The 66746-nt window shown below is 40.4% G+C and overlaps 2 protein-coding genes across 2 annotated transcripts; both read right to left on the bottom strand.

Moving 5' to 3' along the window:
- Positions 1 to 27606: 27606 nt before the first annotated feature.
- Positions 27607 to 46052, bottom strand: COPB1 (COPI coat complex subunit beta 1). Its single transcript, XM_033063289.2, has 22 exons — positions 45971 to 46052; positions 43325 to 43474; positions 42465 to 42694; positions 41571 to 41740; positions 41273 to 41387; positions 40620 to 40712; positions 39931 to 40068; positions 38855 to 38974; positions 38311 to 38418; positions 38072 to 38218; positions 37541 to 37686; positions 36455 to 36551; positions 35714 to 35874; positions 35089 to 35209; positions 34508 to 34735; positions 34152 to 34331; positions 33212 to 33356; positions 31683 to 31802; positions 31224 to 31369; positions 29898 to 29987; positions 29023 to 29178; positions 27607 to 27944 (listed from the first exon to the last, which is right to left on the bottom strand). Exons 2-22 carry the CDS (start codon positions 43413 to 43415, stop codon positions 27885 to 27887), a joined length of 2862 nt encoding a protein of 953 aa, XP_032919180.1. The 5' UTR covers positions 43416 to 43474; positions 45971 to 46052; the 3' UTR covers positions 27607 to 27884.
- A 1824-nt stretch (positions 46053 to 47876) lies between these two features.
- PSMA1 (proteasome 20S subunit alpha 1) lies at positions 47877 to 56212 on the bottom strand. Its single transcript, XM_033063787.1, has 10 exons — positions 56121 to 56212; positions 55126 to 55170; positions 52973 to 53074; positions 52375 to 52478; positions 51508 to 51596; positions 51216 to 51286; positions 50246 to 50375; positions 49510 to 49589; positions 48719 to 48823; positions 47877 to 48229 (listed from the first exon to the last, which is right to left on the bottom strand). Exons 1-10 carry the CDS (start codon positions 56121 to 56123, stop codon positions 48173 to 48175), a joined length of 786 nt encoding a protein of 261 aa, XP_032919678.1. The 5' UTR covers positions 56124 to 56212; the 3' UTR covers positions 47877 to 48172.
- Between the last annotated feature and the right edge of the window lie 10534 nt (positions 56213 to 66746).

Raw genomic sequence — 66746 nt, 5'->3', positions numbered from 1 at the left:
TCTGACTCTGTCTGTCCTGGCCCTCTGTGTCCTTCTTGACCTTTTGAGCATTCTGGCATGCAGTTGTGACTGCTGCCTCCACAGCCCTTAGGAAACTTCACAGGCTGAGGACTATGTGTTTCACCGGAGAAAAACGCGGCTGACAAGTGGCTGTGCCGTGCAGCTCAGGAAAGGGGGGAGGGTGAGGAGAGATTTGCTCGCTGCCTGCTTCCTGGGAGGCTGTGGAGAGAGTGGCAGAAGGAATAAGGCTGTGTAAGCAGCTTGTATGGATGGGGGAGGAAGAGTTGAGGAGGCCTAGAAAGGCAATGAAAGGAACCAGCTGGTTGGATCATACAGGACAAAAAAAGCACCCTTCACCAAGGAAATCCTTTCTCCCTCCTGTCCACAGTGACACAAGACCTTCTATCCTGTCCCATATTCTATCAATTTTATCTCTAGAGAAACTGGCCATTCCCCTTTCACCAAGGCTTTTGGCCAACCACTCTGTTCATGGAGTGGCTGTGCCTGCTGAACCTCACATAAGGCCACCTGTACCCCAGGTGGTTTTAAGCTTCTCCATGTTGTGCAGAGGAGACTCCCAAAAGGTCACCATGTGGTACAGAGCCTGCTACCATTTTGTGCCCTTTAGCCCTAAAGAGGACTCTGAAGAGAGGAAGACACAACAGACATTATTCTTCCTTGTGCTCCCTTACCTGGCACTGCTTGGGAACACAGCCAGTGGATCAGGGAACTATGCTGGCAGAAAATGCAACTTGTACCCCATGGGAATTGCTCCATAGTGCTGCTGGGAGGGAATTACAGACCAAGGAAAGACATGGCAGTGGTACAGCCCCAGGATCAGACAGAACAGCAGAATCCTGATCACAGCTTGGCACAGATCAGATCACAAGCACAGCCAAACCAAGTATTGCCAAGTTAGCTGTCCCCACAGGGACTGGGAGCAGGTGAGTGTGTGGCTTCAACCAGAGCCCACAGCAGTGAGGATCCTTGTCTGGCTGTGGCCAAGGAGCCTCCTACATGGCAGGATGGGGCCCAAGGCAGGAGGAAGCAAACCTGGCTTGCTCCTCAACAGGGCCATAAGAATCCCGTCACGAGAAACCACTTGATGATGCAGCCACAAGGTATGGTCTGTTCATTGTTTGGATTTTCATTTTGTTTGGATTTAGTGATATTAGTGAAATTACAGACATTCATATTAGTACCGGCATTAACATTTTTTACATTTAGGCCCAAAACAATTAAAAGGCTTTGGCTTCCAAATCCTTTCATTAAGCCATGCCTTCGAATTTGCTGAAAGTGTTTCTCGCTTTGTTGAAAGCAAGATTTCATATTACATGTTTGACCAAATTTCTTTGCAATTCCCACTCTCAGAAAAGTAAAGTCATTTCTCATTTCATTGTAGGAAGTCGTAAAAACAAACCTGTCATTCATCCATGCCCTACAGGCTTTTTGACTCTTCTTTTGGCACTTGCATTAGGATTGGAGAACCTTCATAGATAATCAGGCCATGAAGTGTAAATGCTTTTTGGTGTGGGGAGTAAAGGATAGGCCTTTTTTTCTGGAGACAATGTCTAATGTTGACAAAACTTCAGGGTTTTTTTTTTGTCCTTTTAATGTAATGCTATATCTGAGCATGGATTCATCCTCCCCACTTCTTTGTTTCATGTCAGTCTGTATTTAGTAATGAGAGGCATAGTGCAAAGACCACCTTTTCTGGCCATGTGGGAATGGATTGCACATAGTTATAGACATTACATCCAAAGCAGCATGACTGTACTGTTTTTGTGTCTCAATATAGAAAAAAACTGCCCTAGGGATCACAGGCAGATCCAAGTGATGTACACATAACGTAAGGGCTCCTGCTGTGTATTTTTGACACTCCTTAACAGTGAGAATTGATATCTATGACACTCATCTCTCAGCTGATAACATCAAGACAGGCTGCAGTGACTGCACAGAGCCTTTCTGAAATCAAATTTGTCTCTGTGCAAGCACACCAGGTCACATGGGGACTGTTAGACAAGAACAGTTTAGCAGTGCAGCATGTACAGAAACAAGCCCCATTTCCTGCACCAGGTGAAGTTGTACCTGACAGTGGTGTCTGACTTGATTCTGTGACACAGGGACACGCTTTTACTGGGGGTATGGACAGAGCTGCCACCAGCAGCTCATAGCTATGCAAAGAGGTAATCCCTGGTGGAAGAAAAACTCAACCATCACCAAATAATTAATCTTGCATTCCACTTGAGATCTCTCCCACACAAATGGGAGAAGGTGTGTCACAATTCACATCACTGCCAAAATAGCACAGCGTGGCATTTTGCAGTTTAATTGTTTCAACAGATCATTTATTTTTTCTGTAAGAGTGAGCTTGATTTGAGCTCTCATCCTTGAAATACCAGGGGGAACCTCATCAAATGCAGTTTACCTTTCCTGAGTGACTAACAAGACCCCTGTGGGAAGTACTGCACACTCCTTAGCAGAAAGTGATGCTCAGGAAGTTCCACCTGAACATGAGGATGAACCTCTTCACTGTGCAGTGACCAAGCACTAAGCAGGCTGCACAAAGAGGATAGGGAGTGTCCCTCAATGGACATATTCCAGAACCATCTGGACACAATCCTCTGCCGTGGCATGACCCTATTTGAGCAGAGAGGTTGGACAAGATCATCCCCCTGTGGTCCATTCACAGACCCATTCTGTGATTCTGTGACTTTAGTAATTTCTTCAGTTAATGGTTTTTTTTTTTCCCCCTAGAAATGTCAGAAGTGTCTTCTTGTATTAGCAGTTTCAGCTCAGCACTTATATAATAGTATTTTAAAATAGTTTTGTAGTAAATTTATAAAACCTTTGTGAAATCTCAATGCATGCAGCATGTACTTTTTATGTCACTCTGGCTTTCTCAGTAATAAAAATGAGGGCAATGAATCCCTGGTTAGACAATTAGAAACTGGATACTGAAATGCTTTTCAGAGAAATATATGAGGGCACAGGTGTGACTATCAACAAGCTCTTGGGTTTTCTAACCACGCAACTACCATATTAAGAGAAAAATACTCAGATATAGGAAGTCAGTTGTAGAAACAAAACAGAGCAAGGAGCTACACTTTCCCTCTTTTTCCCCTACTGGCTGATTAAGATTTATTTGTACCATTACCTGGCCCTCTACATTGAGATTGGGATGAATTTGATTTGATCTCACTGCAGGGTTCCTAAGCTTGAAGTATCCATGGTGAGGTAAGCAAAACACTCAGCAATTCACCTCTAGAATGCTATCTTATCTATCCCTTTTTAAGGAGTTAATGCAACACTGGCTGAAATTGGTGTGGTTTTTACTGCAGAATTAATAAGAATTGTAGCTATCAAATATGACCCAAAAAAATGGCTCTGCAGCCACTGTGGAGGATACATGAAGAAACAGGAAATAAAGCTGCTTTTTAAGTGTCCTAAGTGTTTATCTACAAGCAATTAAGTGCAAACCAAACACTTTAGTTCTTTATAACCAATAAACAAAGGCAATTCCATTTCACCTTTACACAGAGATGGCCTTGTTCTTCAGGAGGGAGAGCCACAGGTCACAGGCACAAGCAGATTTCTGCAAGGCAACAGGGTCACTGACCTTATCTTGGTCGTGGAAATGGCACGTGAACTGTGTCAGAGTCCTCAGCACCTTCCTTTGATATTGCCACCAAGGCTGCGTTTCAACTTTTAGAATCTTTCTTTGCACTCCAGTGCTGCAATGGAATGTTTGGATTTAATTCACTACTACTAATAAAATAATATTTATAAATATAGGGTACTTAAGACAAGAGGTGCTCTGTGATCCAGCAACCAATATTTATCTATTTATTTATGTATTTTTAAAGGCCAAACTTAGGAAAAATGAAGCACGAGGTCTGCAAATGAGTTCATACCTCCTTAGAGAGCAAAGCTTCCAGAACCTTTCAGCTTCAGACAGCACCTGCCCAGAAGGCAGTTTGCACTAGTTTCTAGTGAACTTTGCCCTTCCTTAAATAACACATAAAAGAAATACCAGCAACACAAACAAAACTCTCCCTCTCCTCTCCTTCAGTAGCTGAAACAGAAATGGGTAGAATGAGAAAAGCAGAAAAACCCATCACACATACGGCGATGCTGAAGAAACATGAAAGCTGAGCTGCAGTCTGGTTTGCAGCAGCCCTTCACCTCCACTTGAAACAGCCAGCCTTGGAACAGCCAGCCATGACTTCACTGATGCACACATTAAGGATAAAGAGTAGATTCTCTTACACAGTAGTTGCAGTGACAGTTATTTATTCAATAAAATGCAGCTCATGTCCACCCCATCACAAACCCCTAGTAAATAGATTTTATTTATCTCTCCACCTACTTCTTATTCCAGTCCTCCTCACCACTCATTATTCTCTCACAGCCACAGCATCTGGAGTGTTGCTTCTCCAGCACACATTTCTTCAGTTTAAATCTTCCCACAGACATCCCCTGCTAGGAAAGCCCGATGCCCGCTCAATAGGATTATTTCTAAACTCCCTCCATGGGCTCCCAAACCCCTCACAGCAATTCCCTACTTTGCCCTAGGCTGGTCACAGTAGGGCTCTAACAGTAAGTCATCTTTTCCTTCATACTGTCTTGGAGTCCACTCTTTCAAGAAATTCCTTTGCTGGTCTTTCCTTTGTGTTCTTGCTCCCCAGCTTCAGTGATTGACACAATCTCACTTCCATCATTGCTGCCATTTCCCCCTTCATTTCCTTAAAGCTTTCTCCAGCAACTCTTCTCACTGAAACCCTCTGTCTTTACCATCATCTCCTTTCTTCAGCTGCAAAATGTGCTAAAACCGAGATTTTGTTCAAGCATATTGGAGACAGAATTACAGTTCATGGAAGGCTTTTTGAGATCAGAAATCTCTGAGATCAGAGGTCATGTATCAGGCTAATACGGCGTCTATTAAATGTATCCCCAAGCTGTGTTTGATGCATTTGTAACAGCAAGGAAAGGAGTAATTCCTCAGAATTTCCAAGAGCTGTAGCACATGCCAGGCACAAAAGAAGGAGATGACAGTAATCAAGGTTAGACCCCTCTGTTAGAATTGTCTGCTTGCCCCTCATACCAAGATTTTGCACTGAGTTCTCCTGATGCTCATCACCACCAAGGGGACAAAACCCATGATCCCATAGGTTAAGGTGAATAGCTAGTAGGTGTTCTGGGAACATCATCTGAGAATTGTAGCAGCTTGTTTGCCCAAAGTAAAGAGAAGAAAAAGGTATTGTGCATCAGAAAAGCATGGAAGTGTCCTGAGGCTTCTCCTTAGACACTGTTAATCCCACATAATCCTTACCTTAAAACCTTTATGTAGGCATTGTCAAACAGAAAAAAAAAAAAGAAAAGAACAAGATTTAAAAGTTGAGGACATCATTAAAAGCATGATTAAGGGCCAAATTAAAGGAAGAGAGCAATGGAGGAGGGTATTGGAAGATGGGAAATAGTGTCAAAGGTTAAATTAAGTTTAAAAACCCTCAAACGAGAGTGGGAAGCTAGTGAACATGAATAAAAATAGAGCTGAAAACCTCTGAACATCAAAATATAACAATATGTAACATTGGATCATTCCTATCATATACGTATTGGGAATAAAGCCAAGCCACTGGAGCAAAAGAAATGGAAGAATGTGAAGGAAAGAAGGAAGTCTAGAAGAAGTATCCATTTCAATATTGAACTGCTTCACAGTTTTCCCAGTTTCACTAAAATAGATCATCACAAGCAAGCAGCATTTTCCAGAGGGAAGCAAGTTAATAAAAAAATTAAAATATTATCAGCTCTTGCTATAAATGATACTTGTCTGTGTGCCCAGTTATTTTGCCTTTGGGACCAAATCAGATTTTTTCCCCCATCTGCTGTTATTGGAGAGATTTTACAATGTTTCCTCATGCTGCCTCCCCATGGTTCCAGGGTATAACTTGGTGTAGACTGGGGCTATGGATAGATCATGACAAATTTTATACAGAAGAACAAAAGATGACAAATCTGGTTCTAAAATGTTATCTTCCAAGGTCATCTGCTGACAGGTTCCATATGACTGCCAGATCACTCTTTGAGTTAAGGTACTGCCTAGGAATATCAGACAGAAACTAAGAGTCTATTTCTGAATACAACATAGAGAAAATTAACATAAATTATACCATTTCTAATAAATTACACCACTTCTAATAAATTAAAAAACATAGACAAATCCTGTGCTCTGACAGATAGTTTCAGTGCAGAGGTTCACAGTCTAGGAGTTGATTCTGACAGCGGAGAGATTAAAGAGGAAAGAGTGACAGGAGCAGGCAAGAAAATAGGTGACAAAAAAACCAAATAAAGTCTAACAGGAAGCCAGAACTTTGAGGATGCAGCTCCTTATTTGCTCAGTCTCCATCTTCTAAAAGCTGTGACAAGGTTCCCCCCCAGTACGTTTTGTTACAGCACCTTTTCATCATTTCTGGTTTGTTTTATTCAGCAGTCACTCAAAAGTCAGATAATGGAAAGTAATATTAAAGGTTATGAAAAAAGCAGAGTAGAGTTCAAATTTTAAACAGACATGCAAGTGAGCCTTGTCCTTGCCTCTTCACTGGAGGTAAAAGGTGGGAACTAATATTGTACACCTCTGCTAAATGCTCACCTGATGTAATAAGACCTGCATTAAATAAATTCCCAATTCAACAACATTTAGGAAATTCACTGGCATTTTCTGCTTTTATATGGAAGGGTCTTCTAACGAACTTTTACAGATCATTCGGTATGAAGTCTGACAGAGCTACAGACATGATATAATCTTCCCTAATTACTATCAGTCATTATTTCTTCACTATTCATCATTGTTTTTCACACTCTGGTAGATTGCTTGTCTTCATTTTAATCAGTCAACTCATCCCACGAGTCATAATCTGTATAAATGTCAAGTCAATACTTAATTCTGTTAAAGTAGAAATTGAAAACCTTATCTCATAAACCAAACTACATTTTGCAGTCTGGGCTCTGAGTCAAAGTCAGGTGACGTGAGGGAAAGTTCAGTGAATCAGAAGAAATTCCTGGAACATCTTACAAGCCAGTGACAATAAATTGTGTGTCTCACCAAATTCTACCTCAGGTAGATCCCTGCCACCCTACACTAGAGTACACTGTCACAGGCTTACCATTTCCAGTAAAGATCATTGTATTTTAGCGGGGACTGATTCTGCATCCATTAGTGGCCTGCTTAGTGCTGAAAGGTTTGATGAGTTGCTCAAGACATCTAGAATAGTATATTATCACTCAATTATTGGAAAAGCACCAGGCAGATCATCAAATGTTTCTCTCTCTCTCTCTCTCTCATTATTTTATTTTAATTAATAACAGAGGAGACACTTTCCTGCTTTTACCTGCAGGAAAACTGTGTAATCCTTAAACACACAGAAATCACAAAGCAGAGAGAAATTAAAAGGATATATATAAAGGTGCCTTTAAACAACAGTAGATACAAAGTTTTTCTAATTTCAGAGCTTCAAGAGGACACCATTTTTGTGATTTACAGGAAGAGAAGAGGCTTGTGTTCCTGCTTAGATGTTTGCTGGGAACTCAGTCTCCCAGCATGGTGACTTTTTACTTGATGGTTTAGATAGATGTACGATTGAATTTACAGCCAAATTAGCTTCATAATATTAGTAAATGAGATTGCACTGCTCTGTATTTATAGTCTTCTTGGAAATGTGAGATTCATCTGCCCTTTCAGAGACAGACATCAATGAACAGACTAAGAACTTCAAGCCAAACATTTTCCAGTAAAAATTATTTTGTCTATTTTTAGGTTCGTATTTTTTTACTTATTTTAGATATAATCAAGCAGATGCAGTAAAAATATGGGTTTTTGAGCTGCTGAGCATCCTGAATTTTCTGTGAAAGGTAAGCTGAAATAAGCCAGGTAGGAGGTATCCCTGATGGGACCAGTTCAGCCCCAGAGAATGAGGAACACTTTATGACTCCTCCTAACACCCCAAGGATGGCTTTACAGGCGTAAGTAAGGAAAATGCAAATAAAACAAAACAAAACAAATCTGAGCCACGAAACTTAATAATTTCTCATCTGAATGGGTCCTACAGGAGACCAAGTGCAGCCCTTAGAAGTGGACCACTAGATCTGGGCACTCACCTCTCTGGGAAACGTCTCATCCTCCAGTGACTGTTGGGCCCCTAAACTGCAAACTCGGGTCACCAACATGTGGGGAAAGATTGCTGTGTTTAAAAAAATTGCTTGTTTTATTAAAAAAACCCCTAAAATATTAATAAAGATTCATAGATTTATAAAAACCCTAAAACGTTTTTCTTACGTATGGGTCTTTAGTTGTTAGCATGGACTTCATTAACTGAATTCCCAAACAGCCTTGAGGCATGACCAGAACAATATTGGCATGATCTCCCACCCTGAGCAATTGGACATGAATTTTTCACTCCCTCAAACATAAATAAAACACAGAACTCTGCTGCTGACTAAAACCAAAACCAACCCCTCCCTCATTTTTTACACATCATTTACTCAAGAGAAATAGGGTGGGGTTAAAGTGTCCTCGCAGTATACGAAGGGGGATGCAGAGCTGCCATAAAAAGGGAATAAAAGTCATTATTTTGTTATCCTCCATGCTGGCAGCCACATCCCCACTGCCCACTGTCCTTGCCTACAGCCCCACATCCCACTGGGACACTGCAGAGAGCAACTCCAGCCCAGAGCAGCCTGTGCTAGAAGGAGGTGCAAGCTTCCTCTGCCTGAGAGCATCATGAGGTTATTTTTGGGTTTGGGAGAGGACAGAGACTTTTTTCCTCTAAGTAGACCCATTTCAAAGGACTTACAAGACCTGTTCAGGAAAATGAGGAAGGGTCTTCACTGCCATCCTTTTTGTCTTGTTATCCAGCAAATAAAACACAATCCTAATTTGTAACTTGCAGTTATTTTGCACCTGTTGGTGTTTGGTGTGCTTCTCAGTGAGGAAGAGAAAGTCCAGGCTGCCACCACACTAGGGCTGGTGAGAAGGTCACACATGAAGCTCCTGCAAGCCTGTGCTCACACCTACCAGGATCCAGCTGGAGAACTTGGAATTGCTGAGGGTTAAAGCACACTCCAGGACACAGGCTTGGCTAGCTGCTGTCATCCTAACAAGCTGGCAGCAACTCCCTTTTCCAGTGAGAAGAAAGGCTCCTGTGTTAGATTTGATAACTTCACCTTTCATCCAGTAAGTCCCCTCAGTATGAAATGAGCTGAAATGAGAATCCTGCATGATGGACTTAAAGCCATCAGCTTCTTTTTTTTACTGTTTCAATGTTTTAAAAATTATTCAGTGGAGTACCTAAGAAGTTCTGGGGTGGAGTACTTGGGCCTTTGGGACACCTGGGAAAGATGGGTTTCTAAGTCAGACTTCCAGCTTGATTTGTGTGCTGCTTTGAATCTGCTACTTTTACTGTTTCTGGTTTGTCTAGCCTCTGCTGCAGTGCCTTCTTAAACAGTGAATTCTTCCACAGGTTTTCCCATCACATGTTTATGGAGCCCAGTAAGATGCACTTCCATCCCGTTATTGCTGAAACACAGGTAATAATCTTGTTTGATTCTTGCTGGGGATATACATACCTCACTAAATCAACAGGATTTAAACACAGACCTTATTTTTTAAAATGGCTTTAGTAAACTCCTCTTTGAGAGCTGGTACTTGAAATAATCTCCAAAATACAGCACACAAAGTCGAGCAGAAATGCAAGCCTAGCCAGAAACCTGAGTGTGGCAGGATGTCTTTGAGTCCTGCCTTTGTCCTTGGACACTGAGGCACACACGTGGTGCTAAGGAGGGGCATGGAGCGAGGAGAGAGGGAAGCTCACCCTGAACAAGCACAGCAGTGTAATCATGAAAAACACCTTGGTGAGCAAAGGACAATGCAAGAGCTGTAAGAGCATGGAGTGAATCTCAGCTTTAGTGCTGAAGGAAGACTACCGGCCTCTCAAATTAACAACATCTGTTCCTAGCAGTACCTCTTTCACCAGTTTCTCTTCAGCAAGACAATCAACAAGACCCTGGACAGGCTCATCAGAGTCATATCAATTCTAACAATGCTTTGAAGTGCAGCAAAAAATGTCAGGGAAGAGGACAAATAACCCAGGGAAGATACGCATGTTCTGTATTTGTTCCTGAGTGATGGAAAAGAACAGGTGGCAAAAATCCCCAAGCTCCACAATTTAGACAGTTTTTCCCCTTTGATTATCCAATGCACTGTGCCTTTTATTCTGCCTCTGCTGTATCAACTCACACATGATCAGGCAAAAAAGAGGCAACAGTACTGATTTTTTGAAACCATAAGGACCTAAAGCTCTCCACAAGCACAAAGGACCAAAGACCTGGCTTCACACAGCGACCCAGACCTGCAGAGACACTGTGTAACCCTGCTTCCTTTTTTCTCCTAAGCAGAACAGAAACTGCTCTTACATCCTGAAAGGAAGAGTCACCAAAGGGCGTGCTAGCTGACCTAGCAGACCCCTTGCATCTCTAATGTCTGATTCAGTGCAAAGAATGCAGACCTATGAATCATGACACTGAGCTGAACAAGCAGTGACACAGCTGGAACCAAAAGATCTCCAAACATTGCCACTCACCCAAGGCCTAACTGTAAGCATATAATGAACAGAAAAAGCTGATGTGTTCGAGACAGGAGCACAAACCAGAAGGCAGTCTGCCAGCCTGATCCCTCCAGCAGCACGTTTCCCTACCCAGGTAGAATCTTTGTGCTAAACACTGCGTGGGCAGGGGATGGAAAAGAATCCCAAACGTGGTACCTCACAGGTAGGTGGAGTTTCTGATTCATGGTGTAATAGCCTGCAGCCAGAAAGCCAAAGGCTGTCATCTCCTCAGATCTCATAAGCAAAGCAGTGTAAGCTGGATCAATATTTGCAGTGGAAGGTCTCCAAGTGGCACCAATGCAGGCAGGAAACGATGCTGATGAAAGCTGGGCTCGGCCAGCACTGAGGCAGAACTGTGGGAGGAGGCTTGGAAGGAATTACTCTGCCAGCATTGCCACTTCTTACACAGGGCTCCAAAGGGCAGCCCTGGTGATGAGGGGTCACTAAAAGCACCAGGCCACTCTCTCTTGGAGTAGGGTTTCCTGATAGCCTGGACAACATCCAGCCTGTACAATTGCATCCCAACTCCTTGCTGCAGCTGGAGACAACAAGGATTTGTCTTCCTAGCAAATCCCCTGCAGGGCCCTGGGCTCTCTCTTAATTTGCAGTCCAGAAACACAGTGATCTGCAGTTCCAGTTAACTTAGGAAGTTTAACAGGCTGGGGTTACTGAACTTGCCCCAAAATCTTAGATTGATTTCAATGAGATCTAAGGATATGCTTAAGGAATGCATTGGTTTTCTTGAGCTGTTGTCTCTAGTTAAAAATAGTGTTGCAACAGATAATTATAAGTTTTAAATGAGGATCTTTGCATATGCTTCAGCCCATTTTGTCTATTTTGGGAATGGACAAAGAATTTGAGACTGAAAAAATAAGTACATGCAAAATACAGTTGTCTCCTTGTTACTGAAACAAACACTAAGTCATATATATTCTCATTGTCATAAAAAAGACTTCATGGGGACAAAGAGACTCAATGCCACAGCCTGCAGCAAAGATACCATTAATAAAATAAATCACATCATTCACAACTACAAGTGGTTCACTTTAAAGGCAAAACATAGGGAGAATAGGACTGTGTGTAGTTGGATGAAAGAGTACAATCTGTATCAGTGTACTGCACACGTCAACACTGCTCATACAATGAATAAAGAGGAAATGCAGCACAGTCAAATACCTTTATTAATCTTCTACACAATGACCTTCTGCTAAAGTCATATAGCCAATGGTCTACATGCTATCAGATTGCTCCCCTATGAATAAATAAAATTCCACAAGAAAAAAAAAAGAGGATGAAAGCTCAATTACTGGTATCTTTTAAAGCTTGTAGGCAAATATTTCAATAAAACATAAGATGACTTGGGGCCCAAAGGGAGCACACTGAAGTTTTTCAGCATAAGCAGCAAACTGATACTCCTGTTAATAACAATTTCAGCCAAATTTGACATACCACTTGAGATTATTTTTTTTTCTTCATGCAAATCATCTGGATGGAGGACAGAAACCCGAGCAAGTAGTCACAGAGAGGAAAAAAGGCTACTGTGAAAGAACAGGCAGACTGATAAGGGTATCAATACTGACCCATCAGTCACCCCCTCCATAACCCCACATCAGCCAAAATGCTACTGCTTTTCCAGAGAAATGCAGAAAGGGAACTAGAAATTCTTGTAAAAGCAGAAGGAAAAGCAGTCTGGATATGAGCATGTGAGGAAGATACAAATATATATATAGGAAAGCTACATTAGCTCTGCTGTGAACAGAAAACTTGCTTTTCTCATGGATTTTATGGCTGTGCTTCTCAACTAAGAAATCCACAGGTCAAACCCTTCATCCTGCAAAGGAAATTTGGTGTCAATATAAAGTGCAGGTTTTAATAAAGAGGTTCTAGCACAGAGTGCTCAGAATCTGAGGAGACTTTGTGGTGCCAGCCATCCTACAGCCCCCTCAGACAGCCTGTGACAGGAGCAGGGCTGATCTGAAATACATTGCATCACGTCTTCCTGTAACACAAACAGCTCTCAGTATGTCTGAGGCTGATGTTTGATCAAGAGAGGTTCTGAATTGCAGAGATGCAATAATTTCCCCAAATTAGTTCTGAGGTACAGACTGTGACTTACCTATCCATTTGGTTATTTACATGCTGGGAAATGTGTAAATAAATGCTTTCTAAATACTCAACAAACCCTCACAGCTCCCAGACACGCTCAGGTACAGACAGAAAATATTAAAGAGTCCAGAGGAGCTGCTGAGAAAGCGAGGTCAAATTGTCAAAAGATGAATTTTTTTGAAAATTCTACATTGAGTGTTGAAGGCAAGAGTAAAACTTGAGGCAGTGTGTGCTCAGGAAAAGATGCCATCAATGAATTCTGTAAATGAGGATGAGCTCTGTCAGGAGAGAGAACAAACATAACCCATCCTCACTGCCTTGCAGGGATGCAGGGAAGGGTACCTTGGGTCTGGGACACCACAAGCACCCAGGCATGCTCCATTTCAACTCCCACCACCAGCATGGCTCTGTTCCTCACCTCACTGCTTGGTCTTGGCAGGAGTGCTGGCATTTCCCATCCTAGTACAAAACCAGCCTGCTTTATGGAGCAGGAACTACCCTCCTAACCTCATACCCTCTATAAAATATGATCAATGTGGTTTAGCTGCACTGCCTCCAGATGAGTTAGAAAAGTAAGGACTAATTAAAACTGACTTTAAATCAATACAGCAGAGAGCTATGATTACATTAATATATACATGAACAACAGCTCTCCTACAAAAGGGCCTGATTCAGAGTCCATAAGGGAAATTAATAGTTCAAATAGCATCCTTCACAGCTGCATCCCCTTTACGACACAGAAGAGATGCATGGCTGTATTTAGGATCTCCAAGCACAGAGCCAGAAGCACAGTAAGGACTGAAGAGTTTTTATGCCAGCAGAAAGGTACACTTTCTTCTCCTCTCCTTTCTTTACATGAACACATTACACAGTGCCAATAAAAAAAAATAAAAAAAAAAAAAGAGAAGGAAATGAAAAGAAAATGGATCAGTTGAAGCCTCCAGGGAAGATAACCTTCAAAGGAAATTTAGCGGAAAATTGAAGAAAATAGAAGTTGAGATTTCTCTTGTACCTCATGGCTACAGAAATAGATAAGTAGGAGGAAAGGCTGCAAGCAGCTTTGCTCCTTTTTGTGACGAGAAAGCCTCAGCCTGAGCTATATTCAATCAGTTCCAAAGGGAGAGAGATAAAGAGAAGTTACAAATACCCATGAATAGGTTTGAAGTCTACTGCTTCTGGACACACATCATTGACAAAAACATGAAATTTCAACACAGAAGAGAGAGAGGGAATCAAGTGATCAATATGTGACACACTTAGAAACTCACAGAAACACCCAAGCAAACTTTTAGAAGTTACCAGTGTTATCAAAATGCCATTAGGCTCTCAGAAGCTTTTCCCTATTATTAAAATTTTTAATGTGAATGTGTATAAAACTAGTACTTCATCTCCAACCCAACACTCCTGAGACTGTGGCATATACTAACAACCAAAATTTAACACTTCATCCCATCAACATGTTGTTGCCTGCATGGGGAAAGGATAATCTAGAAAAGAAAAAAAAATATCATGGGAAAAATATGAGACAGAAACATCAACATTAATATCTCTATTTGCAATTAGGAGCAGTTCCAAGAGACAGGGGTTGTTTTGTTTTGGTTGGGGCTTGGTTGTCTCTTTGTTTGGAGTTTTTTAGCAGGATACAGACAGAACACTGGGTGAGCAGAGGGATCAGAGCAAGAATTCCTTGGATATACTGTCTTGAATTGGCAGCAGGGAAAAAGATCAGTGTTTTCTTTAAGATTTCTTGGCTTAATTAATTTGCCTGTTGTGGCAGTGTGTCCCTGAAGTGGCAAAGTCTGCTGGAGGGAGAAGAAAGCACAGAAAGAAATGTGAGATTGCCTTCTTTAAAGTGAGGGAGAAGGGTTTAGCAGAGCCCAGCAAAGGAAGTGCTGCCTGTATGGGCAGGGGAAAACCTTGTACCCATCCCCTCCTAAGACCAAACCATCCTACTTCTGAGCACCCTCTGGTACTTGCAGAATTAGAGTTGATCCCAACAGCAGGAATCTGAACAAAGGGTAGCCATGGAAACAAGGCATTCCTACAAAAAAAAAAAAAAAATTTAAAAAAGACTATTCTGCACCATCAAGGTATTATTGCTGCTTGCACCTCATTTTCTCCTGCAAACAATTAAGCACCTGCAGTTTTAAGATGATGTTCGCAAATTACTTGAATCCTTATCACACATAAGCACTGGGGGAAAAGTGGAAACTCTTCCAATTGCCCAGCTCCTTCCATGGTTGCTGGCCTGTGATCAACACTGGTGGTAGTCTTGCAAAACAAATAAATCTTTAAACAATAAGCTACAGATTAAAAGCCTGAGAGGATCCCCTGTGACCCATCCAGAAATAAGAGCATTACAGAGTGGGCTGGAGACTGGTGGTGCAGAAAGTTAAGTCACTGGAGACAGGAGTTCATATTTGATGCACGGGTAGAGGTGAAATGGGCTTATGGCCCTCAGACACTTCAGGGATTTGTTCCAACTGCAGAACTTGCGTAGCAGCCTTTTCCTGGTGAGCCTGAGGACTGGAATAATGGATGTGCTGTAGGCAGAAACAAGTGAACTTCAGCAGCAGCACTGTGTGCAAATCTGTACTCAGTACCTGCTTTGTTTGTTGTCAGATGCACCACGGGGTACCTGTCATCCTTGGGTTTAAACACCAACTACACGAGTGAGATCAGTGTAATACTAAACCTGGCCAGGATCATTTCTGCCACTGACCAGTGAAAGATGTGTATTTACTTCCCCTTGTCCTTGTCTCTCTCAGAATCAGATAAAGTGTGTGCATCTGCTGGCAACCCTCATTCTGGAGCACAACTGAACATTCCTTGGGCATCCAGAGGAATACAAGCAGCACGAGGACACGCTGTAACAGAGAGTCAGTGTGCACAGCAAGGTGTGCTACCCCTCACCCTGAAAACTCAGAAAGGGAAATCATGGACAGTCCTCTCCTAGCTGTCCTTGATGGGGAATCAATTCCATGCCAGCATGGAATCAGAAAAGAAATAGCTGTTCCAAAAACCAGAGGAGTCAGTTGCCACCTTTTGAAGCTGCTGTTTCTCCCAACAGTGCACATGGCGCAAGAAAGAAACAATTCCTTTGGGTAGCAGCCATCCCTGTGCCAGGACCTGGCTCCTCTCAAAGGAGGAAAGGACAAACTCAGAGCAAGAGGCCTCGAGCAGCAGTGCTCCCCTTTCCTTCATGGCACAGGCAGTTCCCTCGTGCACAGCACAGCCCTTGAGGGAACTGACTGCCACCTTCACTGCACTCTGCTCAGGACCCCAGCTGCCTGGTGAAGTTATTTAATTCAAAATGCAGTAATATCTCAAAACCCAATGGCTATGAAAGAAAGGACACTGCCACAAGATTGCTACCTTCTATGAGGCATTGGAGCAGTAAATCCAGGTCCTTTTCTATTAAAAACAAAGCAAAAAAACTTACCCAACAAAGTAGGTGCATTAAAGGATTTTCCCTTATGGCTGACACTAAATCTAAATTAAATCAAATTGTTTTCATAATTTGAAACCTCTGGTTTCTCCATAATTACAATGTTGTGAAATGAGCAGGAACAGCTAATATATACCCACAGGAAAAATCACATTTAGTGACCCTATAATGATCCAGGATGAAGAAGATGCAATAAAGGAACCCACAGTATTCACTAATGAATAAGAGTAAGAAAGGAGGAAACTAAACTTAATGAATGTATATAGGATTTTGATGTAGAACCTGCAGGCAAAAGTAGCCAACAGTTTTATTCCAGCAATGGTCTTAGCCATAAAACACTTCATTAGTGACAATCAAATCTCCCATCTGCAGAATGCTTGACAAAAAACTACTTTAAAAATATTTTGCCTTTTCAAAATGCCATAAAGAGATCTTTATATCTATTAAAGATGAAACAGTCTGCTAAAAACAAATGTAAAATCAACTGACTTTAGAGTGGCTGCTTCCATCTGCTTTTCCCTTGCACTACTGAACAGTCTTTCTGTTGACCATCAAAATTAAAACGATCTCATAGTGATACTCTGCTCTTCTCTTTTTTTCTCTTTTTTTTTTTTTTTTTTTTGTCTAGGCCTTTATTATTATTTGTTAAGTACTTAGAAAAAAAACAAAATAAAACTAAAAGGTAGCTACTTACACAGGTGATAATGGAAAATCACAGAATTACAGAATGTTAGAAGGAATTTCCCTTCCTACACACAATCTTCGCTTGTTTCTTTCTCACAATCCTTTGCTCCTTGCAGTATGAGAATATCCCTGGGAGGAGTAGGTAAAGAGAAGGCAAAAATCATTTGAAGCCCTTATTATGGTATGGCTCAGCTAATGCAGGACTAGCTGATGGTACAGCATATCATGGTCCATACATGTCTAGCACATATTACATCCCTGTCTCCATAAAACCTAGCTGACAATCTACAGAAGATTCCAATGACAATTTTACAGGGGGAATCTTTGGCCTGTAGTTAACACAATGTCCTGGGTAAAGCCCAGTGTGAGAAGTCCCTTTTGGGAAAGGTGAGTTCCCTCTCACTGACATAGTTTGCATGAATTAAACTGCATTTACACATCACATTTGCTCTGTACCCACCAACTTTGATTCATGCTTTGACAAGTAGAGACAAAAGCAGAGAATAAGTTTAGCCTGCTCATTGAAGAATGGAGTAGTCCATACAGGCAAACTCTACCCTGCCTACTTAACACTCCTATCCTTCATGATTAAATATACACTTGCTTCTAGACTATAATTACATCTGGTATCAAAGCCTGACACTCTATTCTAACAGTTTTATAAAATTTCTGAGAAGGGTGAGCATCATGGTTGCCATTTTATTCCAAGTCCATGAGAAACCCTTCTGCCTCTCAGGAGCTGTGCATCCACCAGTGTTCTGAGCTGCTAGAAAAGACTGATTGTTCAGAAAATAGGATTCCAAAGAATTTTCTAAAAAATCTAATTTTTAGAAATTTACCCTTGGAAAATTTGAATTCTTTATTAAAATAGTCTTATGTTACAGTGTTACAGGGAGCAGAGAAATAGATGGTTGGCATTTTGATTGTGCATTAGAAACTCCTCACTGAAACAAAGTGTAAGACTTCTGTACAAAAGTTTCAAGCACTTGCCTTTCTTATATTCAGAGCTGCCCACAAAAGTTAATAAATACCTCAGAGACTCATTTCATCTCTCAGCAATCTGCTAGATGAAGAATTGTGAAGCCATTTATTCTGCAAAATCCCATTAGTTTTTGATAAACTCTTTCAGACAAACGGTAATTTTGAGTGATTCACCTGAACAAAATAACGCACCCACACTTTCAAAATGCCATTGGGGTGAGGTCAGGCAGAGAATGAGTCTGCCAGGGTAAATGACTGCATTTGTCTCCTGTCACAGTCCTTCTCTTTGGGCACAAAAAGTACTTCCATAAGATTACAATTTGACAGAGATCGAGAAAATTGATTGATTTTTAATTTTCAGGAAGTTTTCAAGAAATTTAGAATAATAGACCCTTTAAAAAAGCTTCAGAAGCTCTAAGAGTACATGGGCCTGTGTGGGAATGGGGAAGTGCTCGTCCCTGTTGGTTTTGATGTAGGGGAACCAAGGAGCACCCTTGTTTCAGTTACACATTACTACATTATGTAGAGCTGGGAACATTTGTGGAAGGAAACACACAGTACCTGGGTTTCAAAATATAACACAGTTCTTGGTAGAGATCCCTAATCCCCTGTGGATGAAGGCTGCTAAGCTTTTATGTAGAAACAAGCTCCAGCAAATTTGTGAGAAATACAAGAGGTTTGTTCTAAGGACGTCAGCTGAGGCCCTGACCCCAAGACAGACAGGAATAACTGCAACTCCAAGCATGGTTAGCACGTGCCTGTAGATTTTGTAATTAATGCCCTAGAGGAAAAACCATCCCATTGCCCTCAGGTCCAATCCTCCTTGTCCTTCTCCTGTGGGGAGCAACAGCCCAGCCTCAGCCAGCCCCAAGACTCTCATGCTCCAGGTTTCAAGATTCCATCTTGCTCATGTTTCCAAGAAGCTCTAACCTGGCTCTGACTGAGACACCAGCAAAGTTCCTCACCACTCCAGATCAACTTCCAGGGAATGACAACCTTCCTTGTCTGTCCTATCGATGATCTGATGCAGTAGTCCCAAACCTAGCACTGAGAAAACTTGAATTCACACTCAGTTACTGCAGACATTGCAGCATGGCTGTGCATGAGATGATATTTGCTTGGATCCAAACAGGGTAGACATGATCATCAGTCACTTATTCCCAAGGTTAAATCCTGTTTTCATCACACAAATTCTGCATGGAAACAACTAAGACAAGACCCATTTTTCTAAGTAGCTGCTCAAGTTATGAAAGCTGAGGCTTAGTGGAACTTCAGAGACAGGTATCTTTTGCTCATTCACAAGCACCAGAACTAATTTCAGACATATGAACATCACATAGATACAAGCAGTCAAACAAAATTGCACTGGATCTCCATTGGGCAATCTACACAACTCAGCTGGATTTTGAAATTATTCCATGGAACTCCTCTATGTGAATGGCACCAATTCAACATACTTCTGAGATGACTGAACTTTCTGTGATAATCCACAATTTCAGAGTTCTATCACATTTAAGGTTGCCATCAAAAAACATGAATAGACAACTGGTTGTGATACTTGCATCACCCAGGAAAACTGATCATATGATACAGACCTCTGTTCCACTGTCATTCACACCCTCCACGTAGCAGAGTTTTAGGGTAGAAACATTTGTAAATAAGCACAGTCAGGAGTTCAGTGGACACCAACATTTTGTCAGAGGTCATTGCACTTCCAGCTCCTAATTATTTAATTGTATTTTTTGGTTACTTTAAAAATACATCATATACTGCAAAACAAATTTAAAAAGCCTCACCTGAAATTCCAATAGCTACTGTGATTGCACATAACACATTTTAAGCCAGCAAAGTACATATTCCCTTGCTTTGGTAAGTTTTGGGCACTTCATGGACAAGGACAGTGCCATTATAGGATTCCTGAACAATATGTGGTTACTAACCTTTTTCACAAAGGTATGAACAGAATAGTATCACAGAAAGCTGAGGAAATTTAACTCCCTCAAAAAGTTTATCATAATCCAATCAAGCAGGATCAGCTCAACCTTTCAATGGGCATTTAAGAGTTCTTTGGACGATGATCCAATTCCACAGCTTGTCCCTTTTTTTATGAATACAAAGCCCTTCAGTCTTTCCTTGGGTCAATATATGTCAATTTGCAGATTCTTCTTAAAACAACAAAACCTGAACCTCTAGGTTTCTCTTGGTCCACTTGGTTTCTTTGCAACCTGAGGCAACTGAAGACTGGTGGAATGCACTGAATCATTGAATCATGGAATGGTTTGAGATGGAAGGGACCTTTAAAAGTCATCTCCATCCAGTGCACAGCCCACAGCACCCTGGCAATGAACACGAGGATTGCTGCTGCTGGCAGGTGGGCTGGGTGAGCTGGCAGCACGGCCAGGGGTAGAGGCTGGGCTGGGTGCTCCTGTGACACCAGTGCCAAGGTGGCATGGAAAGGACGCCTAGCATGGTGTACTGGTGCCAGGGAAACTGTGCTGGATTTGCACCTTCCTCTGTGGGCTGCACGCCATCAGGCAGATGGTCCATGGGGCTGATGGTTTCCCCATCTCCTCTTCTTCCTCTGTGCTTCCTGCAGCCATGTGTCTTCTGTCCCTCCCCACAACATTTTCATCTTGGTGCCACATGTTCTGGTCTTGGACCTCTTGGTTTCAGGCATCCTTGGAACCTGAGGGCATTAACCCAGCCAACTGTGGGCTCACTGCCAGGGTTCCTGTATTTTTGGAGCCCCAAAAAACAGCAGCAAGGTGGCTTGTGACATCAGGAGACTACTCCTATAGGATGTATGTGGCCAACCATGGCTGTTTGGGGCCTGTGACCTATGAGAAGAGGGGGAGCTGAGGGTGCCGATTCCCGAGGATTGCTCTCCTGCTGCCCCTTCTTGCACCTCGGTCCCCTGGGACAAGGGCATTGCAGGAAAGTTGGGGTCCCTCAAAGGCATTGAAACAGACACTTGGTGCAGCCCTCCAGAAGTGGATTTGGCCCCCTGCATGCAGGGATGTGCACATGATTCAACAGGAACAATCTAGCAAGAAGAGGAGCTTCTGAAATACTGCCTACAAATGTCACCAGGATGATGCATTTGCCTCCAAAAGCAGTTGTGCCTGTCTTTGTTAAAGACAAACTGGAAAACAGAGCTAGAAAATATGCTTTGACTGTAACAAACAAGTCTTTTTCACTCCTGGTAGCACGGGAGCAGCAGGACAAGCTGAGAAGCCCAGCTTTCAATTATCTATCCATTTCCTTTCCTTGCCCCATGGTAAGGAAAGGTCACTTGCAACACACCAGGCTGTGTCTGTTGCAGCTTTGTCCTGCCACTGCTAAACCACACATCACTTACCTGACTGTTTATTAGCTTTTGTGCATGTCACAAACTAGTCTTGCTGTACTAAGAACTTACTGCCTTCACATCAAACTACAGCAAAATGTGAATTATATCATGGAGCTGGCAGAGCCTTTGTTCTTCAGCCCACTGCTTATCAGAGGAAGGTGTTCACAGCCATCCAGTTCCCAGTTCTGTCTCACTGTACTCAGCCAGAGCTGCCTCTGAAATCTCTCTCAACTCAACCACCTGCCCATTTAGTGATGAGGAAGAAACTGGGGACTGTTGACTACATTTTCAGAAGCACAACAGGAACTGAGCTTTTACACAGAACTTTTCACCAGCAAATCTCAGAACACTTCACAAAGGTGGCAGCTTATCTTCACAACTATGAAACTGAGGTCCTAAGGTGATTTCCTGGATATACGAGAAAAATTGCCCTGCTCTCAGGTATCATCTATTAAATACTGCTACAAAAATCAGTTACAAGCTTTTGAAAATATGGTTGCCCCAATTACAAGCGCTAATAATTTCCAAGAAAAATGGCAATGCAAAATGACATTGTTAAAAAAAGAGCAAAGGTTAAACAAGATTTCCAACTTTGTTATTTATGTGTTTTAATATATATAGCTTGGGAAGTTAGGGACTGCTTTGTTTCCAGAAATGAAAGTATGTATTTGTTAGGGCTTGTATCTTCATGCTTTACAGCAAAAGTGAGGAATTGGCAGGAACACATACAATTCCTGATTTTTCACTTAATTAAGAAATACATTCCATAGTCTCACATGATCCTTATTTTCCATAAATATTAAGTTTGACTGATTACCTGGTAAATGTCTTCATGTGCTTTTAGCACCTGCCTGCTGCAAGAGCAGGTTTCTGTGGCATTCTGTACCTCTCCCAGGGATGGTGTTTCTACGGTAACATTCTCATTTCTTAAGGCTGGATATAGTAGCTGAACTTGTGCGTCTGAAAGTGCAAGTGAGAACAGGCGTAGGAAAAAAACACCTGTTCTTACTTATGGATCAGGCATCTAAACCCTAGAATAATTGTATCTCTTAGTAAAGATGCATTAACATAGTGTTACATGCTTGAAAAAACAAGCACTAAACTATCAGGTCAAACACATTAAAGTCTTAATAGCTTCTTTTCTTGCACCGTTAAAAGAAAGTTTGACATAGCATTCAAAAAATCCCACTTAAGAATCCAAGGCAATTCCTGATCATCTTCTTCTTCTCCTCAGAACAATAATTCATGTTAATGTGGATGGAACTGTAAGGAGCCAGTGAACGCCCTCCCTTTCTTAAAGGTGACAACTGCACCGACCAAATAAACTGGGTCACTCACCGTCCTTGTTGGTAACAAATCTGTGCATAACACACAAGAACTTAAGTGGACCATTTCAAGTTGTAGTTTTCAGATATTAGAGTACTGTAAACAAGCAGAGATGGCACTTAAGATCGAATAGATTGAAGCCCAGAGCACAACTCCCATCTGGTACACACAACTGTGCATTTGATCTCTTGACAAGATGCCTGATGATGTAGAACAGCCTGACAGGAACTGCCTGAAAGGTCTCAGAGCATGGGGCAATGCCTCAAGCAGGCAGCTACTTCTCTATGTGAGGTGAGGAAGACAGAGCTTGTTCATGGTTGAATTGAAGCTCACACACCAGCCTGGAGATCAGCTTCTGGTACCATAAGTCTAGGTTTGGTTTTGACCAGGAATGAAGCTGTTGCCAGGTTCTGGTCCCAGGTGCACATCCCACATCCTAACTGCTGGAGGTCCTGGCAGCCACAGTGCAACTGAGGCACAGGGGGGTGGCCTGGGTCACAACCTCAGGTCCCAGCACGAGGAAAACTGTGCTAAGTTTGAGCCCATCCCAGAGACTGCTGTATGTGCAAGCACATCACACCTAAAATCCCACACTACATTATGAAGAGATGAACCCAGTGGCTTTTCAGCACCCACAGATCCCACAGAACTCTGCCACAAGTTAGGACACCTCTGAGGTGAAAATTCTATCCTCCCAAATTTGAAGGGGTTTACGTAGACCTGCCATCCACCATTCCTGGCCTCAAAAAGCAATCTCCTGCTAAATGGTGAATGTTTCTGCACATGAATAACCTTTTCATCTCTTCTAGTCATAGCTCAGAGGAAACTGGCCCACTAGCACCACTGATTTGAATGGATGTTTTAAAGAAAGACAGAATTTCCTTTGAAAAACAAAAGGAGGGATGCCTATCTAACACATCATGGTAGTTTTGGACAGATCATGTGGAGATCATTGTCAGCAAAAAATATTTAAAATCAAGAAAGGAAAAAACAAAAGTATATGGGGAATTCTATCTAAGTGAAATTTCTATAAAGTAATACAATTACTTCATAGAAGTTATTCAGAAAGATCACTGCATTTTGAAATTAATCTCCAACCTTTGGATGTAACTAAAATTAGAAGCATGATAAAATTCTTATAACTCTTTCTGGTACTGTAAGACCTTAGAAAAAGAAGAGACCACATCTTTAGTGAAAAGATGTAGTGCAACCATCTGCTGTAGAAGACTTTGATCAGCTATTACAGGAAAAATCTGAAACATCAAACCTGAAAACCACTGTGAATAAGATGCAGGAACAGTGAGACCCACTAACATTGCTTCTATGTTTGGGTTAGGATAACAATAAGCTTAGCATGTTCTACTTCCCTTAAATGAAATTCTAGTGAGAGAAAGAGCAAAATAGGCACTTACAAACCACAGAAACTTCAGATCTTATACCTGTCTAAAGTAACTGGTTTAGACAAGTATAAAATGTCTACAAATATAAAATACTTGTACTTTATAACCAAATTATAAAATACCTACAATCGATGGCTGGAAGAACTATGCTCATCTTTCAAAACGAAAGAAATCACATTTTGATAGCAATTCCATTCTATTCTTAACAATTGTGGATCACTGATGAAATAAAAAAAATAAATGCGTAGAGTTTAAAAAAGGTTAAAAATCACAAGTTACAGAACATACACAAAAAAAATTCCAGAGAAATATCTAGTGAAATGCAGTGGATATTTTATGGCTTTGCTCAAACAGAAAATGGCCTAGGTTAGTATTACAAATGTACAGGCAAAATTACAGCTAGAATTTCTTATATTACACCTACATCCCTTTCTTAGTGAATTCATTTTCATGTCTCTCAAATGGGAGGTCCTCCCTAGGCCAGCTGTGTACAGCCAAATCTATCTCACTGTGCTTTAGAAAAGTAAAATCTCCAGAGAAAAGGCAGTGTTTGAACAGATGTACTGTATTAGTAATCTGAGCTGTGAATTGGTGTGCACTGCTTACATTTAGCTAGGCAACCCAAAAATATACAAAAGCCAACAGAAAGTGACCCCAAGAGTGGGCCAAAATTACTCTCTACTGCTTATATGACAAAATTTGCAGCACGTCCCTGCATGAAATACTTAATTTCTTCCTTAACACTTTAAAAAAAAAAGAGAACAAAAAACAAACTCCAAAAGTTTATCAGTTGCAAGACAGCACCCCCTGGTGTAACAACACAAGCAAACTTTGAAGAATTTACAAAATGCCTTAAATTGGTGCTGGGGTGCTGCTAACTAACAGGATTAAGTGACTGAGTCTTTCAGCTGCAGCTTTGTGCCAAAAAGCACACGATAGAGAGCAAATACCTCACACAAGACTTCACATTTCTCAGAGGTGCATAAAGCTGCCTCTATAGAAGCACTTATAAATTTTTCTGAAGGTCAGAGTACAAATTAAGTTCCTCTGTGGCCTGATTTTTAATTTATTTTTTTGTATTACCTATAAAGTTCCTATAAATCCAGTCTCCCTATTCATGCTCTCTTAGGATGAGCCCTTCCACTCCCAAATGAGAGTTGCCCACATCTGCCTGTCCTCAGATAAACATTCCTGCTTCTCATGTCAGCATCTAAATAAGACATAAATACAAATCCTCATGAGGCCCTGAATAAAGAAACCTGGCCCTGATTCCTGGCAGCAGGGACATAGTAGAAACTGGCTTCCTGCTATTCTAACCTGCATCCTGCAATGACTTTTTAAAACTTTTAATGGAAAAGCAGCAAGCTTTCTTGCTCCATTTACTCCTCCTGGTAATTTATTCCTGTTCTTATAGAAGTTTCTGAAATCAGAGCAGTGGAATAACACTCCCTTTAACCCTAGCACAGTACATGCAATACACACTGTTGTGCAAAAAGCAGGGTGTAACAACTTCCTGATACCAAGTTTGGAACAACTCAGAGCCACAGCTGTACACCAGCTTTTACTGCAGTGAAAAAGCTGCAAGTGGATCCTGAAGAATGATGGTCTGTGCAAGATATTCCTTTACGTGCACAGGACCAGAACCAATTTGTTATCTGAGCTGCTGAGGGAAAGCTTAGCCAGAACACAGTAGGATAGATTTATAAAAGAAGGGAATTTAATCTCTGAAGCACAGATATGAAACACAGATCTAACATTTTTAGTGTTCAGGCTATTGAAAAAATGCATGCCATCAATGAAAACGTCTGTACAAAACCAACTCTGATACTGAATTGGTTTAGAGGAGAGCTACTGAAAAGCATGGCAGGTGGAAAATTAATCCCTAAGTCATGGCAGTTCCTGCTGCACAGGTGTTTCCATGTCCTTCCATAAAATCCTGACAGCAAAAAATTATGTTCCCCTCCCAGCTAAGACCCACTTCAAATATGGATGTCTGCACATGCCAGGATGTTTTTCTATTCTCCAATGAGGAGAGCAGATTGTGTATGAAATATGGCTTGGATAACACATACTGGAAATGTGTCTCCTTCTCCAAAAACATCCTTTCCTTGGCTGTGGTCAGCAAATCCATCCCATCCAAACCAGTCAGTGCCCAGAGCTATGACTCAGTCTCTGTTAGTTCCTTACAACTCACAGCGCCTTAATGAAGAGATGAAACCATCCATTGGACTCCTAGGATTTTCTTTAATCTTGATGTGGCTTTAATTGATTGCAGAATGAGATCCCCCACACTCACCCCAGGGCAGCATACTGATGGAATTTCACAGGAGATCCCATACAACATACTCCTAATGCTTTTCTCCCATCAGTACTCCTCATCCCCAAATTATGAAGTATTGAGCAGTTAAGATCACAATTTGATTATATCTAGTACATCCTTGTGCATCTGCGTAACTTCCCAGAAATGAATACAGCTGCTGTGGGATCATGCAGAGACATAAGGACATTATCAAGGTAGTCCTGAATACTCAGAGCTCCAGCTCTTGCTGCCATCATGTTATGCATGAGCTAGAGCTCTCACTAAAAACCAAATTAATGGCAGAACCAAACAGGGATTTCAAAACATGAAAAATAAATAGGTCATTCAGCAAAACCATGCTCAGGTCTTGCATTGCACTTCTAGGGCCATCCTTTAGCTTGACAAAATACAATAGCCCAGACTTTTATTTCAGAATTTACATGTGTGCTCCCTGTGCTTATTCAGAATGAAAAATAGGTATTTTCATCACTGAGGTCTTAAATGTTTTGGCAACCAGCTACTCAGAATATTCTCTTCTGTCCTTCTGGAGCAGGTCACAGCTGTGGAAATCCAGCAGCAGGACCTTCAGCCAACTGGAAGAGCACCAATGGCTCTGGACACTGTTCTGTAGAAGTAATTGCTTGCAGCAATTTAACAAATTCAGAATTAACGCTGAATAGATACAGCTGACAGTATATTCAATCTATCGTTATATGCTTTAATCCAAGACTAATTTGCCTAAGATTTAGTAGCCAAATGGTGTTAACTCACTTCAACATCCTGACCTGACCTTCACTCACAACTCTTCCTTTTCAACACAGTTCAATTCATAGCAAGCTCATAATGAGTCTGAATCTTTCCTTCCTGAGTTTGCACACGTGGCCAATGGCTGCATTCACTGAAAAACTGCTTATGCTGCTACAGCTTTAACGCTGCACTTGGCTGTCTTTTCCACACTAACTGAAAAATAAGAACACCACCAGCAATGTTATGTTACCAGGATAACACTGTCAGGAAAGCACTTCTCAAACAAAGTTTAAGGGTTCTATAGCTTGCTGGAAAAGAGCTGAATTTTGACAGTCTCTTTTTTGATACTACAAGCTTGCCTGTGCCAAGTTATTACATTACCATCTAGAATATACAGCCTTTAATTTAGCTGGCAAACTTATATTCTCCTAGGTATACCAGGGTATTTTAAGAATCATGACAACATATTCATACATTCAGGCCTAGTCATTATTGTAAACACTTCAGCTATTAGAGACTCCCACTTTCTCAGTATCAAAGCACCCCTGGACAGACATTCAATACTGATCAGATAATATAGAGATTATAACTTACAGACAAAACAGTACTGGTATAACTTGTTTATTGTACTGTGAGCATCAGTATATATTAGAGACAAAGAAAACATGACTCCCAGGACAAAGAAAAAAAAAAAACCCTGGAGATTTAAAATTTGCTCAATATCAATCATGGAGAACCTATAAATTATCTGCTGGAATGCATTCAGCTCAAAAGCCTGGCTTCTACAATTACAGAACACTGAAGAATATAAGATGTTCTGGATCCCAAAAGCCACATACCTAAGGTTAAACTGTAAAAGACTTGAAAAGACATTAGGTAAAATTTATAAACTTGTCTTCTTCTGAGACAGATTGATCTTATCTCCAAGGCTCAGGGCCATCCCCTGTAAGGAAAAGGAAGACAACAATTATGACACAAATACTTCATTTGAAAATGACTTTATCTCATCTATATTAAAATGGAAGGTCCATATATAGAAATCTACGAAGTCAGTGGCATGGAAACTTTCAGCTGTTCATTTCTTTGTACTTTTCACAGGCTTACTTTCTTGTCACTAGGTAAATGCTAGCTCTACATATATTATTGGGAAAACAAAACTTAAATGAGATGGCAACTGTTACATGTGTTATCAACATGAAAAGCAGAAGAATAAAACCAATTTTAATCTTTAGACCTCCCACCATTTGAAAGAGGACTGCCAGGGGAGAAATTACAACTGCCTGTCCAGTTACTGAAATTCAATTTGTTGAAAGTCCCAGTGCTGATAGCAGCACACTCAGTGCACCACAGCTATGGAAAATAATTTAATCACAGAGCCAGATTAATATTGCACACAAACTGAAGGACCATCAAAAGAAACTGCATTAATAAATCAGCATATTCAATAGCACAATTATTTCAAAATGGAACCGTGCTGACATATGTAACTGAATGCAGTCTTATGTAAAAATGGCACTGTAACATATCAGCAATTTTAATTTAAACCACTCCAAAATCTTTCTAGTGACATCACATAAACGAAATGTTTTCTTTGAATATGAAAACTCTCCTTTATTTTACGCTATTTAAAATAATTTTATTGTACACTGGTGTTTATGCATTATTTATTCCAAATGCCGGTCTTTAAGTTGGGACGTAGAAATTCTAAAATCCAAAGCAGACTCATGTATCTACAGAAAATGAACAGCAATTGTATGCATGGAATTTCTTTGCTGTGTGACACTGAAACGTGCAGTTTGGTAGGAAAAACATCATGTAACCCCTGGGCACATTTGCTCTTTATTTAAACGCACATAAAACATAACGATCCTATTTGCAGCAGTATGGACAAAACTGGGAAAGCCTGGCACAAAGGCCTGTTTTATGGTAACACACCAGGAGAAAAGACAGTAAAAAACCTGTAAATCTGAGGAGTGCTTGGCACATTGCCCTAAAAGCAGCGAGGATGGGAAGCCCCTTACCTGACTCTTGGCCCGGATCCGTATGTGCCCCGTGACAGGCGCCTCGGGCCCCAGGTGGATCGGCTTCTCAATGCTCACATTGGCCAGCGCGTCCTCCCCGAATATGGAACGCGCGTAGAGGTTGGCTGCCATGAAGCCACAGTAGCCTGAAAGTGCCTATGGAAAGCACATGGGAGCTCTTAGAAGACCAAAAACCTCTAAACACAGTTTAGTTCACCCTAAGTTCCCTAGGCAGTTATCAGTGTGTCACGTTTAAACTTTCTTCATGTGCAACGTTTTGTAACATGTGGGAATCATGCATTGGGAAACAGTGGTTGCCTTTTTCTAGAATTCTTATTATACAGTCTACAGAATTCATCAAGACAAGGCAGGAAGGCATTTTATGGTTAGTTTTAACCAACAGCAAAATGACAAAGAAGTTAAATAGCTACTTAATTTGGACACTATACATGCAATAGCTAACAGCTATCATACATGCTATATCTTAACAGCAAGCAGCTGTTCTATATATTTATTCTGCTTCACAACAAAAAAGCTAAACTGGCAAAAGAAAGGTAATTTTGTCAGAGAAGAAAGATATATGGAGCTACTAAAAAAACGCCTTTATGTCAACAGATGGTCCCATCAAGTCTATGCTACAGCTTAGCTACTGTGAATCAAAATGGACATTCTGATTTTCCAGCTTGTGACAACAGAGAATTTTGGTAACATTTATCTGTTTTTACTCATTTCAGAGCAAAAACTTAGAGGTATATGTACTATTTCACATTGTAAGCAGGCATGTCTAAGAATAATAACAATAAACGTCAAACAAATTAAATAATAAAAGCACAGGAACAAAAAAGGTATCTAAAACCCTCCAAGAAATAGCTCACCTTCTCTGGAGTCAGGCATTTCATATTGGTTGACTTCAGTATGTGCTGTAGGTATTCATTTAAATCAATGATATTTGTATTCACTGTTACCTTTAAGAAGGAAAAAAAAGAAAGCAATTACTTTAATTAGCACCTTGGGTATTTCTGAAATCTCTTCCTCAGGGCTCTGTAAAGGAGATCACTTCCACATTCCTCCTTGAGCAGCAGCACACTCAGTAAGCTGGATGCACTTCCCACTATGTGGTGGCATCATAGGAAGCCTTCCCCTCCTGCCATCCACTTGTTATGATGGAGATTTTCATGCTATTACCACGGTTTCTAAAATCTACTGGATGAATATGATACTCTATTGAATGTCTAGATTCTCTACAGCAAACAGTGGACCCCTTGTCTGAATATAGTTTACACACTGCCAGAAATAAGAAAAAGCAATATCTAGTCTAAAGTTTGCTATTAACCAGTGATAAAGATTTCTTTCATCTTCCCCTTCTAGCAACAAAGCTCTCTGGGCTGCCTTGGCTTTATCATATTGCATACTATGTGCCTTGTTAAAATTGTTTTTTAACATATCTCTTAGAAGGAGTTTACAAACTGCTAAGGCTTCATATATAATATATTACATTATATTGTGCACAAGTTCCCCCTGAGACATTTAAACCTAGTCTCAAGAAAGCACACCTATGTACCACACAAGGCGACAGTTCATGTAAAATATCTCCCATTGTGGCTTCATGTTTCTACTCTATTTTTATATGATATTGTCTCCCTTAAACCCTTTTTTTAGGTTTGGACACCCTCAGTTACTATGAAGTGTACCCACTGTCTTGCTGTCTTACACAGAACCCAGAACTTCATGCTACAGCTGTACTGCAAAGTAGTAAGGTAAAAGAAAGCTGTTCCTGTCCCCCTGGTAGGGACCTGGACTAAACAACCTTTAAAAGGTCCCTTGCAACCCATGAGACAATGTGATTAAGAACTGGAGAGGCTGAGCAGCATGAGTAATTCTGCGGCCTCAGCATAAACTTACACTTGTTGCTATCTCACCTTTGAGCCAAAATACACAGCAATCACCAGTCAGTTTGGACAGCTTCCATACAGGAGGTAAAGCTCAATGCACACAACCTCTTTTGCAGGCCAAAAACCCAGTTATTGCATTGCTAAGCTTGTGAAACTGATAAGATAGCTGTAAGAGAATAAGCTGCTTGAGGCAAACATCCAATGAGAATGCTGAATGAGGTTTATGTGGCAATAGATAATGCTGCTGTAGAACAAGAGACAGAATTGTATCTCATCAATAAAGTAACATACAAAACAAAAAAAACTAACTTTGTTTTCCCACTCAAATTCTGCCCACATCTGTCTGAACTCAGCATCTGTGCAGGAAGCAGGTTGGATGTAATCCATGATGTCAATGTGAATATCACTGAGGACCACACAGTTTCTGTCGCTGGCTGCTCCAGAGACGTCATACACTGCAAGAGAACACACAAAACCATTTCTGAGTGTTCCAAAGCACTTAATAAGGGTGCTGAGTTACCACCTGCCAGTTAACAAGTTAGCCATTGCTCAGTCTCATGCTGACAATCATCCTAAAGGTAGCACATTCTACAATGGTTTTAAGAAACAGTGACACAGGCTTGTTTTTTCTGAATCATCACAAAAAAATCTTATATTGTAATTAATTTCTTCTTCCAATATAAAGGGTTCTACTTATTTTTGAGCTCATTAAGCAGTTTAAAATGCAATGCATTCATGTTAGTTTTGTACACTAAATTGTTTACTTACCAACATTACCAAAAATGATTCCATTTTCTGTTGAAGCGACTTTGACATTAGCTTTAATGTTTGCAAAATCATGCGGAGCAAGTGTCAGAGGAGATGGTTTTTCCACAAGTTTCAAGTCACCTGTGTAAAGAAATTGGGAAATGGGGATCAGGGAACATTAGCAGTGCACAATCAGCTTAGCTTTCAGAACAAGAGTTTTTTATTTTCTTGTCATTCAATTTTTGCATCTACAGAGCTGCACTAAACAGCACCATAAAGATATTAGTTGATTTGGAATTGGTTGCTCTTTTTTTATATAGTTTTCTAATTGCAAGATAAATTACATTGCATACAAATTTAAGTTAAAATACTGCTGTGTTCACTCAAACTCCACTGAAAACAAATGCAAATACTGAATTAAATGGGCTTTGGATGGAGTTTAGTAATTATTTTTTAACAAGGAGATGGTTAATCGTACCTGGTATTGTAATCACTGACATCGTCATAAGGCCTAACCCTACAGTCAAGTGCCACAAACCCAAAGTTCAATGTCCAGCACTACAGGCATAAGCTATTTATAAACAGGTCAAAGTATCCCCTTGATTCTGACAATAATTGCTCCAAGGAAACCCAAGGGATGCATTTTTACTAAATCCTTCAGCAAGCAATTTGAAAGACTCCTTAGTTCTATTAAATTGCAATTTGAGAACACAGTATGAACAGCATGAGCTCCACACATGGGAGTGATGCCTCAAGTCAGCTTTTGCAGTACATCAGCTGGGAAATAAAGAATTTCACTTTACTGAGTTGACAAATAGAAAAGTACAACGTATTAAATAATGCATCCATTTGATTTACTCCTATCACTAGTCTCATCAAATGATTTACAAAATTTTAGGAGAAAGGCTGTGCTCCTCCAGTGATATTTACAATAGTGAAAAGTATGTAATGTGAGTTCTCCTAGCATACTGCAAATGCATTTCAGCTCCTGACTGCTAAAGCAGAGGAGAGCTAATAGGAAACTGGTTACTGTTCTTGAATTATCTGCTCCAGCGACTCCTCTAAGAAAAGTTAATGAAGCCTCAGTATTGTCCAAGCAATACTCTGGTATAGCTTTGGTACAGGGAATGGTTTCCATTGAGTAAATGCAGTATTTAAGCACTTCAGGATGAGTGCAAAAACCACCTAGGGCAGATGGCTTTCTGTTCCATTCCAGTTGGGATTTTGACCTATTTCTATTTTCCTGTTTATGGCAGCAGCAGAATGAAAAATAAGTACATCAAAAAAAGGAAAAAAGGAGAGGGGGAAATGGAACGCTGTGTTTTTAGTGATAAAATCTGACTATGGTTTATATCATCAGATTGCAATGTCAGTATCAGTACACACAAAACTTCCACCAAAAATTTAAAAAAGTGTATTTTTAAAGGCATTCAAAACGGTGACTAACTGGCATCACTTTGGAAGCATTTCAGGAATTCCTTACAGCAGGTTAATGCCCAATTCCCAAAACCTCAGAGCTGCTTTGTTTGCACCAGAGCAGCCCAGCTTACCCAGCGTGGCCAGTTCCAGGGTGCAGTTCTGCAGGGTGTCACTGGTCTGGTTGACCACCAGCACATCCAGCACGATGTCGTACTGATTGACATGGACATAGGCTTCTGCGTACACAGGGTCTGAGAAACCTGTCAGCTGGGTAACCTGTGACACAAGCCAAGGCATTCACCTTCTCAGAAACCAGTTTAGAACACAGAATCATTCAAACAATGACAAAAAATTAAGAATAAAGTACACCCAAATTTATTATTCTTCAATATGGGCCTGCAAAACAAGTAGCTTTCCTTCAAATATCCCCCTGCATGCACACTACAATTATAAACTCTCTCCAGACCAAATGTGTGCTAAACTAGTAAGTTCCTAAAATACGAGCTGTAATGCCATTTATTCTTAAGATGATCAGCAGGACAAAGAAATGCTACACTTAAAATGAAAAGGTAAATTTAAACACAAAGAAGATTCCATCCAGTCTTTCAAAGTCTGGGGGTTTAACTCTTAACTAATGAATTTCTCAAGTGATTTCTTCTCTTTAAACCTCCTTGGCAGGTTTTGCTAATCTGCAGAAAAAAAAGGCATAAAGAGTGAAGTACGGATGCATTGCACTTGGCAGTAGGACACAGGAGCCAAAGAAAGGGGTTAATCACTTCTGGCATCCTTGCTCCATTCCCTGTAAAATTTATTGGGATCTCCAAACCAACAACTCCTAATTTCTTCTCCACATTCCAACAGCTCAGCACTCTCCAAGTCTCCTTCTTGTTCTTTCTCTGCCCATTTGAGAAGGTAACAACTATAAGCACAAACGCTTTTCTTTTTCTCCTGATGGCAACCAGGATATATCTGTGTATTCCCAATCAACCAGCACAGTCTGGTTCATCAGTTCCAGTCTGCAATTCCCAAAGTGATCCCATGCATATATTTAGAGCATAGATCTCCCACTACCTTATTAAGTTTGGAAGCAAGAGGATCAGCAGCCTCTTTCCTCTGTGTGTTTCCCATTGCTGCAAGAAGGCTAAGCTGGAACTGGTCTTCTTTTGAGCTCATTTCATTTTTAGCAGTAAGCTGCATGAAGGAAATGGGATCATCTGGCTGAATTGTCACATTCCTCTTCTCAGATTCTTTCTGCAGGAAGACAATAATTCAAGAATTCACATGAATTCCATTCCTTAGCACAGAAAAAACAGTCAAATAATGGTTGACCTACACAGAGTCAAATGGTGACATTTCTGGGACTAGCTTGGATGTGAACATCTGTAAAAACTCCAAGTGTTTATGGTCACACACTTATAACAGCTCACCTTCTGGGAAAGTTTCTCCTCTTCCAGCTTGGCTGACAGCATGTGAGAGAGGGACTGCCTGCATTCTTTGTTGAAAATGTCATTCATGAGAGGAGAACATTCTGACAAAACTTTCAGACACAATGAAATACGATCCACATCATCATCTGTAATTGGTTTTTTGGGAAGAGAAGACTTTCCCAAGTGGAGAATAGTGGCCATCAGCAGCATAGCTTCAGCATTAAAGGACTGAGAAGGAGCACAAAGAGAATGGAAGAAGGTTATTGCATTTTCACAGCTTTAAAGAAACGTTGACTTCTGATTAACTTAAAAAAAGGTGTGTATAAATCAAGTCGAAACATATCAGAACAGATTACTCAGTATTTTAGCACTTGTTATCTGAAACCAAGCAGAATGATTTAAAAACTCTCTAGATAAAATGGCTGGACAACAGCAGGTCTTGTTTGTAAACAAACTATCATTATTATCCAATCACATAACTGGCAATTCCCTTTGGACTTAACCCATTTTTTCATCTGTTTAAAAGAAAAGAGGCAACAAGCAGCTCTTCCTTGGATGTGAAAACACAAGAGATGACTCACATTTTGTTTCTTCTTTTCCTGAACTAGGGACACATAACGTAAAGCAATCTTGGTTAAAGTTGTAGCAAGGGAAGCTGCAACAAAGAAATCTCCATCCAGCAAGAATCCTCGTAAGGGAGGTCTGCAAAGACAAACGATTCTCAGAAAACTTCAGATGACTTCAGCACACTTCTCTTAACTTTCACACTGTACAAGCTTGAAACACCTCACAATGTTGGGTTTTTTCCTTCTCAAAGTAATTTTCCAGATACATATTTTCACAAGTCACACAGTCATTTCCACATAGACTAGGGAGAGAGAGGTGCAGGAGTGCAAGGTGATATAAAGGGAAGAAACTATTTGAATCTAAAGGAAATACCTCTGTATCCAACTAGAATTGTAAGAGTTTTATATGTAAAAAAATCATAATTAACAAAGTTCTTGTTTTTACAGTAAGCTTTGATTACAAATCCTAAGCAACTGGGCAACTTCCTATGGGATAATATCTAGGTGGGATAATACTTTAAAACAGGAAATTCCCTAAACCACTGAACTCTGTATGAGAGATAACACCACCCAAATAAAAAAAAAAAAAAAGATAAAAATTAACCAAGTCATTCCTGGCCAAGCATGAAATCACAAATACCTGTCTTCTTCCTTTTTGGCAGGTCGGGAACTGCTAAGAGCACTTTGTGTTGCATAAGTGCCCATCTCTGTCACTAATTTTTGGGCTGGACCCACAGACACCTCTTCTTCAGTTTTGAGCTCACCAGCTTCTTTCTTGATCTCAGATTCTACAATTGGGATCTAGAAATGAACAGGAAACAACTGTTACAATTAAAATATATGTTTTTGTTCTACAGAATGTATTAATAAAAATTATCTGCATTACTGAAGATTTTATAAGCAAAAGGTCAGCTACAGTGCATTGGTTTGGGGAGAATTTGAGGAAATAAGCAGATATTGAAATACATAGAGAAGCTTCCTACATGCAATAAAGCTCTCATTGATGAATTAGATTTTGTCAGAGAACTCCTCCTTTCAGAACAATCCAGACTCAAAGTACCTTTTCTTTGCTGTTGGATATAATTAAACCATATTTTAAAGCTGCCATAATTTTCTGAAATAAGGATTTTTCCAACTCTTCTCTTAACAGATATCACTTATTCTCAGTTCAAGTATGCTACTTGAAAAAATGAATAATAAATGCAAAATCCTGCGTTTTACTTAAGATTCCCCGTGCACATGCCATTACACATCACAAGTCCTCAAAACCCTGTTGCATCTTACCTGAGCTTTCTAAAATACCTTTTTCCTAGAAAACCCACTGCATAATGGCAGGAAAAACCAAAGAGGTAGTAACACAAAAACCCCAAAATGCACACACCTCTCCGAGTGATCTGCGAACCTCTGTCATCACACTTTGTATATCTTCCTTCGTGCTGCAATATTCTCCAAGGATCCATAATGCTCCTCGATAAATCCTAGGACAAGAACAATAATTTAAATCATGCTTTCATTATATACTCAAACTAGCACCAAGAAAAGGATTTATGGTCAAGTAATAAAGGCCAGTCTTTACAAATTCAAAAGGACACAACTGGCAAAAGTGGGTTAAATGAAAAGAAATTATCCTTTCAGCCTCAGTAAACCCAAGAACAAGTACATCAAATTAGATCTACTCTCTGCTACGTATTTATTTCCATCTGTGTTAATCCTGACATACACAAAATTAAATTTCATTGCGATTATAATGAAATACTCTACTGCATGTGACTGCAGTAAAAGTCAGCTCTAAATTCTCCATCTAACTGAGACAAACTATTTTTTCCATTATACAGGAGAAAACGAAAAACCAGAACAAGAGTGAAGATTAGGAAAAGAATAGCAAAGCTTCAGAAGCCCTTTCCCCCCCACATAATGAGATTACAATGGAGATGGGATTCAGTTTTCTGGGATTCAGGAGAGTGCTCTTGTGATACAAAGAAATTCTCATATGACTTAACATTTACAGATGTATCAGCAAGCAAAGTTTTTAGAGCCCTGAAAAGTATTAAAACAGCTTTATAGTTTGGAAAGCTCAGACTATGCTAGATTAGGTTTTCTAATAAATGTACAGAGTTGCCTACAAGTGCAAATTCCTCAGGAATTATTTTTTAACAAATACATCACTTTATGTTAGGCCTTAATCAACAATGCTATTTCCTATCAAATGGAATTATCAACTATCAACTATGTTAGAGTAATTAAAATTGAATTTATTTTCTTTATTCAATGCAACAAACACCCAATTTATCTCTTGTACAAGCAGACAAGAAGAAAGTTGTACCTAGAAATCCTCTACACCGAAATATCTCAGTCACTCTCTGTGCGGGTCACAGGGATTTTGGTACACATTTAATGACAATATACATTCAATGCAAGTGAGTCACAGGTGCTCTAAAGTCTATTTGATATCATATTCTGGACTCACTTGACAGATTTGATAGCATGAAAGACTTCAAGCATCTTCTCAACAATGAGAGGTCTGAGGTTATCAAATCTCTGGATCGCTTCCCGCACAAACTCCAGGACATCGGCGGCTGCCGCTTCGTTGTTATCACTAAGGAACTCCATCAGCTGCACAGAAGGGTGAACATCAGCACAAACAAGTTTGTACAATAACACTTCCCTTCTATGCTCAGAAAAATAAAACTCCTTATGTAGCTCCAATGAGAAAAATCTGAAGCCAAACAACCTTAAGTACATTCCAAACAAGGACCAATTATCATATTCCCAAACTATTTTTCTAGTCATAGAAATTATTGCACTTTTAAAAGTCCTCTTCAGTTTATGTTCTTCAAAAATAAAAACAGCCTCAGAAGACAAATACTTACAGCATCAAAAGTCCTATGTTTCTTTAGGAATTAAAAATAGCATTCCTTCTGTGAGGCTCCAGCAATTCTGCAGGTGTTGGGTATAGGTATAACACATTTAATGACAATATAGTGAAATACTTGCATACCACTGGAATAACATTTGCAGCCATGTCTGGGAAGCGAACACTACAGGAATGCAGTGTCCGAACCAGGAGCTGTCTGTACTTGTCTGTATCTTCATGCTCTGTCACATTATTAGTTTTAATCACTTCCTTCTTCAGAACAATCACAAGCTGCAGAGAAGATCAAATCAATTTTTTTTTTAAAGTGATATTTTTCAAAAGAAAGAAAACAGTGTAGTGAATGAAAAGCACATGTAATTTACCTCCTCCACATTTCGTGAAGACACAAGGTCCAGTGCCAGCTGAAGGGTTTTTTTGCGCACTTCTAGATCTGGGGTGCTCAACACTCTGAGGATGTCCATAACTAGATCCTGAAACAATAACAAATAAATTATTTTGCCATTTTAAATTACTTCCTCTTCATACAGTTCTAACTTTCAGTCCTCAATGATTTTCAAAGCCTTTCTGGATACATAATATATGATCTACTGACAAGCAAGCAATAAGCATTAGAACTTCTCAGCGTTCATTTAATACATGCTGCATTTACATAGAAGTCTCCTATGCAGCTACACCATTAAACCTTACAACCAGAACAGCATTTCTCATTGTTAATTCTTATGCAGACAATAAAAGCAGCTAAGTCATAAACATAAAAGTCTATCCAGTATGTTTTTACCAAAAACATACCAACAGGAAACTGAAACTTCACAAGTTCTTCTCTCCATACATTGCAAAAACCTGGAAGCTTTGTTATTGAAGGTTTTTCTTTCCTAAGGCTTGCAGGAAAAAAGACAGCTCACATACCTGCAACACTCGTTCATGGGAGGGATGCTCCTTTAACTCAATCAGCCGATCCAAGACAATCAGTTTCACATTATTATCACTTTCTTTAATAATCAAATCTATGTAGCACTGGGCAGCAGCCTAAAATAAAAAGGATCAAGACCATTTTTTTATCCATGAAGAGGAGAAACTGGAAAATTTCTGAAATTGAGGAAATGCCTCCTTCTTTAGTTTTACTATTACAGCGGCAACTCAGAGTTGGCACAGAAATTAACCTGATAAACAAACTTCAAAAATTTTTGTCCACCATATTACAAAAATCCCACATGAAGGCATCAGTTACAGTACACAACTTATAGTACACAGACTTGACTTCAAATTCAAAGAGTAAGATAGGTTATCTGACATGCTATGGGTCAGCTGTGAAATATGCAACAGGGCACGAAAACCAACTTAAAGAAGTTAGCAGTGTTAGCCTATCCAGATAAGGTTTTAATGACAGCTTCTATGTACAGTGTGTCTACTCAAAAAACTGAGTATGCCAAACCAAGAATGTTGGAATTCCTACTCCCCTCATACTCTAGAAACTATTTACAATGCTGTAAATCTATGCCTAACCCACCTTTTAAATTTCCAAACAAACTCAAAATTTCTAAGCGATCTTAAATAAATAGCTGTATAAATATAAAACTAGGAATCCCAGGTGAATCAGTAATCAACACAAATCTTCATTGCTTTATGATTCTACCCTGAACTGGAATGAGTCATATTCATGAGTAAAAAATTTCCTCCAATCTCTGAAATCTTCAGCTGTAATCTGCTTTGCTAACTAGGCCAAGTAGATTGCAGATTGGTCCAACAGTCTGCTCAGTATTGAAGCTTGTCCCCTACCAAAGTGACATGAAGTCCACTAGCTCCAGGTCTTTTTTTTGTGACCAGTTGGAAGAGATACTTTAGGACAGTGAGAAGTGTCATAAGAGAAGTGTGGCACAGCCCACTTTACTAAAGCTTTCACTCCCAAGTATCAACACACAGCACAGAGCATTCATTTCAGTGCACTAGAAGCTACTGAAGAGCTGAAAACATCACTTTCATACCTTGATTGCTGTGGGTGCACTGGAGAGTGTAACCAGAGTACCTGCAGCCTCATACTTCACTGCAGGACTCGAGGACTGCAGGAGGTTGTAGATGCAGCGAATGAACCGAGCTCTCTCCGACGGATTTGCGTGACAGACCTCGATAAAAGAATGATCCACATTTGACACAACGAAAAGAGCAATTCTACAGCTCACCTGCTCTGCTCTCTCACAGAGAGGAGAAAATTAACCATGAAGTGACAACCTTTTCTGCTGACACAAAGTGTCATTCACAGCTGTAAAAATCTCATTACAAAAGTTCTTCAAACACTGTTCTCAATAACTCTGAGCAATGCTACAGAGTCTTAAAATCTCCCATCAAAAAGAAGGGCAGAGTCTTTAACAGCTTCTGTAAGAGATGCCCTGCTCATGCCCATCAAGACCACTCTGATAATACACTTCCCATCACAGCAAATCTGCTGAAACTTATTGCTCTATACAGTGCACACTTGAGCACTTTAATCATTTCAAGAGACAAATCTTATTCACCTTATTGGTAATTAAGCAATGACATATTCCTTACGTGGACAAGAAGCCAGCTAAATCCCTTTTCCTGTAACATTCTATCCCTTTTTAAAAAACAGTCTAATGCAATTCTGTAAATTAACATGTGCATTTATTTTAAATATGCCACAACATTTCCCTTTTACCTTGTAAATTAGTTCAACAATAACCAGCTGCAGTATGTCACCAAAGGTCTGCACTTGATCAATACAGGTACTCAAATAATCCAAAGCTCGATCCTACACAAACAGAAGATAAATTATTTTACATTATTCAGAGTTTGTTCACTCAGTTGAATTTTAAACCAAAACACATTTTAAAAATCAAAATACAAAACAGCCTTTTGCAATGCTTCAACAATTTAGGAAAACACTGCAGACCTAAAAAGCAAAATAACCCATCCTGTCTATAAAGGGCAAAAAAAGAGACAAACTAGTGGTAATTAGGCACAAAAGGCAATTGCCTGTAGAACAAGTAATCCAAAACACTAAATAGAAACTGCCATTTCTTTCTTATGCAACTACAAAAGCTTTAGAACAGCAGATAAGGGAGCGCTTCTCAGTGTGGTTATGCTCACATTTTTCAGCATCTTCACCAAATAGAGTACTTCTCCTTTAATATAAAGACAGCACTAAATATCTACATTATCAGCACCAAATATCTCATAAAAGTAATAACACTATCATACATGGGGTTCTTTATGAATACAAGTAGTTTATACTACCAACAAACTACTGGCTAGTTACCCAGCATATTTACAATTATTAAACCAAATGACTTTGAGGGCAGGTATCCTTACCTGATCTGCATGAATTAGCATCATAAATGCATTTCTTTTGCAGCTTGCATCTTTCTCGTTCACCAAGAAATCATGGATCAGTTCAGGAGCATCAGGTATAAGATGTTCAAAGTTCCTTTACAAGAATAAAACGTAATTAGAAGAGCTACTGGCAAAGAGTAGAATCCAAGAATGCCCATTAGATAGAGGAGAAACGGCAAACATAAAAATTCTAAACACCACACTGGGGAGTGGTAAGTGTTTGAGTTCTCAAGAGCTCAGGCAGCCATGCAGGACTGTGCCCTGTTTGTGCACGTACCTGTAGATGGTGTAGATCGCCAGGACGGCATTGCGGCGCACGTAGCTGTGCCGGTGCTCCAGGCACGCGCGGATGGCCGGCATCAAAGGTTCCAGCAGCTCTGCCTCCTTCAGCTTGCACAGGAAGCGCAGAGTGGAGCCTCGGATAAACTCGTTGGGGTGCTGCAGATCCTAAAAGCAACAGGAAATGTATTTGAAATGCCAGACTCTCCAGATTAATGCACCTGCCACCTTCACTCAGCTTTCCCATGGTACAAGTTCCCAACATCGCCAACAACACCTCACTGTTTTCTCAATAAATGCTTTCCTAAAGCACTGCTGCCCCACAATATTTAAAAACATGGACTTCTGTGCACTAAAACTTACAAAGCCTGTAGGATTTTGTTTTTTCTGGATTGTATTTGTTTTCTCTGATTTTCTCTGATTTCATGGCTGTGAAAGCTCAGCCTGTGGGCATTCCTGCACATTGGATACAAATTTCTTGTATGTGTTAGCTCATCTCTTTCCAACCCAGGTCCGTAATATCTTTATGAAGGTGTTTCCCAAATAAATCACAATTGTGTCCTTTTATGACCCATGGCTTGTCCCAAGATGCCTGGAAGATAATAACTATCTTACCCCTCACCTTTTATGTTCACTGATAAGGAAACTGCACTAAATTTTTGTTAAGTTGTACCAGTAAAAGAACACAAAACTACTTGGTAGTAGGTCTGCTGCCTACCTGCCGTTATCCAGCTCTGCAGCACTGAGACACAACTGACAGGAAGAAAATGCTGAGCATAAACAATGTTTGCATTTATTCAGTAACACAAAATGATAACCCTTCTATAGAGATCCAGCAGAGGAACACGGTTATATTCCTCTTATTTATGTTATGAAATGAACAAGAGGGTACCTTTCTGTACGCATCACACACGAGGATCATCTCCTGCAGGAGCCTGCCGTCTGGAGTGGTCTTTGGCACAATCTCCCAAAAGACAAGCAGCAGCTTTTTGATAGTATGGTCTTGGAGAGGCAGCACAAAACGTATGATGGTCATCAGGAGCCCAGGCAGCTTCTCACCATTCAGAATCATAATGATTACTTTCTTCAAGGCCTCCGTCTTCAACTTGACATCTCCTTTTTCTAGAGGAGGAAATGAAGTGAGGAAGGCTGACATGTCACAGCTACTTTAACAGGAATATTGATCTTCAGTGTCAGAGTACACAAACCCCTCTGAAGGAGCGAAATACATCCTATCAATAAAATCCATGCCTTTACTTCTATTGAAGCATAAAGAGGAAGCAAGAGGTATTTAAAAATAAGTATGGAATTCAAACTTAGTCTGAGATCAATATATTGGAATCAACAAACTCCAAGGCTGTTTTAATGCTTAAATTTATACCAAGATATTACAATGTACTCTGGTGTCACACACATACCAGATACTAACACTGCTGTTTTGGCCAGTGCATTCCACAGTGCACTGAACAAGTGACAACACAATTTGTTGCTTATTCCAAAAAATTCTGCTCAAATCTGCCTTAGAAATTCAATTTTGCACAGATTGTGGAGTGCACCAAAGCACAAAATAATACCATGAAGTTTCTCAAAACACAGCAAACATAGGAACACGCATCTTTCAGAACTCAACAGAAAGTAAACATCAAACTGACTTGTTTTAGCTTATAAAATGCAAACAATACTCTAGGAAAGGCACAATGAGAGAATACTTCAGGTAGGATGGAGTATCCTTCAAGCACTGCCAATACTTGCCTAGGTCATTTTTTAAGCTGATTTCAGAAGGCGGCTCTGAATCCATGGGAACGTTGATCAACGTGTAACACACGTTCTCTGCAGCAGTCATGGCTCTTGGTTACAGGAGTTCTCTCAAGGGAAGAATTATTTTCACACAAATCTCAGACAACCTAAAAACCAAGCAAACAAAGACATCCAAAAGTTAAAAGATTTTAATAACAAACACAAAAACATTATTATAACTGACTTAATGGCTTGAAGGGATTGCTGAATTTCTGGATGCAAAAAGCCTTCTTGCTTTGCTGTTACCCTAAAATATTCCTGTGAGCACCACAAAGATGAAGAGCATGATATTTTTCAGAGACAACAGAAAAAGAACAAAATCTTTCCAATATTTTGGGCACAGTCAGGAATAATAGAAGTGTGCAGGACACCTGACTGAAACCAAATCCATGCAATAGTTTCTCCCTCCTGCAGTCATTCCCTGATCCCAGTTCTGTATTCCCACGACCCTCCTTGCACTCCTGTGCCCCTCCAGGTGAACGACCCAAGCTGCAAAACCAGCTAAGAAACTTCACAGAAAAAAAAGAAAAAATAAAAAGATAAAGTTCTGGACTCAATGAACAAGTTGAATCAGTCTATGGAGGAAGATTTGAAGAGGAGCACAAGATCCAAGAGAGCAAAAACCATGGATGGGAGAAAACACAATGTGATGGAGAGAGAAGCATTTTACCTGCCAGGGATCATCAGATCAGCTCAACTCTACTGTCTCCACTAGACACTAATGAGGAAATCAAGCCTTTTTATGGTGAAAAAGGACAAGGCTACAGATCTATCAAAGCTACTGTTTCCCTGGCAGTCCAGGTAATGAAATCTGCTATTAAGCTCAATTCTCATTCTCATGTTTGTTTTTTCCTTATATAATAGATATCTAGAATCAAATCAACCTTTTTGCTGTATCAATCCTCATTCACATGTTTGTTTATTCTTTATATAATAGACATCTAGGATCAAATCAAATCTTTTTATTCTATTTCTTATGTAATGAAAAATGCTCAAGCTTGAGCTTGCTTGGCTGATGCAGTGATACTACAGTGGCAAGCACAGCAAAGAAAATTGTTACTGTTTATTACATGAGCAACTGTGTACTTTCTACAGAAACTGTGTCAAAATAAATCAGCCTGTATTGATACTAATTGTCTGGAAGTCTTAGGTGCCCTTTTGTCATCAAATGGGCACCTAGAGAACCTCACCTGCTCCCTCCTTGAGGGAGCAGAGAACTTGTGCTGCCTCCTTCCACACAAGAAAACAACTCACATCAATCAGCACCCCAAAAAATAACTGCAATACAAATTTTTAAGGAAACATTCCTCTTTCCGTTATGAATTCTGTATTTTAAGGCCAAGATCACTCAAACTTGTTGCTTACAAATATCTACACAAACCACTTGTTCATGGAATGACTGGATGTGGGACTCAGTGCCATGCTCTAGGTGACAAAGGCAGTGATCAGTCAAAGGTTGGATTCGATGATCTCAGACGTCTTTACCAACTGTTTTCTTGCCTCAGCAGCAGCTTTTTAACTTACTTTTCCCATGTTGTTACACAGAATTCCTGCCTCAAACCCTGCAGCCAGCACCTACACCTATAACTCACACAGACCATAAAGTAGATCCTTGTGAAAACATACAAAGACCTCAGCTGCAGAAATTTCCAAAATCACAGTCAAACAATTCTCTGAAATGTGATAAATGAGTGCAGTTTGGGCTCTGAAAAGCAGCAACGAAAAACAACTCTCCTGAAACACAGAGCTGGGAGATTTGGCAGGGAGAACCACCACCCGGTTTTCCTCCTTGCAAGGCACAAAGGCTGGAACTCACTTTGATGGTTGAGAGCCCACAGGGACACAGATGTAGGTGCTGTTTTAACCCTCCAGCAATAGTATCTCTGTCACCTGTGGTGAGTCACAGAATGTTCGGGTCGGAAGGAACCTTAAAGATGAATTCACTCCAACCCCCTGCCATGGGCAGGGACACCTTTTACCAGATCATGGTGCTCAGAGCCCCATCCAACCCGGCCTTGAACACCTGCAGGGTGGGGCACGCACAACTGCTCCGGGCAACCTGTGCCAGAGCCTCGGCACCCACGGCCATCGAAAGTTACAGACTTTAGAGAGCCCAGGAAGAAAAAAAAACCAGCCACGCCTGCTCCCACCTACACCCCCGGGGAGCCCTTGGGAGCGGGGGCACCTAATGAACCCAAACCTTGAGAACGCACCACTTTACTGGTGCACAGCTCTAATACAGAGTGTTCAAAATGCTGACTAAAAAATCCCGACAAATTTCGAGCCAACTGAGGGATATTTCTCCCTTAATATCCCATTTCCTACTTCCAGTCCGAACTCGGGCATTTGAAGCTACGAGGCAAAACTTCCCCCAGTGCCGGCTACGCCTGCCACTGCCCTGAGCAAACCTGGAGACCCGCAGCCCCCTCCGGGCCACAAACCCTCCCGCACCCGCCCCGCGCCCCGGGGCCCAGCGGGAGCCACCGGGAAGATGCCGCCGGGGCCCTGAGGTCTCGGGCCTTGCGGCGCTCAGCGCAGAAGCGGCGCCCGCCGCTTCCCCCGGCCCCGTGAGGCCGCCGCGGGCCGGCCGTGCGGCTCCGTACCGGGGGGCGGTGGGGTCGGGCCGGTCCCGGCGCGGAGCTGAGCCCGCGGCGCTGCCGCTCCGGCGATGGCTGACGTGGAGCCGCGCCCGCCCCGGCCACATCGCGCGTACGGCGGCCGCCGAGGGACACGCCCCGCGCCTGCGCGAAAGGGGCGGGGCCACCGCGAGGGGCGGGGCTATAATTGTGACGTAGTGACGGGGCGGGGCCATTGTGTGACGTCACTGCGCCGAGCGGGCCTTTCCAGCGGGAGGGATCGGGGACATCGGGATGCAGGAAAACAGTGGAAGAAACCAAGATTAAAAATAGATTAGATAGATTAGATAGATAGATTAGATAGATAGATAGATAGATAACATTAAAAAAAGAATAAAAGGGGTGTGGGAAATGGTAAAGAGGAAAATAAATAAGAAAATAAATGGGTGGGGGGAAAGTTGTTGACAAAATTAGGAACTGGAAAATAGATTACGGGAAATGAATAAAAGAGAAAATTAAGAAAACAAATGGGTGGGGGAAAAGTTATTATAAAAATTAGTAAGGGGCTGGGAAATAGATTATAGGAAATTAATACAAGAGAAAAATAAATAAGAAAACAAATAAATGGGTGGGGGGAAAGTTATTGTAAAAATTAGTAAGGAACTAGAAAATATAGTACGAGAAATTAAAAAAGAGAGTACATAAATAATTAAGGGAAAAACAAAGGGGGGTAAAAAGGAGAGAGAAAAAACAATGGGGGACAAACAGGGAGGTGGAACAACAAGGGGGGAAGGAAGCAAGGGGAAGGAAAGGAAGAGAAAAAAACAATGGGAAAAATAAAGGGGAAAACATAACAGTGAAAAAGTAATTAAGGGCAAAAATGAAAATGTGTAAGGGGGGGAAATGAGTAAGGAGGGAAATAAATAAGTAAAGGAGTAAATAAATAGAAATATAATAGGGAAAAACGACAATAAAAATAAATATAGGAAAAATAAAAGCAGCTTTGTCTAGTGCTTAAAAACCAGCTATGCAGCCCTGACATTAATGTATTGCTATTCTCATGACTGAATTATTTGTATGGATTCAAGACAGTATTTAAAGCCTGCTCAAAACAGCACCATGATTTATTCATTTTTGTTCAAGAAATAAGCAATTATAAATTATTAATCTGCAAGTTTCAGGCCTTTTTTTTCTTCAAGTACAGTGAGCAGGCTATCAGGTCCCTATGTGGGTCTACCCCAGAATATTGTTTCTTATAATTTTCAATGCAATCATTGGAGAGAATAATTATATTAGAATGATACAACATAGAAAAGACTGAACTAGTTTGTTTAATACAGCATCACACCCAGGAAGCACCAATTCACTGGGCCTCCCTGGCAGATGCTGCTGGGGAAGTCCTTGTTAGTCCCAAATTTTGTGGCATTCAGCTCAAATCCAAGGAGTACAAGGTGCAGATGAAGCTGAAGGGACAAAGCCCTGAAGAACCTGTTCATTCAGCAGCAATGCACAAACTCCACAGTTCAGCTCAGTAAACCTGTATGGGAACTTCTGGTGGTTTTTGGTTACTCCAATTCAGCCCTCAGTGAGCTAAAAGCCCTATTCTGCCCCAAGGCTGGCTGATGGCTCTAAAGAAACACTGACAGTTTTAAATCCCCCCCAAAAACCTGACCACAAGGTGGTTGTCAGCTTTGTGCTTTCTTCAGCCTCATAACCACAAATGCCTTTTCAGCTGGGGCAAGCTGACAAAGGGAAATGCTGCTCCCTGTTTGTTCCATGACTTTTTTATGGTTTCACAGGCATTTTAAGATCCACTCAGTTCTATGTAGTAAGCAAACACTCACTCTGACACATGGTCAAACACACAATGGCACTGGTATTTGTGAATAGGTGTTTTTTCAGACTAAAAAAAACCCAAACTCACAGCAGAGTCAGAGAAAGTGATTTATTTCCACTTGTCCTTATGAGTTAAAGACAGTATCTTTTCTTTATAAAACAGTATCATGTACTATTTAGAAAATGATTACACCTTTCTTGTCCAAGCAGTTACACCCAGATATGTCCTCCTGTCTATCTTTTAAGGATACGTGGGTTGGTTGGTTTCTTTCTTTACAAGCAATCCTCAGAATGTAGCATCAGAAAACATATATAGGTGAGGATAAAGTTACCAGCAAATGGATAAATGTTCCTGGATAATTATACATTAACAGAGGAACTCATCCACCAACTAGTGCTCCATTGGCTCCTCTGCCTTCTCCACAGCTTCTTCAACAGGTGGGACCGGCTTAAAGAGAGAAAAGAAACATTTTAGGAAGGCAGAAGACAACACTTGACAAATCAGCTTTATCCCCATTGGAGCACCACAAGTGGTGAATGCAGCTCATGTCAGCCAACAGCTCACAAATTACTGTTATCCAAATTAAGCACAAGCAGGACACAGTTGGTAATTAGGAGACTATGGAGGCGTCATGCAAAGGGTATGAGAAACATATGCAACCACTTCTGTTGTAAAACAGTGAAAATTCATACTTGGTCAGAGATAAGGAAAGAAAATGACACTGAAACAGCCTGGCATAAATTCAGCATAAATTGATTTAATAAGCATCTGAGTTACCAGTTAAGATTATACAGTGTTCATATAGTAATTAAATATTTTAAAAATCGCCTTCCTAAAACTCTGCTACAGTAGAGTTAAATTTATTTTAAACACAATAGATAATATCTAATTATTGTCTTTCAACTAAGCCTATTTATTTATATCTGAACCACTCACCTTTCTCTGTGGTCTCTCCTCAAGACCTTCTAGGAATGGTGCTACATCATCATCATCATAGATGGTAAACTCCATGTCTTTGCCCACAATTCCAATTGAAACATTCTGTCAAGCAAAGGGTTGGAAGAAGTGAGAAACATTTTCCCACAATTAACTTTGGCTTTACAGCTTTCACTTACAAAAGCCATCATGTTTCAAAATCTTCTAAGTAAAGCCATTCAAGTGCTTCAATTTCTTTCATTTTGCTTTCTTTTTTATGACACAATTTCTCCAAACCGCCTATTTTCATCTCATTTTGATTTTCAGTTTTTTAAGACTTCTAAAAACATGCTGAGCTAAGAATAAAAAACATGGAAAATGGTAGATCATTGGATAGCCTTAGAATTTTCTTCTTCAGCTGTTCCTCAATTCATTGTCAAAAGTTTGTGCAGCTTTGTGATGCTGGATGCTCTATAAACTGTTGGTGGATTACCTTCACTCACTGCCCAGGTGAATTACTGACTGTGCTTACAATGCAAAGCTGGGATTCTACAGCTGCATCTTAAACACTGATCAAAGCTTAAAATAGAGTGAAGCCACCAGGTAAACAATGTCTTATTCAGTGAAAGCATCATTTTGTGAAGAAACTTAAATCTGAGATGAACACAGAACAGCAGATAAACTGGTGATGTGAAATGAAGATGGTATTATCTACCAGTATTCAGCTTCCAAGCTTCAGTGACAGCCTTACTTCACAAGAATTTTGTCACAGTACTTTCAAGTAACAAGGGCAAAGGAAACCTAGGTCTTACTTTGGTGGTCAGATCCTGTTCAGCAGGAAGAGTTTCTCTCAGGGCTCGCAGTCCATGTTTAACTAGCTCATTTAGATTACCTTAAAATGGAATCAGAAAAACATTAACAAACTTTATGGTATTATCTCTAGACACTCTTTCCACTTCTTCTTAATCCTAGTTGACAACTACAAATTCAGCTTGGTCAACCTATCTGCTAGAGCTCCTCTCCTTTCTAAGCAGAGTTGGTTATAAAAGCTTGCCTTGAGAAACGAGCCCTCCTCTATATTTGAGGTCAAGTGCATCTGTTTTTGACCTCTGCCTTGCCTTCAGTGATATCCAAGTTTTTTCCCCCCAGGCAGGTACTCAATGTTTCCTCAACATCGTCCCATACAAAAATAAATTCACCACTTTAAATGCAGCACCTAAATATTTGCCCTGACATACTAACCCTGCTCTGCTTTGGAAACAATTACACTTTCCTTGGGTTAAAAAGGGCAAAGGCTTTTTACGTTTTTTACAGCTTTTCTGAGCACAGCTTCTCTTTCCTTTAGATGTAATAAACATCCACATGTTAAAACATGAAAATCTCAACCACATTCTCTACAATTTTGTCTTCGTGTACATTTACAGTTATGCCAGACTTGGCTCACAAAATTTATCTTCATCTCACTAAATGCAAAAGGATGGAGTGGCAGCAGGAGATAAACCACAGAATTCATAAATACCAGTGTGTAGAGAGAGTTCCATTACTCACAGTCAGTGAACTCAGTCATGTGCCTCTCCAAGTAAGTTCGTGCTGACTGAGAACGAGCACCAATGGACATTGCTTTGCAGTCAAAATAGTTTGCAGAGGGACAAGTCTGGAAGATGTGAGGACCCATATCCTACAAAGAGAGAAGAAAACAAATTTATAAATTCACACCAACTCTGCTGCTGGAACATGAAATTTTCTAGAGTTTTGCTTCATGGTACATCACACCTACATGTGTGCCCAGAAACATATTTTATATATGTTTTATACTGCTGATCATATCACTGTTCTTATGCAATTCCTTCAAAACTGTTGCATAGAAAACCCCATAACAATAATTTTAAAAAACCCAAAACCCTCTTTTTATCCACTTTGTTCATCTGCAGCTTTTAAATGGATAGGATGGCTGGCACATAAAAGCGTTTCTTTGTGCTACAAATTGCACTTCATGGCTTGCAGCAGGTATTTTACACACATTCTGTCTTATCTACAAAAAAGTAAAAACTTGCTGTGGACTAAACTACACCATCCAAAATTTCAGGCAATATCATAATTTCCTCCAACCATTCTCATGTCAACAGTCTTGAGGACAGAGATTCTCTGTGTGTTGCATTAAGAAAAATGTTGTTGCTAAACAAGTGAGAGAGAGGCCAGCAGTGATTTCCACATCCATTTTTTTACTGGAAGTCTTTAAAATAATAGTTTGTAAGCATCTGAAACCAATAGCAAAATATTTACATAAACAAATTTCATTTTTGCACCTAAAAATACTCGGTAAGTGTAGGTAGGATTAGCTAGTAATTAACACTTCTGAGTTATGTTTTAGGGTAAGATACAGAAAACTATTTCCTAATTCAGAGAATTTTGATGAGTCTGCTTCTTCCATCTTTCCCTCTGAGCATCTAGTTGTTACATAAAGTTTCCCTAAGCACATTTTCCTGCAGATCAGTAGCAGCCAGAGCAGCTTACTCACATCATAGCCTGCGATGAGCAGTCCTACTCCATAGGGCCTCCTGCCGTAGCGCTGAGTTGGAATCTGGGTTTCTTAAAAAAGCTAAGGAAACAATCTCCAAATTATATGATAATTACCCAAGAGTTTTCCTAAACCAAGCAGAGATGGACCAAAATGTATCCTTATGGGATGTTCTCCACAAGTATACACAAGCAGTGTGAACAAAGAACTGTCCAGTAAATTTCTTCAACTTCTAACTTATGAAGGAGTAAAAAGCTATGATAGAATAACAATTGTACATAAAAAAGGATACTGCTTCCAATTAGTGACACTAGGCGAGAAACTGGAAGAGGTCTATCAAACACGAATCTAGAATCCAAACACTCTTGACGCATGAAATTGCTAGGGAGCAAAAACAAAAAAAAAAAATTAAAAATTCAAATTAGTGCATAGATCAAAGACACAGTGAAGTTTTGTCTCAAGGCTCGTCTGTTAAGGTAAGCATTTTGTTTCAGCTCTGCTCATTGAGCAAAAGGGTCAAAGGCTTTCCATGATTTCATTTCTACATGACCTATCATTGTTATTGAGTAAGTTGACCACAGGTTTGATACAGTATAAACTGGGTATTTCAGCCATACAAGTGCAAAGAAGGTAGAAGTTCACGCGGGCAAGAGATGAATCCTCTGGAAAAATGGCAAGGTTAAATGGCAACACTGCTTTGTGACACTGCAGCAATTAAAACTCATTTCAGAAATCCTTCCCATCCCTTCTGATCAAAGTTGCTAAAAGCAAGCCCCCCCTGGAGCCCACACAAACAGCACTGTATGTGTTTAATAACTTTCTCAAATGGGTGTACACAGAAGCAGCTGCCAGAGGAAAAGATGTGATGGAGTTTCTCAGACTGCTTGGAAACCCTATCACACTGAGAAAACCAGACAGGACTGTTTTACTTGTAACAAAACCAAAGAGCAAAATTTTAGGCCAAACAAATGAGATTTCTGCCAACAAGTTAAAAACCTGCCAGAATTTCATGCTGAGGTCTTTGGCATAATACAACAAAGCAGCAACTCAAGACTAATCCTTAGCCAAGCAGAAAATGTCATTTGCAATAGTCTGAATGAACTTTCCCTCATTATTGCAGCAAGTCAGTATGCAGTATGTCAACAAGCAGGATACTCACCACAAGAGTCTTGCATCGGCAGTAAGTCCAGCAATTGAGATACCAATATGGTTGTCAACGTACAGGATTTTTTTCTGATGAGCTGCCAGCTCAGACTGTGCTCTCTGTGCATAAAAGGAGAAAGCTATGTCTCAAACTGAACAGTCTGCCAAGCACTGTGGAGAAATCTGCTAACATTTATAGCAAGAACTGAGTACGTTCATGAAACAGTAAAAAGAATAAAAATTAAATTAATAAACTTGCAACAGAAGACAAGAAAAACCTAACTCCAGTTCTCTCAGAACAAAAGAAAGAACAGACACTCATTCAAGTTTTGAGGAAAGAAAGGAAGAGATTTACTGCTTAATAACAAATGAGAAAAAAAAAAAAAAAGAGGAACACATTTGTTAAAGGAAAAAATTCTTCCACTCATTTCTTTCCCCATTTTGTGAAGATCTGCGTTGCATAGGTACTGGAAATATTTCAGTACTCAAGCAGAGGGAATCTGCAATTGCATTTACATTACATGTCTAAGTACAGACTGCACAAAACTAATTTGCCAAACCAAAACTTCTCTATGAACCTTACTGTCCCCACTGAGACCAGAGTCCAGAATTACCTTGAGAGCCACCAGGACAGCATGTGTTTTTGACTTCAGCCCCACAGTAGCTGAGCCTTGTTTCACAGCTTCCATGGCATATTCTATTTGATGAATTCGGCCCTGCAAAAACAAGTTGAAGGTTGTCAGCCACTCTCTAGTCAATCCTCTGAATCAATCACCACTGGTTTGCATTTTCAGACCTTTAATTCCCCAGTGGGGACACTCACTGCATAACAGGTTAAATCAGTATGTGACTCAAAGACAGACACAACTTCCAGCTGAAGTTGGGCACTTAACTTGTAATCAGATTTGCTGAAGAAATGAGTCTTATGCAATTGTTGTGTCTCACCAGCCATTCCCCAATAACTTCTGAACAAGTTATTGGCCAACTGCAGTCAAGTCTGAAACAGGAGTAGAGGTCTCAAATAAAGTGAAGTCCCTGCAAATTCTGCAGAGGTGGCCAGTCCATGTAACAGAGCCACTGAGGTTTTCCCATTTTCAGCCCATGTCAGACAGCCAACATGGGCACTCCTATCCTGCAAGCATGGACACCATGGAGCTGCATCCCACCAGCTGGGAAGGAGTGGAATGCAGTAGCTGTCATGGTGGATGTGCAAGGGATCTACAGGATACCACTTTCCCATAGGTTGTTGGGGATTTTTGGCATAAAGTTCTTTATTTAAGTCTACAAGAAAGACCCTAATGTGGAATTTCATCACCTGTTACAACTGGAATTTCAGTAACATAGGATATTTCCTACCCAAGAGCAGCACTACATCTGTGACCTGTCCAACATAAATTTGTCAGCTGTCAGAAATAGCATGCAAGACTGTAAAAATGTGAAACCACTTCAGGTTTTTTTACTCTCTTATTTCCTTTTCTTTACTGCCATATTTGAAAACATCTCCCAATAAAGTATGATTTGCTCCTTATTAACAGTGCCAAAAACTACTATGGCATCACATGACTGCCTCACCTACAAGAATGGATGAAGCAGCAATTGCATCACTGCAGCAAACTTATGTTGTTGATGATTTTGCAATATCTGCTGAAAGTGTCAATACAATGTTACAGTTTTAAAAGTAACTTTAAAAGCAACAGATAAGAAAATTAAAGTTTGTGACACAGAATCTGCCAGAGAAACACAATCATTAAAATGGATGAAAACACTTCAAAGGCACCTACACCTATCATGGTATTGATTGGCAATAAAAGGGAAATATTCAAGGTTGTCTTCATGGAGAATGGAAAGAACATTCTCTGTTGCACTATGGAAAGTCTATCTCACATGCAATAGTACAAATGAAGAATTTCAGTAGCAATACAAACCCACAAACCAACGATACATTAAGTTTAAACTAATAAAATTTGCTACTTGCATTTTAAACAAATCTCTAGTTTTGCTGAATATATAAACTAGTCTTTTTCCAAGGCTCTGTTTTTTGTAAGTATCCTGTCTTAAAATATCCATAGTGAGAGAAGAGGCAATATTAAATACATCAGCTGACAGAGGCTTTTAAAATTCCAGGATATTTATTATCAATACAACCTGTGTAAGTTTCTGAACACACAGTGTATGTTTTCAGTAACAATACTCAGTGTGCAACTGATTCCAAGGGAATAAAATTTCAAATTCAAATGCAGATGTCACTCGAATCTCCCAATTATAAACTAAATATGTAATTTTCCATATTATCTACTGGACAGAAGAGAGAAAAGACCTAGCAATGGCCCAACATTGGGGAGACTGAAACTGTTTCATGCTTTGTGCACCACACTTACCAAATTACTGTAGCTCTGTAATTGGATCATAGAGTCATGGAATGGTTTGGGTTGGAAGGAACCTTTACAGGTCATCTAGTTCAACCACCCCAAGATGACAGCACTTCTTTTGTACCTCACAGGCACATTTAGAAAACGACTGCTTTAAGCACCTGGAGGGGACAGGGCCCAGGTAAGCACCACTCAGGTTCATACATCAGCAGGCAGGGACGTGCTGAGGGCTTTTTTGGACACCTACAGCCTACAAAGGGAAAGAGGAGCAGTGTGCAGGAAGCTTCAGGCACACAACCTCTGAACACAACCTCTGTGATGGTAATACCACAGCTGTGAGGTGGAGAAAACCCAAAAAGCAAGTTAAAACCCCAGTGAGCAAGTATATAAAGATTTACCTGCGGGCTCCAAACCGTGACATCATTGTCATACTGGTTGCGGAACTAGAATGAACAAAGTAAAACTCATTAGTGTCTCTAATAAGCTAACAGAGTGCTCCTGAAGGAGGCCCTGGTTGTTTCCACAGAATCCCAGCACCACAGAATCCCAGAATCAATAAGGTTGGAAAGACTTCTGATACATCGAGCCCCATCTATGACTGAACACCACGCTGTTAACTAGACCACGGCACTGAGTGCCACATCCAGTCTCCCTAAACACCTTCAGGGACGGTGACTCCACCACCTCCCCGGGCAGCCCATTCCAATAAACACCCTTTCTGTGAGTAAGTTCTTACTTCGTTAAATTCCTTTTGTCAAACCGTTAGCTGGAAGGGACGTGTGGAGACCATCCAGCCCCAGCCCTGTGCCAAGGCAGGGTCACAGGAGCAGTGACACAGGAACACATCAGGGGGGTTTCAATGTCTGCACACAGGGAGACTCCAGGATCTCCCTGGGGAGCCCTCCCAGCGCTCTGACACCCGCAGTGTAACAAAGTTTTTCCTCACGTTGAGGTGAAACTTCTTTGCTCTTTGTCCTGCCCCTGGGCACCCCTGAAAAGGCTCAGGCCCCACGCTCTTAGCCCGCCCCTGAGATATCTGTGTGCATTGAGGAGATCCCTCCCAGCCTTCTCTCCTCCGCACCGAACAGGCCCAGCTCCCGCAGTCTCCTCCAGACAGAGATGCTCCAGACCCCTGGAGAGACGGATCCCCACAGGGCCTCGGCAGTCTTTGTCCCAGGACCGAAGCAGGGCCCGCTCCGCTCCCATTCGCTTTCACCGGGCAGCGAGGCCCAGTCCCGCCCGCGGCCCCGCATGGCCCGGGAACTGCTTACTCACGGGCCCGCTCCCTGCCGCCCGCTCTGCCGGCTGCCCCGTGCGGGCTGGGCAGGCCGGGCAGGCGGCGGCGATCCCCTGTCCCTGCCCGTGCCCCCCGTCCCGGCCCGGCGGCCCTCACCATCCTGCTGCTTCCCGGAGGCGGCGGCGGCGGGCGGCGCGGGGCAGCGAGCGCTGCGGGCGGGGAGCGGGCAGGCAGCGCCGGCCGAGCGCCGAGTCACCAATGGGCCGAGCGCTGAGTCCGCGATGGGCCGAGCGCCGAGTCAGGATGGGCCGAGCGCCGAGCCCTCGATGGGCCGCGCGTGCGCACTGCCTCCCGGGCCGGGTCCTCACACGCCGGTTCTCAACGACCTACATTGTTTTGTTATTTCTGAGCGTTCTGGTGGATTAAAAAAAGTGTATTTGGTTCGGAAACGGCTTCCGCTTTTGTGTGGCCACAGCATATGTAAACATTGTATGAAGCGAGGTGAACGGCTCTCGGTCTGACGGAGCTTCCCATATTTCTCTCCTCCAGTCCATTCCCCAATAACTTCCTGCAGCGGTGAGGGACTCCCGAGAGCTCCATTCACCCTCCCACGGTGACAGAACGGCACACAGACATTTCCTCTCCTTTTGGCACAAACCACATTGGTTTTCATGGAGCTCTAAGCCAGGACTCCCCATTGATCTGTACTTGCCCCGAGTCGTGTCAGCTGCCGCGATTTTAGCGACAAAAAGGTCCCAAAACTTGGTGGAGAATATCCCTAATAGCTGCATAAATTGAAGCTATATGAACTGTTGTAGGTTTATTAAACAACAAGCCAAGTACTTTCCCGAGTAATCTTTCCCACTTCATTAGGCGGATGGAACAAAACACAGTCAAAGCCGAGCTCCCCAGATGTCCAGCTATCACAAATTAATTCTCGGGAGGGCGGGCTGGGGCCGCGGGTGGAGCAGGAAGGGCGGCAGGGACAGAGCTCCTGCTGGAGCACAGCTGCTCGGTATTCCCAAGGCAGCAACAAGAGGATGCCGCAGGCGGGAATAATCTCTGGAACGGGGAAATGCTTACCGTGGGAGGAAGTCATTCACTTCCTTCTGGATGCTCCTTGTCGCCCTTTAGGCTCAGGACGAGACCTCTGCAGGCTCTACTCTCTAAAGCCAGGATTGGAGGTGTATGTCTGATTTCATCTCAGTGTTAGAGAACACTCACCCTATTCCTCGTCGAAGTATTTGAACTGAGGGTGCAATGTGTCGATTCAGAAGGTGAGAAAGGCAAAACCAACTAGGCAAAATCAAACAGCTCTTTTTCAGATAACAAAGGCATCACACCAGAAAGGAAGCATTTTGCATGTATTACGAATTTAATTGCAGAGCGAAAAAGTGAATGACAAGCAGCAATAAATATATTGCATCGAGGCATTACATTGTAAAAAAAGTACAGGACTGAAAAATAAATCTAAAACTATCCTCACATTTGAATGAACTACTTACTAAAAAACCTAAGTTAGGAGAAAATAGTATTTTCTCCGTTTTATTTTCACAGTTGGCAACCCGATAACCAGGATGACTTCAGAGCAAGTTCAGTGGTCAGTGATGTCCAAATGAAATGTAAGGAATTATTAGGAAGGAGAACAAAACATAAAGCATTGCTGTGTCACTGTGTAAATCCATACAGCATCTGACACCATTGAACACTGGTCATGACTCTTGTTTCCCACCTTGAAATGATGTGGCACTGGGAAAAGTAGAAAGAAGGATTCAGATTATGGAATAGCTTCATATAAATGATGACAGCAAGGAGTAGAAATCCTCAGTCTAAATAAGAGATAAACGAGGAAAGGCTTTGAACTCTTGCCAAATCACAGCTGGCACAGAGGTGCTGAATGGATTCAAGGCTTCTCTCTGTCCTGCAGCTCTGGTACGGGTGTCATTAAAAGCAACAGGTTCAAGCCAAGCCAAGGGGGTGTTTCTGAGTCATGTCATAGCTGTGCTGTGGAAACCTCTGCACCTGAACACATCGTGGCCTTTTGGTTACGTGTTGAGAGAGCAACTGGACAAATTCACAGACTGGACAACTTTCCAATGCTGCTGCTACAATGTTTGAGCTAAGGGCAGCAGTGAAAGCATAGCTAACCTAAACCATGCATATACAGTCTCAAGAGAAACTAATGAGCCTGTTTCATTCTATGCTGTGTTTCCAGCAGAGTTATAAACAGCATCTGACATCTGAGCGATGACAGGCACTGCTCTGCAGAGATTAATGTACAGCAACTGAAAGGCAAGGCCATTATGCCTCCGCTTCTGCTGATTCACGAGAGGAAACAACATCCCTGCAAGTCCCCTTTTGGGATACCACTCACCATCAGCACACATTAACCCCTGTGTGCCATGCTCCTGGAGTCAGATGGAGTTTTTTGGCAGAAGACTGGCTCCTCTGAGGTCAATGGTAACATTCTGGGAGTGCTCCCAGGGGCTGCATGTTGTGCTGCTCGGGCACAGCAGTCTGCCAAAGGAGAAGAAAGAAAACTTTTGTGCCAGAGTAAGAGACAGACTGAGTGAAGGCAGCGTCTCCATCCCGTTGGAGAAGGGGAAGGATAGATCCCAGGGAGATCACAGAGCCACTCCTGTCAGATGGACAAGTGGTTGCCCACAAATAGCAGTGCTGTCATAATGTGTTCAGGACTGAGCATTTTGACTAAGTTATTTTGAGAACTGTTTTACTGCCTTGACCATGTGAACAATCCATCTTTGGATTTAATACAAATCCAAATTGGTAAGAGATTTGCTTCATTAATAAATATATGGTGACAAAACTACTTTATTAGAAGCCTTGGTGTTATGACATACATAGTATTTGATGGCATTTTCATCAAGTAGGTTAAGGCTAAAAAAAAACATTTGACAGCTGCTATAAAGGTACATACTTGTCTTTAGAATCATTTAAAGACAATCTCAGAAGTTCTTGCAAAGAAAAAAAATCTATTCTTTTGTATTAATGATGTAAATAGGAAACAATAACCTCTATATAAATTATACCAGGTGTCTTTCCTGTTCTTTTGCTGGTTAGTAGAGGTGCAGACATTTCAGTCTCTATGACAAACTTGCATTCATGTTGCCAAAGGCATTTTTTACCATTTTTAAACCACTGGCCAATTTAAATCACTGGAATATTTTGTCACGAAAGATGTCAACTACGCGCATTTTAAAGTCTACTCCTAACTTTTTTTAATCCATAGCTTTTGTGGACTGACGTCAGTTGGCCTTTTCAGGACAGGCCTACAGGGCAACTAACCTTGCTTGATCATCAAAGCTGGCTAGGAAAGACCAGGCAATGCTGAAAGCAGGCTTAAATAATCCCTGTGGAAAGAGAACTGCAGGAAAGAGTCTGGCTCTTTCTGTCCAGTTCTGGAACAAACAAGAGCATGAGGTTCAACACATCAGAGCTGTTGTGGCATATCCTGCTCATGGAAATAGTGTTTATTTGTAGGTTCTTGTTTGAAAGGAAAAAAAATATATTTGGAGATAAATTTAGATGGATGTTATTGCTGGAGCTGAAATTTATTTCTTCATTCTGAGTGAGGAAGAGTTTCTGTATAATATGCTTTTATTGTACAAGAAAAATGTATTTTGAGCTGTAAATTGCTTGCTAGTCTAGAAGTTATGATTTAAACAGCATACACAGGATTGTCTGAGTCATCAAAATACAACCAAAGAATTATTATCATAATTTATGGAGAATTATGAAAGATATTGTTGCAGTTATCAGAAAATCTGCTAAGCTTTTCATTTCAATGAAAAAGAATGGCAGTTATTAAGTTTCTGTGGATAGAAGATCCATTTCAGTGGGCATATAGCTGCATAAGCTCTTTCAAATGCATTAACTGCTCTGTTGATTCATATTGTTTGAACTATTTTTGAGTACACCTGAATCAAAAGCAACCTTCAGCAGTGGATATATAACATTTTGAGACAGAATGGTGAACAGATTCACTAATAAACACTATTTTTGTCAGGTTCAACATTTCTCCCTAAGAAAGAGTCATCACTGATAGGAAATAACAGCGTGGCACAGAGATAAAGCTGTGAGACCACTAATGGATCCCATTTCCTTACCACCAACAGGGTTGTCATATTAAATTAATGACTAGACAAAGTATTACCTTCTTACTTATGCATTTATGTGCCATAAATATTTTACAATGAGTGCTTATATGTAGATCACACAATAAAATGTTCACAATATTTTTGCCACATCTACTGGTGCCAAAAATTTCTGCTTGAAAAATGGAAAGACATTCACATAAAGAAACAAAAAAAAAAAAAAAGAGAGAGGGAAAAGGCCCTAGGAATGATGATGTACTATCCTATCCATGGCAAAGCATTAAGGATTTATGTGACAATTCTCTTTACAGGCATTTTCAAGTTCTGTGGGAGAGTTGAACATTGAAATAGTCAGTCACTGTTTAGGCAATGGTTCTGGTATTTGTAGACCACATTTTTTAAAAAGTGACTCAGCCTATTCTTTCTGTGGATTCAGTTTTTGATTAGGAAAGACAATAATAGAGAATTAATATGCAGGAAAATAGATGTTTGAATAGGCTTTAGTCTTAAAAATTCTGCTGTCATCAACCAGTTTTTTTTTACTTTTTGCCAAGCTCCTAATTTTGCTACATGGATTTTAACAGCTTTGCTGTCATGCATATCCCAGTTTTCATAGAACAAATTTTGTTTGGCACTGTCATCCTTATTGCATGTATTCCTAAACTAACAACAATGCAAGCAGAAATTTAATCCTGCCCTGACAAATGTGAGAGAGCTTCTGGCACTGCTGTGTCTGCTGTCTGTGATAATTCTGACAGATCACAGAGCTCAGACACTGCATCACACATGCTTAAATTATGAAAAAATTCCATTGATGTTAGGATAATTCTAAATCCAGAGTATTTGGCGCAATGCTTGGCTTCTCTGCCTGATCCCTGGAAGGATTCAGTCATGGGCCAAAAGGGCTCTAAATTAATTCCAGACCACCTTGATGTAACCCTGCCTTGAATGTGGTGACTGAGTATCTAAAAACCTCTGCATTTGTTATTAGCATATCACTATAGAGTCACACTTGTGCACGCCTGGTTTTGATTTTAAGAAGTATGTACCAAATAAATTTGTGACTACAGGTGTCTCGTTGACAACAGATTCCATGGCATGAAAATATTTTTAAGCTGTGTTTGTCACATCATTAAGAGAATGGAAATAATAATTATTCAGGCAAAAGTTGTCACCAAATGAAAGGTTTCATACTTGGAGCATGGAAATTTAAAAAAAGAAATTAAAAAAAGAATAGACTGTGAAATCAGAAGACTATTCCTGCATTTATATAGAGCCTTTCAACTGTGTTACAATACTTAATAAGCACAGGAAGATATTTTCCAGGTTGGAAATTGAATACATGCCTTAGGATTTTCAAGGGACCAGTGATAGAGGCTATCAATTTTTTGTTATGCAATTGGAAATGCATTACAGCAATACAATTACCAGAAAGCCCTGGACACCTTCTTGCCTGGCAGTGAGCAGTGAATATGAATGGATTTGTATTTCATTTTGTATTGCACAAAATCACATGGGTGAAAGTTACAAAGTAATCTCCTCTCAAACAGAACTCTCCCTTTATCAAATTCTGTGTTCTCACTATTACCTTTACACAATACTCAACACATTATTTAGATTAGTTTCAGACAAAAATATTCTTCCTACCACTAAAGCAAAACATTAAGTTAATTTGTTTAGGATCTTATCCAGAAAAATCAGTTATACAATGTAATTTGAAGTATTCCCTGGTGCTGCTTCCCTATCAATGATAACCAAGCTTCACCCATGTATGTAGCTTGCCCTTTTATATTGTACCTTTCTTCTAAAGTGACATCAGTATATATTTCTAATGCAAATCAGACTCATTAATAATTTCTTCAGAATATATTCAACCTGGATTTTAAAACCCAGTTTCTTGGTTACACTCTTTAGAGCATTACCAACGGGGGTTTTTTGGCTGAATTACTTTGGTATAGTCACAGTTTTACTTAGGTCTTGGACATGTAGTTGGTACTGCCAAATTGAAAACAAATTAGGGAAGTATATAAAATGTATTTTTTTTCTGCTTTTATTGAAAGCAATTACATTATTAAATCTCCGAATTTCGTGTCATAACATCTGCCTAGTGAGTTTAAAGGATTAATCTAGACACTGAGTATTACTCTCCAGCAACATATTAGTGAATGGTCTTCTGGGTTTTGGCCTAAATCTGGTTAGCCACAAAAAAGGAAAGAAATTTTTGAATGTCAGGAATTGACACTATTACAACTTCATGATGCATATTTGTATTCCTACAAAGTTTTTTAGTAACACAGCATTGTGCAACTGTAGTATACCAGTACAATGACAGCAGTATTTCATTCTCAGGAGGGGTTTGCCTCTCCTTTAGCAGACTTTTGAGCATTGAAATGTTAGAAAATGACCAACTTTCTCTGGTTTCTAGCCAAGGATGAACTCATTATACGCTCCTGCAAATGTGAATTTCAGAGAATGTTTCTCAGCTCAGGAAATGCCATTTCTTAATCTGCACTTCTGCATGAACATTATCACCTTAAAAAAGTGAAACAGAAGAAACAAGTGTGATACTCAAAACCTACTTGAAAACTAGCAGATAAAGGAGAAAAATATATTAACAAACCCTTAAAGATACAATTACTATTGTAGCAACAAAACCAAGGAGGGTATTGGCCTGGAAGTGCAGTGCTAAAAGAGCAGTCAAACAGATTGAGCTGATAGAGGAATCCAGCACCAGCCAGGAAGTAGAACAGAATTCCTGACAAGCAGAACAAGGAAAAGAAAGTAGTCTTTTCTATGTGTCACATGCAAAATTAAGTCAACTTGGCTAAATACATTTGGCTTTTACTTGTTCTTCTATTAATTATGGTATTTCTCTGAAGAGAAAAAAAATCACTCTGGGCAGTCAAATATAAAAAAAAGGGACATGAATGCATTTGCCTCCTTTAACAATTGGTTGCAAAAGAGTCTGAAAGCCACTCGAGTATAAAGACTGGCATTTCCTATTCACATCCATGGGAAGAGCAGGTCTTGGTTAACCACATTCCTTGTGGAAAAGTCTCAAGAGCATTGGCATGGACTTCCTGCATGTGATATGGATGCTTGACTGACCTAATCTGTTTCCCAGCTCATTCAAGAGCTAGCACATTGCTAGCAAATGTGTCTGACACCTGATATATTTACTTCTGGAGAGAACAGCATACCTCCTTCCCCTCTCAAGTCTCTCAGGCACAACTTCTAGCCAAGGAAGCAAGAGTCTGCTGCAAAGACCTGGGAGAATGGGTACTTAGAAGAACATTTAAATAATAAAGTTTCTCAGACTCATCCATGAAAAAGTCTATACTTTAAAAAAAGAGAAACTTTGACTAAACAACCAGTAGAGGAGTAAACAATTTCCTATCACTTCTGTTTACTTCTGGTATGATGTTCCAGCTCAGCCCCCTTTGCAAACTGCAACAGTGCTTTGGAAAGGATGCTCAAGAATCTCTTTCTTTATAATGGCTTTTTTTTTCCCTGGAAACACGGAAGCCAAGAAAATTCCCTAAGAAATAAGGGGGTGGTGAAAGCACAGACCGCTGTCCCTGCTGTGTCAAGTGAGGCTTGCAGGATTGTTCTAGATGATATATGACCCTCAATAATTGGAGTGTCAAACTTCTGGCAAAAATCTTTAGGCAGTAATCTGATAAAGGTCACCAGATGGTCAAAGATCGTGCAGATATAGTTTGAGAAGCACACAAGGTAGTTCCAAATGTGGAACTGAAATGAGGCTGAAGAGTTCAGTCTTTTATGGAGCACAAGTAACTCCTGAGTTTTTAGAGAAGTAGCCTTGGAAAGTACTTCTGATGCACATGGGGGAGCTGAAGATGTTAGTCACAGGGAGATCTTTTCCTTAAACTATATGATAACAGGCAATAGTCTGTTTTAGGGCTCTCTGGAAAACAGGAGGTGTGATGTTGCAGGTCTGACAAGCTTCTTCAGTTGCCACAATGATCTTGGAGCTGACACACTACTAAGGTCTCATTCAGGAATCAGAGTCCCAGGTACGGGGTTTTGTCTTTGGCATACTGCTCTTTCCCTATCTGATTGAAACAGAATGCTCAGAAGCAATTCTCTAGTTGTGTTGGTGGGATAATAAGGTATTTTGATATTTGGTCCTGAAGAACCCGAAAAACTAATTAACAAATGCTCCTGACGCTAGTGCTAATCATCTCAGTGGGTATAAAGTTGCCATGCAATATTGGCTATCAATGTAAAGGGAAGGACCATCTGATATTAGGAAACAATTACCAAGATCAGTGCACCTCTCAACACCCCAGAGCAGAACCCAAACGAAAACTATAAAGTCTATAAAACCCTCTCAGCTGTAAGAAAACTGGAAAAGTTTCCAGGTTGGGAGCCAGCATTCCGCAATATATAAAATGAAGAATCATTTTGATTCAGTGGATGTTTCAAGTCCATTAGTAGAAATAGGTTTGTGCTTATTGTCCCACTGTCATTATGCAGGGGGCTGCTACTTGTGCCTTCCCCTGCTGCCATCAGCAAGATTATCTGGCCTGGAGCACTGGTACAGGTAAGGGTGAACAGAAACAGATCAGCTGATAAAGAGAGTAGGGAATCTTTGCCTTATTCAAATGAAGTGTCTTCAGCTTACTCCTAATCATCAAGAAAGCTTTCTAAGACTGAGCTTCTCAAGCCTGTCCATATGGAAAAATGAGGTGGAAAGTGGAGGGAAAAAAGGTGGGGAAGGAAGAAAAACAGATGGCAGGTTTCTTATCAGAAGAAAGAGCTTTTGACTCTGGGAACATATTGTTTGCATTCCATAACTAAAAATATTACATTGGCATTTGTGAACTATTCCTGGTGATAAAGCAATTAGCAATACATGGGAAGTACCCCATTCTACTGGGTAAGGTTCACAGAAGTTAAACGTCTGCACGTCATTTTGTCATTTAATACAAACTTTTCAAGTAACTGGAAAGGCTTGGCCTGACTTCACAAACATCTTCTAAACCATCATGTCCATTTATAAGAATAGTTTATCTATGTTTCAGGTTAATACAAACTTAACCAAATGTGCTTGTGGATACTGCTATGGCAACTGGAACCTTATTACCTTCCACATAGTAATCAATTATATACTCATTTCACTTACATCCCAGGTCAATATATTCCTGTATCTACTATAAAAACAAAGGCTTTTAGCTAGACCTCTCAGAAACATGTTTATAGATAATTATTGTGCTGAGCCTGAGTATTAAATAAATAAATAAACAAACAAATAAATAAATAAATGTATTAAAGCAGTAGTCCTACCTATCCTCTCTAAGGCCTTTTTACTTTGCTAGGCAGTAGAGTCAGGCCAATCAACTCAAAAGCTGAAAATTACCTAGTTATTTTAATTTACATGCCACATTAATATGTTTTACAGCAATTCAATGCTTTTTCTGTTCAGAAATATGTTATTTTCACCATTAGGTTTAGTTCAGACCTGTTTGTGGAGGAGACCTGACTGGGGAGGCAACTAAATAGGATACATCTCATGGTTTCAATTAACATCACAACTGTCTCATGTACTTTTTAACAACTCCTAAACTATTGAGTCTGGAAAATTATATTTTTTCTTCTAATATATCAAAAAGCACTGAAAAATTAACTGAAATTTTCCTTAAAACCAGAATGCTTGTTTTCTTGCTCCTTCCATTCCTTTCAGAACTCACATAAAAAATGCATCACTCATGGGAAGGAGACATGGTAATAAATAAAAGCAAAACTAAATTTACGTGTGGCTGATGTATTCCTCACTTTCAGCATTAAAGAAAACAAATATGCCAAGTATGTAATATTTTAATGATCAAGATTACTTAAACAACTTCCCAGTAAGAAATCAAAGCCAAAACTAAAGATCATAAAATCTTGTTTAGACCCAAACATTAACAGTAGCATCACAGAAATGTGATGATCACTTTTTAATATAAAAGTGCCTCAAAAATAAGAGCAGCAATTTGAATATATGATGCAAAGAACTTCAGCTAAAGTGTGTCACTCTGCGGCTCTGGTATCTGGGTAGATCAGACATCAAATAATGGAAGTAATGTGTGGTATTTTTAATTCCAAAAATTGCAAACATCTAGGAGACCTACATTTAGGAAACTGTTACACTGCAATAAGCCCTACAATAATTAAGTACTAAATTCCAAAGTGGCCAGGAATCAAAAACTTTCAAACTGTTACCAAGCACACACTGGCACTAGGCAGTAATTACTCTGAATTTTAGAGTCTTTGTAATTAGCAGCAGTCGCAGAGAAACAGATTACAAACCAGCAACTTTTACAAATCAGTAAGTAAACAAGAATTAAGGGTAATACAAGTTCATATTCACTTCATTTACTAATTGTATTGTTTGTTCACTATGCTTTTCTCTCTAGCAATATATTGGCATAATACAGTATTCATGTTTAATAAGCATTGTAATTGTAGTAAATGTAACATTTTTAATGTAGCAGTAAAAATACTCAAATAAACAGCACTGTAGGTCAGTACTAGTGAATACTGTAGCAGGGAAATTTACTGTGCGATGTCTATTGCTCTGGAAAAAATATTTGAATGTTGACTAAATAAAAACACCTGTAACTCATTTCATGGTCACTGTTATGCTAGGAGTTATAAGTAA

Source organism: Catharus ustulatus, chromosome 6, assembly GCF_009819885.2.
Source record: "Catharus ustulatus isolate bCatUst1 chromosome 6, bCatUst1.pri.v2, whole genome shotgun sequence".
Classification (NCBI taxonomy): Eukaryota; Metazoa; Chordata; class Aves; order Passeriformes; family Turdidae; genus Catharus; species Catharus ustulatus.
The sequence above is the reverse complement of the archived record's forward strand: the minus strand, read 5'-3'. Positions and strand labels throughout refer to the sequence as shown.

Coding starts and splice junctions, on each gene's coding strand:
- COPB1 (XM_033063289.2), bottom strand. CDS start 43,415: ATGACTGCTGCAGAGAACGTGTGTTACACGTTGATCAACGTTCCCATG. Junction 38,219..38,310: donor CTTCACGAAATGTGGAGGAG/GTAAATTACATG, acceptor TCTTCTCTGCAG/CTTGTGATTGTTCTGAAGAA. Junction 29,988..31,223: donor AATTTGAGTGGGAAAACAAA/GTTAGTTTTTTT, acceptor TCCTTCTTAAAG/GTAACAGTGAATACAAATAT.
- PSMA1 (XM_033063787.1), bottom strand. Junction 51,287..51,507: donor AGTGTCACTAATTGGAAGCA/GTATCCTTTTTT, acceptor AGCTTTTTTAAG/AAACCCAGATTCCAACTCAG. Junction 49,590..50,245: donor CATGACTGAGTTCACTGACT/GTGAGTAATGGA, acceptor TTCCATTTTAAG/GTAATCTAAATGAGCTAGTT.